This window comes from Pseudophryne corroboree, chromosome 12 (assembly GCF_028390025.1).
Source record: "Pseudophryne corroboree isolate aPseCor3 chromosome 12, aPseCor3.hap2, whole genome shotgun sequence".
NCBI lineage: Eukaryota > Metazoa > Chordata > Amphibia > Anura > Myobatrachidae > Pseudophryne > Pseudophryne corroboree.
In genome coordinates this window covers 148,811,341-148,883,429 of record NC_086455.1, presented here as the reverse complement: position 1 = coordinate 148,883,429, position 72,089 = coordinate 148,811,341, and the positions used below count along the sequence as shown (strand labels likewise).

General features: G+C 40.6%; 3 protein-coding genes across 3 annotated transcripts in view; all 3 read left to right on the top strand.

Annotated features, from left to right (window-relative positions):
- LOC134980523 (extracellular calcium-sensing receptor-like) overlaps positions 1-6,794 on the top strand; it is a 14,715-nt gene extending 7,921 nt beyond the window's left edge. Inside the window, exons 2-5 of the mRNA XM_063947374.1 lie at positions 976-1,818; positions 2,602-2,826; positions 3,493-3,616; positions 5,896-6,794. Of these exons, the coding sequence (XP_063803444.1) occupies positions 976-1,818; positions 2,602-2,826; positions 3,493-3,616; positions 5,896-6,794 (2,091 nt within the window). The remainder of the gene's footprint in view (positions 1-975; positions 1,819-2,601; positions 2,827-3,492; positions 3,617-5,895) is intronic.
- An 18,467-nt stretch (positions 6,795-25,261) lies between these two features.
- LOC134980755 (olfactory receptor 6B1-like) lies at positions 25,262-36,478 on the top strand. Its single transcript, XM_063947714.1, has 2 exons — positions 25,262-25,353; positions 35,524-36,478. The coding sequence occupies exons 1-2, from the start codon at positions 25,262-25,264 to the stop codon at positions 36,476-36,478; spliced, it is 1,047 nt and encodes a 348-aa protein (XP_063803784.1).
- Positions 36,479-66,468: 29,990 nt separating this feature from the next.
- LOC134980754 (olfactory receptor 10A7-like) lies at positions 66,469-67,404 on the top strand. The gene has a single exon (XM_063947713.1). The coding sequence runs from the start codon at positions 66,469-66,471 to the stop codon at positions 67,402-67,404; it is 936 nt and encodes a 311-aa protein (XP_063803783.1).
- The last annotated feature ends 4,685 nt before the right edge of the window (positions 67,405-72,089 follow it).

Below are 72,089 nucleotides of genomic sequence, written 5' to 3'. Positions count from 1 at the left end.
CTGGGGGCTCCTGCTATAACAACCTGCAGTGCTCCCCAGTCTCCCCCACAATTATTATAAGCTTTGCCTTTTATACATTGATGTGCAGCACACTGGGCTGAGCTGAGTGCACACAGACTGAGTCACACTGTGTGACTGGCTGCTGCTGTGTATCGTTTTTTTTCAGGCAGAGAACGGATATAGCAGAGAACGGATATATTATATTAAAATAAATAAAAGTTAACTAACAACAACTGCACTGGTCACTGTGGTAAACTCTGTCTGACTCTGCACAATCTCTCTCTCTCTTCTAATCTAATTTCTAATGGAGAGGACGCCAGCCACGTCCTCTCCCTATCAATCTCAATGCACGTGTGAAAATGGCGGCGACGCGCGGCTCCTTATATAGAATCCGAGTCTCGCGAGAATCCGACAGCGTCATGATGACGTTCGGGCGCGCTCGGGTTAACCGAGCAAGGCGGGAGGATCCGAGTCTGCTCGGACCCGTAAAAAAAACATGAAGTTCGTGCGGGTTCGGTTTCAGAGAAACCGAACCCGCTCATCTCTAAATACTATATATATTTTCTGGACCTTCCCAAAGTTGAAACATTGTGTTTTGCAGTGTGTGGATAATAATTAATGAAAAGGGACCCTTATCATTTTTGAAGGGCAAGTTAAAATTGTGCAAAATTAAAGAACAATCAGTGTTAATGAGAATGTTGAAAAATGAGTTATATTTAATATGAAAAGTCTAAATTGGGAGAAATATTAAATATATTGTCTTTCTGAAGACACAGAGAATCTGTTATTGATGCAGTGATACTTAGTATAGATAGTTACTGCATTTGACAATTAATATTTTTTTTCTGGGTCTAACATTCAAGAAAATACATCACACCCAAAGTAATGCTAATTTTCGGTTGAATTCTATATATTTTAATGTGGAATATTATTGCTTTATATTGTCATTGCTGCTTCTGTCTTCTTTCTAATTAGATAAGTTATGCTGCAGCACACCCAATTCTCAGTGATAAGTTACAGTTCCCATCGTTCCTTAGAACCATAGCTGATGATGACTATGAGATAGTAGGAATTGCAAAAGTGGTGAGTCACTTTAACTGGACTTGGGTGGGGATCATAAGCTCTGATAATGAATTGGGACTTTCAGGTTCTCAATTGCTAATCAAGGAGGTTGAACGCAATGGAGGCTGCATTGCATTCCTTGAAATTCTGCCTATCTTCAGTTCAATGGAGTCAGTTTTTCGCATTATAGATGTCATCAAGAAATCAAAAGCCACAGTTATAATGGTGTATTCCACTATGGAGAACCTTATTCCCCTTATGGAAGAGGCCTCATTTCACAAAATTGTAGATAAAGTGTGGATTGGTGGTGGCAGCTGGTCCATCACTTCTGACTTTCCAAGAAAGGACATTTTGACCACTTTAAATGGCAGTCTAGGTTTGTCACCTCCAAGTGGAAAAATTCCTGGATTTAAAGAATTTCTTTACAGTATCCATCCATCTAAATATCCAGATGACTTCTTAATGAAAACTTTTTGGCAAAATGCCTTTGGTTGTGTTTGGCCAACAGAAGCTCCTTATAATTTCACATTTTCAAACACTTATGAAGACCAAACCCTTTGGTGCACAGGGAAAGAGAAACTAGAAAGTATTGATCCAAATGTATATAATGTGAACACATTCGTATACACATACAAAATTCACAATGCAGTTTTTGCCATTGCTCATGCTTTGCATGAAATGCATTCCTGTTTACCAGGCAAAGGACCCTTTCTCAATGGTACCTGTGCTGATATGTTTAACTATCAACATTGGCAGGTACAGTACACTGTAATATACTAACTTCTCATTAAAGTGTTGTGCTGATGAATTTGTGTATTTAAATAGCTAATTTAAAGTTTTCCTTTTTATTTTTGTCTGAGGCCTTTAAGAATTACATATTATTGTGAAATAAATAACACTACTGTATGCATAGTAGGTGAAAATACAAAATAAGGAAATTTCCAATTCGTTTTCTTACAATCTGATCCAACACAACTGAGCTTTAATATTTAAGATTTGTATTTTGCTATTACAAAATTCATATTTTAAGGCATATAGGTGGTATATTTCAAAGCATGGAGAGAGATAAAATGCAGAAAAATAAATCACTAACCAATCAGCTCCTAACTAAAATTTTCCAAATAGAGCCTGCTTTATATCTATACACTTTATCTCTATATATTCTTTGATAAATAACCCCCATATGGTACTTCAACTTATATCAACCGATTCCATAAAATAATAGACATTTTCATATATCTTGTATATCCATATATAATTAGTTAAATGTTTATAGAATATCCTACATATTTAAGAATTTTAATATCCAAAGTTCAATGCAATCTATATACTGTAAGCACATCCTTTGCTATAAGACTACAAAAACTAAATACTGTAAAATTTTAATGAATCCACTCTTCATAATAAGCCTGTTTTAAGTTGCTATAAGAGGTTTCTTTCAAAATTAGAAATTTGTGATTTCATTTCATCCATAAGGTAAACTAGTATACATTTATACCAATATTATAAAATGTAAAACATAACCTTTGCTACTTTCAGCTACTTCAGTACATTAAAAAAGTCAAATTCCTCAATAGTGCAGGGGAACAAGTATTCTTTGATAAGAATGGAGATATACTCCCTTTCATGGATATCCTTAACTGGCAGCTCTATGACAAGGGCAGAAATCAGTATGTCCATATAGGCAGCTTTGATGGACATGCCCCAAAAGGGCATGAACTACAGATGGAAGAAGGAAAGATTGTCTGGAATGGACACCATTATGTAAGTGTTGGCTTTTTAGATATATTTTTATAGTTACTTTTTAATCAGTTAATGTTATATATAAGAATATCTTTCATGTGTATAGTGTATGTCTGCATAGTGTATTATTTAAGAGAAAAGCATCATGTCTTTACGTGAACAATTAGAATACACTATATGCATGTAAAGCAAAATTAATTTAGAGCATATACTGTAGTGCTGCTTGTTATAAAATGAAAATGAAAATATGCAAAGAAAAAAATCAATAAAGCTAACAAAATACAGTCATTAGAGTGTTTGTATCTTGTTTTGTTTGGAACTCTTCTGTACTATATATTAAGAATGAATCAAACTTTTTACAACATACATATATCATAGCTATTTAGCTACTCACTAGATATTTCAAACTGATTTTTTTCTTAGGCCATTATTATATTTATCTCTAAAACTATTTACAAAGCTCTATAAAAGGTAATTAAATACTGCTCAAATGTAGCTGATATAATTTGTAATACATTTGGACAAGTAGTGGTTTATCTCTAACACCTAATGTTGTATATGTTGAAGGCCATTTATTGTCTTTTATCTAGAATTTTTTCTCTCCTTGACCCTCTTGCGTTGTTTATTCTAAACCACCATATCTATTGCACTTCATGGTTAATTAAATCTACTTGTACATTTTTTCAGCCCCCAAATTCTGTCTGTAGCAATCCTTGTCCAAAAGGCTTTAGAAAATCTACAGGTCAAGGAAAAAAGATATGTTGTTTTGATTGTGTTCCATGCTCTGAAGGAGAGATCCTCAACCCAAATGGTATGTGATAGTAGATGTTTTGTATACTACTATTTAGTATATGTGAAATGCAATTTTGAGGTGAAAGAAGATTTTTTGTCTTTTGTATATCCTTTTCCATACCGGTTTTATAATAGATCCAGTCATGGTATTAACAATGATGTCTATGTTTTAAATATAGATAAATTGTATGAAATCCTACTCTAACATTGTGGCTTCTGCTGAAAAAAAAGATACTCTTGCAGAATGGTCTTCTGAGACCTTGTCAGCCTTAAGATTTTTAAAAACAGACTCCTTTTTTCAGCATCCTTACACTGTAATCCTTCATTGTTGTAAAAAATATCATCATAAATTGGTGTTAGTGCAGTTTTTTTCTAGACACTATACATTTCTTCAGAAGATATTAATTATGAGTTGTGAATAAATAATTATTAACCTATAAGGCAGGTTTTTGAAGATTCAAGTATTTAGCTGGTTGAGGGTCTTTAGCCTATTCGTGTCTAACCCAACCATTCAAAGATGAAATAAACCAATGCAGAATTTTAGTTTAATTTTTTTTTCAAGATTCAACTTGACAATTACATATATACCAGGGTGAAGGAATAACAAAGCTTATGCTATGATTGTCAATACCGTACTGTATATTATGGGGATCACATTTAATTATCCTATATAATAAAAGGCAAATGCTGCTCCTCACCTTTAAAGGGAATTCAAGTGTTTTACGCACTGGTGACCACTAGATGATGCCAGAAGGAGCAATTCAATAGTTGCTCCATTCGGGCATGCACAGCCATCGGCGCTGACATTGCTGTTATGTTGTTTCATCATTTTGATCGGTTGGTAACTAGTATTAAATATATTGTTTGTCATAGGTGTACTGAAAATACACAGAAAAGGAAATATGTTCAATGTGACAAGTGTTTAGTTTTAGAATTAAAATGAATATAAAAATAAAAATAATTTTATAATAATAATAATAATTATTATTATTATTAATTATTTATTTATGTTTGAATATGTATATCTAGTATGCAAGTTTATGACAGGACTAAAGATATATTCCCGCAAAATAAATATTGCTTCATTAAAATAGTTACCTATAACTCCAAAATAATACAATTACACTGAAAAGATGTATATTGAATTAAGTCATATTTCAATTACAATGAATAAAGTTATGGGATCTTTTAAAATAAACAAACATTTTAAACTTCATCCTCTCACTTAATCCACTTTCATGGTATATTTAAATATTTGTTTAAAAACAAATAATTATTAATTATATTGACTACATTCCAAAAAAAAAGCAGAGCAGCAGTTTTTCTTTTTTTAATGTTTTCCAGAAATTACTAAAAAAAAGTTTAATTATCATAGTGAAATATTTTTTTTTATCTTGATACTATAACACATATACAAATATAATTGTTTAGTCACTAATTTAAAAGGCATATAAAGTGGATTAATTACTGTTTTAATAAAATGTTAAAGTACCTATACAGTGTGTGCGGGGCAGGAAATTTAATTTGTGAGTTTAACCATTATGAACAACTATTTAGCCAACGGATTTTCTGTCAACCAGTTATATTGCCAAGGTTTGATAAAAACAGTGGAGGATTTTACCTACTGTATGCCCGCCCCCAAGAAAATCTGAACCTCAGCTCAATGTCAGTGAAGCCAGATGCAGTCTGTGACTGCACTGGCTTCACTGTGACTGGCAGTGACTTCCTATTGGAAGTCCTACCTATCAGTCACAGACACTACAGGCAGTCCCATTGGGAGGTGTTTCCTCCCTCTGGGACTGCCATGCTGTGCTGCAATTATCTGTAGGAAGCCACTCCCTGATCATCATTCCAATCAAGCTTATATGGGCTGCAACAGATGCAGTCCATAATAGCTGGCGGTTTGTCCATGCACAGTCTGGCCACCACTAATGTGCATGCGCTGGTTGCGGTACCTTCCTGATCCATTGTGCAGGTGCCAGTACCTGGCTGATGAGCTGACTGTCACCTCTCCTCCTTCCCCCCCTCCGGGCAGGCACGCGTAGTAGCAGCCCCCCTACCACCATCAAGTAGGAACTGCTGCTGGATATAAAGCACATTTTTGTGATTTATCTTAAACCTCAATAATGTAATTTTTACTGTTGAATTTTGAACTGACTGATTGAAACTACTGTTGAACTGATTGCATTTTCATAATGATTTGTTTAGCTAGCTAAGTAGCTACCTCCTTTCTATTTTATACAGTATGTTGCTTTTTAAATATAGAATAAAATAAATTAAGTTTCTATTTTTCCTCAGATAGCACTGAATGTCTGAAATGTCCAGAAGATCAGTGGCCAAATACATCAAAAGACAAATGTGTGCCAAAACTCATTCAGTTTCTTGCTTATAATGATGTCTTGGGTTCCTCAATGGCATTCATAGCAATCCTTTGCTCTGTACTCACTTTTTCTGTGCTTTGTTTGTTTATTTTTAAACATAAAACACCCATAGTTAAAGCCAACAACAGAGAACTTAGTTATATTCTTCTGGTTTCCATTATGTTCTGCTTCCTGTGCTCCTTAGTATTCATTGGAAGACCCAACATGTTAACCTGCATGCTACGCCAAGTGGTATTTGGAATTATTTTCTCCATTTGTCTGTCAGCAGTACTAGCCAAGACTATCACAGTCATAATGGTATTCAGTGCTACAAATTCAGATAGTAAAATAAAAAGACTTGTTGGTTTGCGAATTCCTATATACATTGTTCCTTTATGTACTTTAATCCAGTTAGTCCTGTGTTTAACATGGATGTGTAGTTCTGCTCCTTTTGAAGAAATCAATATGGTGGCAGAGATTGGGACTATAATTATTGAATGTAATGAAGGATCAAAAGTATTATTTGCCTGTGTTTTGGGCTACATGGGACTCTTGGCATCTCTCAGCCTCCTTGTTGCATTTCTAGCCAGGAATCTCCCCAACACTTTCAATGAAGCCAAGTTTATCACTTTCAGCATGTTAGTGTTTGCTAGTGTCTGGATTACATTTATCCCAGCTTATCTAAGCACCAAAGGAAAACACATGGTCGCAGTGGAGATATTTGCCATCATATCTTCTAGTGCTGGGCTACTTGTTTGCATATTCTTTCCTAAATGTTACATCATTTTAATGAAGCCTGAAATGAACAATAAGAGATATATAACAGGGAGAAAATGATTGATTTTGAAAACTCATGGGGGCTACAGTATATATGATGCCACATTTTCTATAAAGATATACAGTAGGACTAAAATTACAGCAAGTTACTTTAAGCATGTGAATTCATTTTAATGATTAGACTGCATGAGTCAAAATTGTGTTTTTAAATGCAGTGCTAATTTAACTACAGTATCATTCATTTGTTATATTTCCCATTACTTGGCTACATATACAATCACTTTTGAACATAAAATATTCATTTCATTCAGTTATTGGAGTAATGTAATATTGCTTGTAAAATAAATGATGTTCCAATATATTGTTTTATTAAGTGAATTTTATTGGCTTGTGATATATGGCATACAACTTCAATGAAGTTTAGTAACACAGATTTTGTCAAATAAGGTGCCTTCCCTGTCAAATTTAAAATACAATAGACATGCAATGAAAGAAACAAAAAGTTGTTTATGAAATACAAAACAAAAAAATGTCAAGTGCAATTAACTGCTTGCAAACTACAGTTTAATAACCCTGGTTTTTGGAAGTATCCCCATTAAAATAAAAAATGCAAGTGGCAAAAACAAATAAGAATATTAAATAAAAATCAACCTTACTTCCATAGTACAGTGGCCCTCATTCCGAGTTGTTCGCTCGTTATTTTCCTTCGCATCGGTGCGATTTTCCGCTAACTGCGCATGCGCAATTTTCGCACTGCGGCTGCGCCACGTAAATTTGCTAAGAAGTTTGGTATTTTACTCACGGCATTACAAGGTTTTTTCTTCGTTCTGCTGTTCATAGTGTGATTGACAGGAAGTGGGTGTTTCTGGGCGGAAACTGGCCGTTTTATGGGAGTGTGTGAAAAAACGCTGCCGTTTCTGGGAAAAACGCGGAAGTGGCTGGAGAAACGGGGGAGTGGCTGGGCAAACGCTGGGTGTGTTTGTGACGTCAAACCAGGAACGACAAGCACTGAACTGATCGCACTGGAAGAGTAAGTCTCGAGCTACTCAGAAATTGCAAAGAAAAATCTTTTCGCTATTTTGCGAATACTTAGTTCGTAATTCTGCTAAGCTAAGATTCACTCCCAGAGGGCGGCGGCTTAGCGGGTGCACTGCCGCGAGAAGCGTCTAGCGAGCGAACAACTCGTAATGAGGGCCAGTATGTTTACTCTGTTCAATAATTTAAGTTTCCTTTCTCACTTGCAATACTGGTGTTCTATATTCATTCTGGTCTTAAATTAACCTTGCTAGTTATGGGTCATAAATCTTCACTTTCATGCATCCCACTTTTGTGTGTTTCTAAGGTTTCCTTATAGTAGCTGAAATGCGCTTTTCTGCAACTGTGAAACTGGAAAGTGCATTATATATTTCATCAAGAGAACAGGATGAGATAATATTCACCATTTCTAAGGTGCTGTAAACATTTAAATTTCCTTTTTAAAATCAAAGGCTATGGGGCTGATTCTGAATTGGACAGATCTCTTTTCATGGATGTAAATATTACAGACGTTGTTCTTATACACCTGTCATCCATACCCCATATGGCGTGAGTGATATACTCTACTGTAGTGTACCATACTTTTTATTATGTTATATGGATTGCAGAATCAGCAAACAGCTGTTCACAATGTACTTGAGATGCTATGATTTAACATTACCATACTTGCAGAGGGCTCACATTGGATCCCTATCTGCACAAATTCATACTCAGTCTCATGCAGATTGACAAATGCTGCACATCACATTGCTCTGTATAATCTCACAATGTAAATTTTTTTAACTCCCAGATGTTTTTTTATGTGAATAAGATACACATTTTGAGCTAGAAAGATGGTTGCGGGGCCTGAAATGCAGAGAGAGGTTATTTAGCATGACTGAAGCCACAGTGTGTAAGGACACATCTGTACATAAGAACTGCAAAAATATATGAGAGATTAATCAGGAGAACCAATATACACTTACCATTGTGACTGAGAAGGACTATTTGGCAGGAAGGAAGCCATAGTGTAAAAGTACACATCTGGAGTTTTCAGCAGGAAATTTCTGCATATTTGCATGTCTCTGTCTGATTCTGAGTCAGAGGGATCTTGGCCAAATCAGTTGTTGTTGCGTTTTGTAGTGGTAACTGGGAAATGACAATGCAATTACATAGAATTACTCTGTCTTGTGGGAGTGTCATGGAAGAGCTTTGGGCATATAGCTATTAGCTAGAGGTCCATGCTATTCTTATTCATATGTATGTAAAAAGGTGGATCTTTCCTTAGATGCATATCTTGCACCTTGCGTGGGACTGGTGCATGGGCCAATACTAATAATGATATAGTGACTGTGGATGGAAATACTGGTGGAGCTGCTTCTTGCTTCATGCTGCATGGATCTTTGGACTACTGTAGTTTAAGGATGTAAATCAGGCTTTGCAGCATCACACAAACTAGAGATGAGCGGGTCCAGTTTTCTGAGAACTGGGCCCACCAGAACTTTGCAATACGAATCTGGACGCAAGTCCAGCTCCGGACTTCCTGCGTTACTTGTATTCCAAAGCGAGGCCGAATATCATCTTCCTGCTGTTGGATTCTCATGGGTTTTGGATTCTATAAAGGTCCCCGGTGATCGGCACCATCTTCACTCTAGCTGTGGAGGGTGTACTGGACAGATGTGTCCATCAGTACTGTGTTATTTTGGCGTGGGGCGGGTGTAGTGGAAAGGAGAGCTCTGTGTCTGCTTTGCTGTTATCAGTCCAGGGGTACTCTGTCTGCTGTATCTGAAAGGGGTGACCTGTCTATACATCTAGGGGGCTCTAGCCCTAGTGTAAAATTAAAATAATAAAAGCTTAAAACAAAATGTCTAAAATTATAATTCTAAGAAATATTTTTGTTTTCTTTGTGCTGTACCCCAGTGTACTATACAATGTTTACTTTATTTGCATAAGTATTGTGATTTCCTACTCATACATGTATTGTACAATGCTGTTGGTGTAGGTCAACTGCAGTGTTCGACTACCATTTCTCACTCATACATGTTTTGTGTGACACAGTGGATGAAGGTGGTACCACAGTAATATATTTTATTTCCTACTCATACACGTATTTTGCGACACTGTTTGTGAAGGTCAACCTCAGTGTTCGATTACTATCTATGATGCATACACATATTGTCTGGCACTGTGGGTGAAGGTGGAACATCAGTAATATATTTCATTTCCAACTAATACACGTATTTTGTAACACTGTTGGTGAAATTAATCCGTAGCGTTCGATTATTATCTCTGACTCATACACGTATTGTGTGACGATGTAGGTGGTACATTTTTTGTATTATTTTTAGTGTGGGCTGTACCCCACTTGGTTCATGTTTGTTGATACTTGATAGCTATGGAGGACAAACAATTGAGGGGAGAGGCATAGATGGCTTAAGTTAGGGATGTAAAATCAAAGAAAAAGTAAAGTCTGATTAGTAAAAGTCAGATTAGTGCAATGATATAACTAATTAAAATTGTTGTCTATGCGCTAAAGACATAGAAACATAGAATTTGACGGCAGATAAGAACCACTTGGCCCATCTAGTCTGCCCCTTTTTTTATCCTTTAGGTAGCCTCAACCCTTTTTGAACCTTAATTCTTTGTAAGGATATTCATATGCCTATCCCAAGCATGTTTAAATTGCTCTACAGTCTTAGCCTCTACCACCTCTGATGGGAGGCTATTCCACTTATCCACTACCCTTTCTGTGAAGTAATTTTTCCTTAAATTTCCCCTGAAGACCATCACCAATGTCCCCAATGAATAATTTACATTTTTAAATCAAACAGATAAAATGTAATTACTAATTAATCCTTCTTCAACTACATACATAATCTACCTCCCTTGGGCCCCTGATCTAGTTATTGATAAAGATCTGTGTCAGACCATTTTTGTTGCTTTTGGTTTCATTTATTTTTCTCTATTTACAAAGACAGTTAAAATCACATGGGGGGTCATTCCGAGATGTTCGTTCGTTATATTTTTCTCGCAACGGAGCGATTAGTCGCTAATGCGCATGCGCAATGTCCGCAGTGCGACTGCGCCAAGTAAATTTGCTATGCAGTTAGGAATTTTACTCACGGCATTACAAGGTTTTTTCTTTGTTCTGGTGATCGTAATGTGATTGACAGGAAGTGGGTGTTTCTGGGCGGAAACTGGCCGTTTTATGGGTGTGTGTGAAAAAACGCTACCGTTTCTGGGAAAAACACTGGGAGTGGCTGGAGAAACGGAGGAGTGTCTGAGCGAACGCTGGGTGTGTTTGTGACGTCAAACCAGGAACGAAACTGACTGAACTGATCGCAGTTGCCGAGTAAGTATCGAGCTACTCAGAAACTGCTAAGAAGTGTCTATTCGCAATTTTGCTAATCTTTCGTTCGCAATTTTGATAAGCTAAGATTCACTCTCACAAGGCGGCGGCTTAGCGTGTGCAAAGCTGCTAAAAGCAGCTTGCGAGCGAACAACTCGGAATGAGGGCCATGATTTGGCCTTTTTTTGTTTTGTTCCTAGAGTATTTTTAACATCAATAACATTCATTTCCAGGCATTTGACAACAGTACAAACAATGAAAATACATATTGCACTATATATATATATATATATATATATATATATATTTAGATGCTGTTATCATCTGTACAGATTATTTTCAGCCTGAATGTAGGACCAGTTCCTGAAAGTTATATTCTACCTGGAGAAGGTTCTGCCTCATCCAGCTTTACACAAGTAATGTAGTACCATGTACAAAAAATTTTACCAATATAAACAATACATTTTTGTATTACAGTAATTCAATATATTTCCACTTTATTGCAGACATTGTGGCAAAGGAAATGCAATTGCACCGAGTCTGGGATGCGGCTCCCTTATACCCCTTTCAGACCGCCAACTATGAACATGGGTTGTTGGCACATGAGCGTGCGTAAACCTGTATTTTAACTAGTGATGAGCGAGGTTCGGTTTTACTCGGTTTTACTCGGTTTTACTCGGTTCTCAAAACGGCATCTTATTGGCTATCCAAAACACGTGACATCCGTGAGCCAATAAGATGCCGTTTTGAGAACCGAGTAAAACCGAGTAAAACCGAATCCGCTCATCACTAATTTTAACCCTTGTAGTGAGCAGGGTTGAACTCATGTTCAATCTAGCTTGCAGTGCAGTGTGAACGGGAGCCAGGTCGATGTGACCCATTTCCAATTCACTGTGTGTGTACAGGCTGCTTGCAGACAGCGGCAGGGGGTGCCTCTGGCCGAGTCAAACCCTGGGAGATCCCATGTCAGGCTCCCGGGTGCGACCGACCTCAGGCGGTGTGAAAGGGGTATTATTTGGAATACAAAACCTGCAAGATCCAATGCTAGATGAGAACAATATTGTGAAGTGGTCAAAATTGACTGGAAGTGATTGGAAATGAATGTTATTGAGGTTAATAATACCGTAGGAACAAAACAGGCACAAATTATGTGATTTCAGCTGTTTTTATAATTAAAAAAAAACATCCAAAAGCAAAACCAAAACCCACAAGGGCGTTCTGGCAAAACCAATCCAGAGCAAAAACATGAGGGAGATACAGATCCAAAACCAAAGCACAAAACCCAAGAAAAGGGCCGGTGCACACCCCTAACACAAACTAAGGGGGAGATGTACTAAGCAGTGATATAAGTGAGCAAGTGGAGAAGTTGCCCATGGCAACCAATCAGCACTGACGTAACATTTATAATTTGCATACTATAAAAGTATACATACAGAGCAGCTGATTGGTTGTCATGGGCAACTTCTCCACTGGCTCACTTCTCCACTTTTACCACTGCTTCGTACATGTCCCCTATAGAGATGAGCGGGTTCGGTTTCTCTGAATCCGAACCCGCCAGAACTTCATGGTTTTTTTCACGGATCCGAGCAGACTCGGATCCTCCCGCCTTGCTCGGTTAACCCGAGCGCGCCCGAACGTCATCATGACGCTGTCGGATTCTCGCGAGACTCGGATTCTATATAAGGAGCCGCGCGTCGCCGCCATTTTCACACGTGCATTGAGATTGATAGGGAGAGGACGTGGCTGGCGTCCTCTCCATTTAGATTAGGGTTGAGAGAGAGAGAGAGATTGACCTGAGGCTGTGATACTGTAGAAGAGAGTGCAGAGTTTAGTGACTGACGACCACAGTGACCACCAGACAGTGCAGTTGTTTGTTTTATTTAATATATCCGTTCTCTGCCTGAAAAAAACGATACACACAGTGACTCAGTCACATACCATATCTGTGTGCACTGCTCAGCCCAGTGTGCTGCATCAATGTATATATATATCTGACTGTGCTCAGCTCACACAGCTTATAATTGTGGGGGAGACTGGGGAGCACTGCAGTGCCAGTTATAGGTTATAGCAGGAGCCAGGAGTACATAATATTATATTAAAATTAAACAGTGCACACTTTTGCTGCAGGAGTGCCTCTGCCAGTGTGACTAGTGACCAGTGACCTGACCACCAGTATATATAATATTAGTAGTATACTATCTCTTTATCAACCAGTCTATATTAGCAGCAGACACAGTACAGTGCGGTAGTTCACGGCTGTGGCTACCTCTGTGTCGGCACTCGGCAGCCCGTCCATAATTGTATATACCACCTAACCGTGGTTTTTTTTTCTTTCTTTATAGTCATACTAGTTACGAGTATACTATCTCTTTATCAACCAGTCTATATTAGCAGCAGACACAGTACAGTGCGGTAGTTCACGGCTGTGGCTACCTCTGTGTCGGCACTCGGCAGCCCGTCCATAATTGTATATACCACCTAACCGTGGTTTTTTTTTCTTTCTTTATACATACATACTAGTTACGAGTATACTATCTCTTTATCAACCAGTCTATATTAGCAGCAGACACAGTACAGTGCGGTAGTTCACGGCTGTGGCTACCTCTGTGTCTGCACTCGGCAGCCCGTCCATAATTGTATATACCACCTAACCGTGGTTTTTTTTTCTTTCTTTATACATACATACTAGTTACGAGTATACTATCTCTTTATCAACCAGTCTATATATTAGCAGCAGACACAGTACAGTGCGGTAGTTCACGGCTGTGGCTACCTCTGTGTCGGCACTCGGCAGCCCGTCCATAATTGTATATACCACCTAACCGTGGTTTTTTTTTTCTTTCTTTATACATACATACTAGTTACGAGTATACTATCTCTTTATCAACCAGTCTATATTAGCAGCAGACACAGTACAGTGCGGTAGTTCACGGCTGTGGCTACCTCTGTGTCGGCACTCGGCAGCCCGTCCATAATTGTATATACCACCTAACCGTGTTTTTTTTTTCTTTCTTTATAGTCATACTAGTTACGAGTATACTATCTCTTTATCAACCAGTCTATATTAGCAGCAGACACAGTACAGTGCGGTAGTTCACGGCTGTGGCTACCTCTGTGTCGGCACTCGGCAGCCCGTCCATAATTGTATATACCACCTAACCGTGTTTTTTTTTTTTTTCTTTATAGTCATACTAGTTACGAGTATACTATCTCTTTATCAACCAGTCTATATTAGCAGCAGACACAGTACAGTGCGGTAGTTCACGGCTGTGGCTACCTCTGTGTCGGCACTCGGCAGCCCGTCCATAATTGTATATACCACCTAACCGTGGTTTTTTTTTCTTTCTTTATACATACATACTAGTTACGAGTATACTATCTCTTTATCAACCAGTCTATATATTAGCAGCAGACACAGTACAGTGCGGTAGTTCACGGCTGTGGCTACCTCTGTGTCGGCACTCGGCAGCCCGTCCATAATTGTATATACCACCTAACCGTGGTTTTTTTTTCTTTCTTTATACATACATACTAGTTACGAGTATACTATCTCTTTATCAACCAGTCTATATATTAGCAGCAGACACAGTACAGTGCGGTAGTTCACGGCTGTGGCTACCTCTGTGTCGGCACTCGGCAGCCCGTCCATAATTGTATATACCACCTAACCGTGGTTTTTTTTTCTTTCTTTATACATACATACTAGTTACGAGTATACTATCTCTTTATCAACCAGTCTATATTAGCAGCAGACACAGTACAGTGCGGTAGTTCACGGCTGTGGCTACCTCTGTGTCGGCACTCGGCAGCCCGTCCATAATTGTATATACCACCTAACCGTGGTTTTTTTTTCTTTCTTTATACATACATACTAGTTACGAGTATACTATCTCTTTATCAACCAGTCTATATATTAGCAGCAGACACAGTACAGTGCGGTAGTTCACGGCTGTGGCTACCTCTGTGTCGGCACTCGGCAGCCCGTCCATAATTGTATACTAGTATCCAATCCATCCATCTCCATTGTTTACCTGAGGTGCCTATTAGTTGTGCCTATTAAAATATGGAGAACAAAAATGTTGAGGTTCCAAAATTAGGGAAAGATCAAGATCCACTTCCACCTCGTGCTGAAGCTGCTGCCACTAGTCATGGCCGAGACGATGAAATGCCAGCAACGTCGTCTGCCAAGGCCGATGCCCAATGTCATAGTACAGAGCATGTCAAATCCAAAACACCAAATATCAGTAAAAAAAGGACTCCAAAACCTAAAATAAAATTGTCGGAGGAGAAGCGTAAACTTGCCAATATGCCATTTACCACACGGAGTGGCAAGGAACGGCTGAGGCCCTGGCCTATGTTCATGGCTAGTGGTTCAGCTTCACATGAGCATGGAAGCACTCAGCCTCTCGCTAGAAAAATGAAAAGACTAAAGCTGGCAAAAGCAGTAGCACCGCAAAGAACTGTGCGTTCTTCGAAATCCCAAATCCACAAGGAGAGTCCGACTCCAATTGTGTCGGTTGCGATGCCTGACCTTCCCAACACTGGACGTGAAGAGCATGCGCCTTCCACCATTTGCACGCCCCCTGCAAGTGATGGAAGGAGCACCCGCAGTCCAGTTCCTGATAGTCAGATTGAAGATGTCAGTGTTGAAGTACACCAGGATGAGGAGGATATGGGTGTTGCTGGCGCTGGGGAGGAAATTGACCAGGAGGATTCTGATGGTGAGGTGGTTTGTTTAAGTCAGGCACCCGGGGAGACACCTGTTGTCCGTGGTAGGAATATGGCCGTTGACATGCCTGGTGAAAATACAAAAAAAATCAGCTCTTCGGTGTGGAAGTATTTCACCAGAAATGCGGACAACAGGTGTCAAGCCGTGTGTTCCCTTTGTCAAGCTGTAATAAGTAGGGGTAAGGACGTTAACCACCTCGGAACATCCTCCCTTATACGTCACCTGCAGCGCATTCATAATAAGTCAGTGACAAGTTCAAAAACTTTGGGTGACAGCGGAAGCAGTCCACTGACCAGTAAATCCCTTCCTCTTGTAACCAAGCTCACGCAAACCACCCCACCAACTCCCTCAGTGTCAATTTCCTCCTTCCCCAGGAATGCCAATAGTCCTGCAGGCAATGTCACTGGCAATTCTGACGAGTCCTCTCCTGCCTGGGATTCCTCCGATGCATCCTTGCGTGTAACGCCTACTGCTGCTGGCGCTGCTGTTGTTGCTGCTGGGAGTCGATGGTCATCCCAGAGGGGAAGTCGTAAGCCCACTTGTACTACTTCCAGTAAGCAATTGACTGTTCAACAGTCCTTTGCGAGGAAGATGAAATATCACAGCAGTCATCCTGCTGCAAAGCGGATAACTGAGGCCTTGACAACTATGTTGGTGTTAGACGTGCGTCCGGTATCCGCCGTTAGTTCACAGGGAACTAGACAATTTATTGAGGCAGTGTGCCCCCGTTACCAAATACCATCTAGGTTCCACTTCTCTAGGCAGGCGATACCGAGAATGTACACGGACGTCAGAAAAAGACTCACCAGTGTCCTAAAAAATGCAGTTGTACCCAATGTCCACTTAACCACGGACATGTGGACAAGTGGAGCAGGGCAGGGTCAGGACTATATGACTGTGACAGCCCACTGGGTAGATGTATGGACTCCCGCCGCAAGAACAGCAGCGGCGGCACCAGTAGCAGCATCTCGCAAACGCCAACTCTTTCCTAGGCAGGCTACGCTTTGTATCACCGCTTTCCAGAATACGCACACAGCTGAAAACCTCTTACGGCAACTGAGGAAGATCATCGCGGAATGGCTTACCCCAATTGGACTCTCCTGTGGATTTGTGGCATCGGACAACGCCAGCAATATTGTGTGTGCATTAAATATGGGCAAATTCCAGCACGTCCCATGTTTTGCACATACCTTGAATTTGGTGGTGCAGAATTTTTTAAAAAACGACAGGGGCGTGCAAGAGATGCTGTCGGTGGCCAGAAGAATTGCGGGACACTTTCGGCGTACAGGCACCACGTACAGAAGACTGGAGCACCACCAAAAACTACTGAACCTGCCCTGCCATCATCTGAAGCAAGAAGTGGTAACGAGGTGGAATTCAACCCTCTATATGCTTCAGAGGTTGGAGGAGCAGCAAAAGGCCATTCAAGCCTATACAATTGAGCACGATATAGTAGGTGGAATGCACCTGTCTCAAGCGCAGTGGAGAATGATTTCAACGTTGTGCAAGGTTCTGATGCCCTTTGAACTTGCCACACGTGAAGTCAGTTCAGACACTGCCAGCCTGAGTCAGGTCATTCCCCTCATCAGGCTTTTGCAGAAGAAGCTGGAGACATTGAAGGAGGAGCTAACACGGAGCGATTCCGCTAGGCATGTGGGACTTGTGGATGGAGCCCTTAATTCGCTTAACAAGGATTCACGGGTGGTCAATCTGTTGAAATCAGAGCACTACATTTTGGCCACCGTGCTCGATCCTAGATTTAAAGCCTACCTTGGATCTCTCTTTCCGGCAGACACAAGTCTGCTGGGGTTGAAAGACCTGCTGGTGACAAAATTGTCAAGTCAAGCGGAACGCGACCTGTCAACATCTCCTCCTTCACATTCTCCCGCAACTGGGGGTGCGAGGAAAAGGCTCAGAATTCCGAGCCCACCCGCTGGCGGTGATGCAGGGCAGTCTGGAGCGACTGCTGATGCTGACATCTGGTCCGGACTGAAGGACCTGACAACGATTACGGACATGTCGTCTACTGTCACTGCATATGATTCTCTCAACATTGATAGAATGGTGGAGGATTATATGAGTGACCGCATCCAAGTAGGCACGTCACACAGTCCGTACTTATACTGGCAGGAAAAAGAGGCAATTTGGAGGCCCTTGCACAAACTGGCTTTATTCTACCTAAGTTGCCCTTCCACAAGTGTGTACTCCGAAAGAGTGTTTAGTGCCGCCGCTCACCTTGTCAGCAATCGGCGTACGAGGTTACATCCAGAAAATGTGGAGAAGATGATGTTCATTAAAATGAATTATAATCAATTCCTCCGCGGAGACATTGACCAGCAGCAATTGCCTCCACAAAGTACACAGGGAGCTGAGATGGTGGATTCCAGTGGGGACGAATTGATAATCTGTGAGGAGGGGGATGTACACGGTGATATATCGGAGGGTGATGATGAGGTGGACATCTTGCCTCTGTAGAGCCAGTTTGTGCAAGGAGAGATTAATTGATTCTTTTTTGGGGGGGGTCCAAACCAACCCGTCATATCAGTCACAGTCGTGTGGCAGACCCTGTCACTGAAATGATGGGTTGGTTAAAGTGTGCATGTCCTGTTTTGTTTATACAACATAAGGGTGGGAGGGCCCAAGGACAATTCCATCTTGCACCTCTTTTTTCTTTTCTTTTTCTTTGCGTCATGTGCTGTTTGGGGAGGGTTTTTTGGAAGGGCCATCCTGTGTGACACTGCAGTGCCACTCCTAGATGGGCCCGGTGTTTGTGTCGGCCACTAGGGTCGCTAGTCTTACTCACACAGTCAGCTACCTCATTGCGCCTCTTTTTTTCTTTGCGTCATGTGCTGTTTGGGGAGGGTTTTTTGGAAGGGACATCCTGCGTGACACTGCAGTGCCACTCCTAGATGGGCCCGGTGTTTGTGTCGGCCACTAGGGTCGCTAGTCTTACTCACACAGTCAGCTACCTCATTGCGCCTCTTTTTTTCTTTGCGTCATGTGCTGTTTGGGGAGTATTTTTTTGAAGGGCCATCCTGCGTGACACTGCAGTGCCACTCCTAGATGGGCCAGGTGTTTGTGTCGGCCACTTGGGTCGCTTATCTTAGTCACACAGCGACCTCGGTGCAAATTTTAGGACTAAAAATAATATTGTGAGGTGTTCAGAATAGACTGAAAATGAGTATAAATTATGGTTATTGAGGTTAATACTATGGGATCAAAATGACCGCAAATTCAATGATTTAAGCTGTTTTTTAGTGTTTTTTGAAAAAAAACACCCGAATCCAAAACACACCCGAATCCGACAAAAAAAATTCGGTGAGGTTTTGCCAAAACGCGGTCGAACCCAAAACACGGCCGCGGAACCGAACCCAAAACCAAAACACAAAACCCGAAAAATTTCAGGCGCTCATCTCTAGTCCCCTACAGTCACTGGAAGTCTTCCTCAAAATATCAAACAAATACAAAAAGTAAAGAATCATGAATCAATATAAAACAAACACATTCCATAAGCATCAGCCACTCTCAAAAAATTAATTGAAGTTATTAAATTATAAAATTTAGAATTATATAATTTAGATTTTTTTTCTATGACACAGCTCTGGTTCTTAATATATATTTATGGGCCTAATTCAGACCTGATCGCTGCTGTGCGTTTCCCCTCAGCATCAATCAGGTTTGAACTGCACATGCGCCAGTGCCGCAGTGCGCCGGCGCATGCCAGACAGCTGACGTCTGTCTTAGCCCTGTGATCGCCTCTGCCTGACTGAAGCGGTTCCTGGGTGGGAGGGGCGGGCCGGCGGCATTTGGCCGCCATTTAGAGGGCGCGGTCCAGGCAACGCAGGTGTGCCCAGACCATTGTGGGGGAATGCCGCGGCGGCTGCATGACGTCGCACGCAGCCGCTGCAACCCGGGCAGCGATGAGTATTTCCCTGCCAGCGCACAGAAGCTGTGCTGGCTGGGAGCTACTTTTCAAGTACAAAAGCATCGCCGCTGTGCGATGCTTTTGAACTTGTGCGCCCGGGTAGGGCCTGACATGTTGAGCGGACTAGCCCTGTGCTCGGCATCCCCCCGCATGTCAGGCAAGCTGATCGTAGATGTGCTAAATTTAGCACATCTACGATCAGGTCTGAATCACCCCCTTTGTCGCATTTGGAAGAGAAATAACTGCAGTATGTACAACTGTTGATTTTTCAGGTAAATAGCTGGCTTCTATGTATGTTATTATCAGGAAAATTGGAATTCTATTAAATGTGGTTATATATGTTGCTTTTTTTTAAAAAAAAAATTTGTTAATATGAATAAGGGGCCCGATTCATATTTGTATGCAAACCCGATGGTCTACGTACAAATATGATGGCTGAGGGGCTGCAAATGTGCAGGACCTGTTCTGCACATTTGCAGAAAAAGTCCTGCATAAATGCGCACAGTCCCCTCTTGGCCACAGCATGCTGCAGCATTTGGAGGGGCGGAGCGGGAGCATTCTTTAAAATAGGGGCATGTTTCCCTTATTTTATAGATATGCTGAGCCCAGGGTCTGTGTCGTTGAACATAGGCTTCCTGGAACTGACTGACCTGTTCCATCAGCAGTCTGATGACTCTGGTTGCAACGATGCTGCATCTTCAGACACTGCACTATGGTATCAAGCCAAAGATGTCTTGAAACTTATGCACCTTGCCCTGTATATATATATATATATATATATATATATATATACTGTATATGTATAAAGTCTAAATTTACAATGTGCAATGTTCATGCCCCCAGTGTATACCAGAAGTCATATTTCTATTCTCTAGTAGCAAAATTGCTTCATTAATATTATGTGGGGATCTTCTCTGTTTTCTGCTCTTCCTAAACAAGGCACACCTCTCCTATCCGAGCAACTTCAACTTATTGATGTCTGGAGGGCCCTTAACCCCATTAATAAAGAATACATGTGCCTCTCAGTTGCACATAATACCCTCTCATGAATCCACTAAACTCTTCTTTTTCATATCCTGTTCCCCAGGGTACTCGAGTCTGGCACTGAGCCTATATTTCTCTCAGATCATGTGTTAACCTGGTTTGAATTCCAACTCACCATTGACAGAAGCTCATATCATATTTGATGGTTTCCAACCATCTCTCCCAGCCTATACAATTTTGCAATAGATTCAAATTAGCCTGGTAGGAATTTATGTTCAATAACAGCTCACATGCTGAATCTAGTCTGTCCCTCTTCTGCCAGACTGCTAAGTCAATATTACCTGGTAACATTATTTCGTAGGTCTCCGCTACTCAAAAACAGTATGTTGCTACCTATTTAGATCTTCAACAAGAATTCACTGAGGCCTATTATCATTTTAAAACTCATCCAAGCCCCACGACCAAACATTTATATCACAATGCTAACATACAATACACTTTGATTAATTCCTTCAAGCCATGGGTAAAAGATATATATTTATAGTAAACTGCTGGTTTCATAAATTAGGAAACAAAACCGTTAAATTACTTACCAATCCACCCTCCAATGGTTGTCCAAACTCTTAGACTCCCTGAAAACATTTTATGAATCACTCTATAGGAGAGCATGCTCCTTCTACTGTCTGCTCTCCTACAAGTTCTCCTTTATCCTTATTTCTGTCTGCTTTTTCATTGCAGGATACCTTACCTCTCTGTCACATGGCACTTCTACTTCTTCTCTCTGACAAGTGTCTTCTTATTTGGAACATTTGCTGAGCAAGCCGATCACTATAGAGTAGGTTATTAAAGCCATCCCGCAACTTGCAAGGTTCACAGAGCCAGATGGACTTACCAGTGATTTTTACAAAATGCTGGCTCCTAGAATAGTTAGGATGGTTTCTCTATTCAATTATATTATAGAATGCAAATATCTTCCTTTATATATTTTTTTAAATCTTTTTATTGAATAGAAAAAGGCATATGAAGGTACAAAACAGTATCTAACCAGTCAATTGTACATTCAGAAGATGCAATATTCAATAAATAATTGGGTTCTAAGGGAGTCAATGTATCAAACGAAGTTGCCAATACAAAAAGCCTTCATATATCAGACACACATAAAAAATGATATAAAAATACGAAGGAAGAAGAAAAGAAGTGCCAGAAAAGGAGTGGGAAGGGGTGGGAAAGGAAATACAACAGGGGTCAGACTAGAGTGCATAGACTCATCTTGCTCCTTTCCAATCTGTCCTCAACTCTGCAGCTAGACTTACCTTCCTCTCCCGCCGCTCCACATCTGCAACTCCTCTTTGATAAAATCTGCACTGGCTCCCATTCCCCTACAGAATCCTCTTCAAACTTCTCACCCTCACATAAAAGGCCATCTCTCATTCCACTGCACCCTACATCTCCAACCTCCTCTCCGTTCATACTCCCTCCCGCCCCCTACAGTCGGACAATGACCATCGCCTCTCTTCTGACCTAGTCACTGCTTCCCATGCTCAAGTTCAAGATTTTGCCAGTGCTGCACCACTTCAGTGTAATGCGCTCTCCCACACTATTAGACTCTCCCCGACTTTGCAAAGCTTCAAACGGGCACTAAACCCCCACCTATTCATCAGTGTGTACCCTTCCAATGCATAACCTAGTCCTGAGGCTGCTCCTCCATCCCCCGCCTCATGTCTTGAACATCTCTGCTTTGCTTACATAATGCCATCAGGCAACCTCCCACTTGCTTGCTCCTCATGTCATCTGTCTGTCACCTCTTCCCACTAGATTGATAGCCCTTCAGAGCAGGGCCCTCTTTCCTCTTGGTGTCAAAGCCCTCTTCTCGACACATTTCACTTGCAACTCTCTCCTACTCAGCGACCATCTTTACCCACTTTTTCTCCTGCTGGTAAAGGCTCATCTCTATCTATGGCCCTCAGCCCCAAGTAGTACAATGATTACTCCATTGCTACTTACATCTTAGCTTTATTATGTTTTGAGAATTGTGGTGCTCTTTGTTACCTGTACTCTATTTTTGTTATTTATTTACTGTAATGCTAAGTTTTGTCTCTCTGTACTGTCCTTTGTACGGTGCTGTGAAACACTTGTGGTGCCTTATAAATAAAATGTAATAATAATAATAAATGGTCTATACATCAGTATCACAGACAACGTACTTCGGTAGGGAACAAAAAAAAGAGTAAATAAAAATAAAAAAGATTCAATATTATAGCTTAGGAAAAAATACCCCATAAGTACCAGGAGATAGTTTCAAACACCTTAAGAATGTTATCTTAGGTGGAGGAGTCGAGGAAGTCAACAAGCACGCCCCTTTTTTTGTAAAAGGAGATCTCTCCAGTCTCCAATGCAGGAAAATGAGATTGACGGTCATAGTATATAGTTTCTAGTAATAAAGATTTAACTGCATTCAAAAAGGGGGATGATGAGGAAATCCAGTTACATAGAATAACTTTTTTTGAAATACAGTACTAACTATGACGGTTAATAAAGGCAAAATTTAGGTTTTATGGGTCCCTAAATCCCAAGCTGAGAAATTTGCACACAACATGGCAAGGAGATCTGAATGGAGCTTTAAATGGAAAATAAAATTGATATAGTTGACACGTTTACCCCAAAATTTCTGTATCTTAGGACATTGCCAAAAGTTATGATAAAATGTGGCGTTATGGCATTTACACTTAAGACAGTCCCCCGACTCCTCCACAACCATACGGCGACACCTAGCTTGAAAAATATACACATGGTTAAGTGTCTTAATATGAACTTCTTGCAGCCAGGAACAGCATAGGACAATAACAAATTGTCTGCAGAGGTAATAGAGGGGATTTCACGATTCCAAGATGCCATGTGTTCCAAACCTTGGCACGGGTATGTGACACCAATTCAGAGCTATTATGTTTGGTTTTATATGGGTGAAGTACTAAAAATGCCATTAAGGAATGGAGGGGGTCAGGGGATCCAGGAGTTTGTAAATGTTTAACAACAGACCTAGCATAATGTACAATCTGTAGATACATAAAGAATGAGTGAGGTATCCAAAATGTTTCATGAAATACACTGAACAGAATAATAGTCCCACCCGGGTCAAAAATATCCTTAATTCTAGCAATGTCCTTATCTCTCCAGAGCAGGTATGTAGGGTTTTCAAGCCCAGGAGAGAAAAGGGGACTACCTCAAAATGGGAGATATTTAGAGATAACTTTAGACATATTGATTTCCAGACAAAATAGGTATCATGGAAGAGTATGTTGGTGAGGATATGGGATCGAATAAGTTGTTTCGGTGTATGCAGTATAGCAGTTGAATATGGGTCAAAGAAACCTACTTCAGAGGCGGAGTGGGTATTAATGGCCCTCCCAGAAAACCAGTCACTGATAAATCTAAAAAATACAGCTTTTGTAAATATATTCAAATCCATAAGGCCACCTTTGGTCCTTGGTAATTGCAATTTAGCCCCCGCAATATGTGGGTAACCACCTTGCTATATAAAAGTAGTAAAGAACGTTATACAGTGCTTTACACCAGGTTGCGAAAGAACTATAGGGAGCATTTAGATTGGGTATGATAATTTAGGAAAGAACACACATTTGATTAGAGCTACACGCCCCAATCATGGAGAGAGGCAGCATTTTCCAGCATCCAACAGTTTGTCAATCTGTGCAATTATAGGAGTAAAATTTAGACAATATAGGAAGGATAGCTTCAATTGGACAATAATGCCCAAGTATTTAAGTGAGTAGTGGTCATTCGAAATTGGGTAAAGGAGAGGTCCTCTAGGTCCAATGTACTGAGGCAACGCAAAGGTATCCGTTCTGACTTATGAAAATTAATTTTATAACCTGCAAAAGATCCAAAGTATGTGATCAGGGAAGTGTTCACTGGCAATGACGAGGCAGAGTCTGAGACAAACAGCAGCATGTCATCAGTGAATAGGGATAATTTTATACAGGGGACCTATGCAGGGCAATGGCCAACGATTCCAGTTCTAGGGCAAACAATAAAGGGGATAGAGGACACCCCTGCTTAGTACCTCAGAAAACCTGGAAGGTTGATGACAAATAACCATTGCTGGACACCTGGGTAATGGGAACAGAATATAGAGCTTGAAGGAGGGAGATAAAGTCAGATGGAAAACAAAATTTAGACAAGGAATGATAAAGGTGATCCCAGGTGACCAAGTTGAAAGCCTTCTCTGCATCCATAGAAATGATCACCTGAGGTGAGGGAGAGGAAGATACAGGTATGGCAGACAACAGTAGTGGACTGATGGCCCAGATTAAACCAGTTTGATCAGGCTCAACAATAGAAGCAAAATTAACTTCAGTCTATCTGAAATAATTTTCATAAACATTTTGTAATCACCATCTAAAAGTGAAATAGGATGATATGATGTGGGGAGTAAAGGCTCACGGCCCAGTTTGGGCAAAACCTTAATAATGGCACTATTAAAGTGGTGAGGAATTGATTGATTTGAGATGATGGAGTTAAAAAGTGAAGTAAGAAGAGGGGCTGCAAAAGACAATATGGAATACCCCATAGCATTGAGCTTCATGATTTCAGGCTGTAACAAGTGAGTTTATTGAAGCATTACTATATCCATACCCAATTTTCATACATAAGTAAGAAATTTCTTCCTTTTTATGAAGGAGTTAATCCACCCAACATTCCAAGTACCAACTTTCAAAGGAGCCATATCAGGGGGTTAACCAGGCTAAAAGAAAGTAAGCACCATTCCATGATAAACAGCAGGGAACTAGAAAAGAACATTACTTTGTATGAGAGTTACACTTCCACCCCACAAAAGTAATAATGATACAGCACTCCAGTACATCAATGGGAGGAGGGATGGGAAGAAGAGAGGGAAGGGAGATGAGAAAAAGAGTAAGTATAAGAACAAGAAAAAGAGTAGTAATCAAGAACATACATATCCTGCACAGGAATATAAGACCCCTGCAAGCCAACAGGCAAAATCGGGAACTTACGGTTATTACTAGTAAAATATGAAAAATTTTAAATGCACATACAGGGTGCAGAGAGACACCCAATATGAAACAGAGAAATGGGCTCCAGGAAGCCAGAGCAACCAATGAACATCACACAGTAATAATAAATGGGAACAATAAGAGTAAATGGTAAAAGAGAGTACTATGAGATATGTAGAAACTGAGAACAGTCAAACAAATACCACCAAAATAAAACAAAAATGGCTTATATAGAAAATAATATAACACAATAAACATCAAAGAGCACAAAACATTTGCTTAAACAGCAGGGCAGAGCACCACAGCAGTAGTCAGAACAAATATAAATGGGCTTATGAATAAACATATGATACCCCAGCAAGACAGCTACAAAGATAATTAGAAAGAGTACTGAAAAAATAAATAATAATATGTAGCACATAACAGCAGTGCAGAGCATTTCAGTGGCAACAAAAACAAATAGGAAATAGTGCAAAAATGGGCGGATATGACATGAGCAATACTTCAATAAATGAATAGAGTCTTTGGATCACTGCATGTTCTGTATGAAAAAGAGATGATACCAGATTAGCAACTGGAATGATAACCAGAATGGAACCAGAATGGTGACCGAAATGGAACAGGGATGCTGGCCTGACTGGAACCAGGGTAGTGACCGGAGTGGAACCAGAATGCTGGCCGGACTGGAACTGGAATGGAACCAGAATGCTGGCAGGACTGGTACTGGAATGGACTGAAGTGCTGACCAGGCTGGATCCTGTTAGCATCGGGAGGCACGCGTCCCAGCCGTTGCTTAGGAGCTGAGATGCCGCGCCTTCAGCTGACCACCGGTCTGTCCCGCGCCTAGCAACAGGCAGACGCCAGGCGATGAGAGCCGCCAGATTCCTAGCAATGGGGACACCAGAGGTAGATGGCATTTCCCTTTCTTGGGCAATTAAAATACCCAGCTGTCTGTGTAGGGCCGTGCAGCAGGGCAGCTGCATGGTATTGTAAATTAGGGTTTTCAACAGTGATTGGTGTAGCATCATTTATATTCCCTTCCTGGCCTCTCCCTAATGGCTGATAGTTCCTGCTCTTGTGAAAACCTGTTAAGTTCATGTGTGAACAAATCTGCCTGAGAAACAACTGTGGTTCTGAGACCCTGCCTGACTTATTTCCTGATCTGATCCAGCAAGCCTTGAATTCAGGTTTTGGTGTGGAGTTTCCACACAGGCACTGTCTTGCCTACATTTCTTTATTGTAATCACCTTGTGCATTGTTGCATTTTGAAATTATTTGTATTTACAGTCTTGTTGTTCATAACACCCTGTGCATTGTTGCATGTATATAGTAATTGTGTTTTAATTATATTCCAACCTTTGCATTGTTGCAGTTACGTGCATTACTCATATATTGCTCAGTCTATGCCTTAGCACAGTAGTAAGGTTGTGTCAGGTGATGTCTCACAGTACTGCATTTACCCCTGCCCAGACTCCGATAGTCACCTTGTATACATATAAAAACCTGGGGGCATCTGAGTACGGAGTGGACCTAATTCACCCTGGAAAGGCGGCTGCTATAGGCAAAGTCTTTGGCTGCAGGAGACTAAAAGACTGCTGGCAGTGAGGAATTGCTTGAGCATCACAAGGCATCACCTATAAACCTACAGAACTGACTGCAATCATAACAGGTCCAGAGAGATGACACTGGAAGTCATTGAGAGAATCAAAAGTTCTTATAGCAATGGAGACCGGAATGGACTGGAGTGCTGACCGGGCTGGATCCAGAATCTTGACACTGGAGAGACTTCACCAGACTGGAACTGGATCAGAACAAAGTCACTGGAACATAGGAGCTGTTGTACTGGTGATTTGTTACTCACAGGAACTTCCCTTTATTGCACAGAGTATAGACTGATTGGATGCTGAGATCAGTTGATGGAAGGAGCTCCAGGATTGGAAAATGGAGGATCAGCTGATGGAATCCAAGATGGCAGCATCCAGGTCCAGTTTTGGAGGGAACTCTGAACTAGGCCCAAACACCTGGAAGAAAACACAATGGAGTATCAATACTGAAACAGCAGACAACAGCACTGTAAAGCACTATACACAGTAGTTGCAGGTGACTTCATGTGGGACCAGCATCAGCTGGCCTTTGCTTGAGCCAGATGCGATGTGAGGAAACATCATGCATGGACCTCTGTGCCAGACAGGACACACATCACAATGGTAAGAAACCAGTTTTAAAACTCTGGCGTGTGACAAACCTGAGTGTTATCGGGGCCTTAGATGTAGAGAAGGTTTTTGATCTCATAACTTGGCCTCAACTTTTTGATACCCTGCAAAAATGTGCCTTCCCTATTTTATTTGTTGACCTTCTTTGCACCCTATACACTGCTCCCCAGTCAAAGGTATCCAGCAGTGGTTACCAGACAGGGTTGTCCTCTATCACCACTTCTATTTGCAATGGCATTAGCACCTCCGGCAGTGGCGATATGCTCCTCTCCTCTCCTTTCATTATGGGAATTTCCATTGGCAACTTTGACCTTAGAGTTGCTTTATTCAAAGATGACAAGCTTCTTTTCCTCACCGAACCAGAACACTCAATCTTTTTACATTGTTTAATGTAATGAATTTTATTACATTGTTTAGATCCTTCTCGGGCTATAAGATCAGTGTTGCCAAATCTGAGGTACTCTCTGTCAGTGAGTCTTTTTCCTTTCTTTCAGATACTAGGGGGCATATGTAACAGGTATTTTTAAAAGATACAGTATAATCCTGCGCTCCAAAAAGCAGGTGCTGCACAATCTAAACAACTATCACCAATCGTTAAATGTAGACATATAATTAACAGTGTAGATTATGCGTTCACAATTGGGATAAATGTAGTTTATTATATATACACAGTCTTAGAGGAACAGTAGTTCCACAAAACACACTTTGGTTCCTTTCTTCTAGAGAATCCTTTTTGTTTTTTCACCTTGGTTTCAGCTTCTTGATTACCTCAAAACTTAAATGAACCACTATAAATAGTACACATCAGTGGGTTGGTCAGATGATATATCATAACATGTAATCAATCCAATTTACTGCATACCCTCTTATGGCCTGGGTTAGGTCAATAACATCACATGTAAGGTAGATATCTAATCATCAGTGCTTCCTTCCAGCTCCTTTAATCCTTAAAGAGATGTGAAATGTCCTCTTATCGGGGGTCATTCGGAGTTGATCGCTAGCTGCCTATGTTCGCTGCATAGCGATCAGTGAAAAAAACGGTTAATCTGCATATGCATCGCAATGCGCACGCGCGTCGTACGGGTACGAAGTCCTTTGTGGTTTTGCACTGGTTCTAATGATGATTCCAATTGCACAGTCGAACGCAAGGAGATTGACAGGAAGTGGGAGTTTCTGGGTGTCAACTGACCGTTTTCTGGGAGTGTTTCTAAAAACGCAGGCGTTGCCGGGCGTTTGCTGGGCGGTTATCTGACGTCATTACCGTGTCACTTGTCACAGCAATCATCGCACAGGATAAGTAACTACAGGGCTGGTCTTGTTTTGCACAAAATGTGTTTGCAGCTGCTCTGCTGCACAGGCATTCGCACTCCTGCAAAGCAAAAATACACTCCCCCGTGGGCGGCGACTATGCGTTTGCATGGCTACTAAAAACTGCTAGCAAGCGATCAACTCGGAATGACCCCCATAGTGTAAACTGTAACATTTACTTAAATCCAATAAACAAAATGGCCACAGCATTAAAGAATTTGCTTAGTCCTATGCAGTGCCTTTGTTCCAAAGGCATAAACAATAGCAGACAAGGTTGATGTCGACTACGGGTTGTAAACCTCTCTCCTGCTGAATCGGTGTTAGATCATAGTGTCATGCCTGGCTCCAAGGGACAACTCCTCGAAACACCAATGTGTTTCAACTAAAGAGACTTCCTCAGGGTGTTTCCTCACACTTTATTTCTCCTAGATAAACCTCTGAACCAGACCATTTAGGATCCCTCTTTCAATTACTTATGAGTGACTCCTTTAAAACCAGATATTTGTATCCTCACCGTTTGTTGTATCCTGCTTCACCCCAATTAGACTTATTATTCAGAAAATGGCAAGATGATATCACAAAGATACACTCTGTATCAGATTTGGTATCCCACTATGATGATACAATATGCCACCTAAACTCAACATATTTACAGGGAGCTCATATTCGCACTCTTCACTAAGCTTACATTTCCCCTGCTCAACCTTAGCGGGTCTCGAAAAAATCCTCCCCAGTAAGTGCCAGCATTGTCCTGCCTTCAAGGCTAATTGGATAGCCCTGGAAGATCAATTAGCCTTCTTTAAATTACTACAGGCAATTGAATTCTCCCCCCCCCCCCCTCTATATCAGAAACCCAAGAGTATTATTTATTTCTGCCCAAACTGCACTGACCCATTCTTATGGTAGTTGGCCAGAGAGTTATGACTCTTATAGAGAAACCTTTGATGGTTGGAAACTTCATTTTCTAATGCTTTTTGATCTACTGATAGACATTTAGGGTTGGATACTTAGCAAGCAATATATTCTGTAGCCTACAGATATACTGTACCATCATTTTAAGTTGATTTTATGGTGGTAAAGGAAACCACAAGGACTGATTAAGAATTGTGAGCAAAGCATAAAAAAGGAATAACTTTGCACCTTGACAATACCATGGTGAGCTGCAGGTGGAGCAGATTCATACTGTACAGATAGATGTACATATGAGAGCAGTAAGTCCTAAAGTGCAGTGTAAAAATAAATCTGTTCAGTATTTGGGCCTACATGCAAATGCAGCTGGTAATTAACCTGCAAGCAAAAGATAAATGCATTTGCACCCCTTGCAGTGCTGTTTCTTGCAGCGGGTGAGCCATGCAATCACACGGGGCACCTGCCGTGACATCTGCTAACTGCATTAGCTACTCTCTCTCCTCCTGTTCATAGTACTCTGCTCAGGGTGCAGAGTTTCACAAAATAATGTGGGTACATAATGACGTCATGATGCAACTGTGTCATCTCGTGAAACTCTGCCCGCTGAGTGAAGTACTATGGACGGGAGGAGGGGGAGCAGCTAATGGATGGGAGGAGGAGGAGCAGCTAATGGATGGGAGGAGGGAGAGCAGTTAATGGACGGGAGGAGGGGGAGTAGCTAGTGGATGGGAGAAGGGGGAGCAGCTAATGTATGGGAGAAGGGGGAGCAACTAATACTCCCAGTGCATGAAACCCTTGACAATGAGCATGACACAAAGCGCATAAAACAATATTGCAGTGATCACTGCACCCAGCGCATGAAACCCCTTGCAATGAGCATGACACTTAGAGCCTGAAACCCCTGGGTATGAGCATAACACCCAGGAGCATGAAGCATGAAACCCCTGGCAATGAGCAGATAATTTAATAGTAATTAGAAGCTTTACCGCAGGGCATAATTTATCACAGCCATTGCGGTGTGTGGCATAATATGGTAAAGGGGGCATAATATGGTGCAAGGGGCATTACTGTGTGAGGCTTAATATGGCGGATTGTTGTTTTTTTCCTGCACTAGCTGAGGTCTGTTGGTTCAGGGTCAAAAACTGTGGTGTAAGGTAGTCTTTTCTGGTGAGGTCACATAAATTTTAGCAATGCCATGCCCCCTCACTGGGAGCACACATTTTTCTATGTCTATGGGGGGAGAGGCGATCATTTTTGAATGTCTGGGGGTGGGGGGGGGAATTTTTTTACTGCTCGCACTGGGAGCCAAATTGTCTAGAAACAGCTCTGACCCCTTTCATCACACTTGGGCCCTCATTCCGAGTTGTTCGCTCGCTAGCTGCTTTTAGCAGCATTGCACACGCTAAGCCGCCGCCCTCTGGGAGTGTATCTTAGCATAGCAGAATTTCGAATGAAAGATTAGCAGAATTGCGAATAGAAATTTCTTAGCAGTTTCTGAGTAGCTCCAGACCTACTCACGATTAGCGATCAGTTCAGTCAGTTTCGTTCCTGGTTTGACGTCACAAACACACCCAGCATTCGGCCAGCCACTCCCCCGTTTCTCCTGCCACTCCCGCGTTTTTCCGCACACACCCATAAAACGGCCAGTTTCCGCCCAGAAACACCCACTTCCTGTCAATCACACTTCGATCACCAGAACGATGAAAAATCTTCATTAGGCCGTGAGTAAAATACCAAACTTTTGTGCTAATTTACTTGGAGCAGGCGCACTGCGAACATTGCGCATGCGCAGTTTGCGACTAATCGCTTCGTTGCGAAAAAATCTAACGTGCGAACAACTCGGAATCACCTCCATGGTTTCTCCAGGTGTAAAGTTACTTGCTCTTTTGTTCTTGAAACTCAGAATTAACTCTATAGTCTCTAAGGACCTTGTTAGGATAGTTTTAGTATCAAAGCAGATGGATAATGAGAACTTTGCGAAGCATCAATAGAAAAAAAAATCTCCCCTGTGTAAATGCTTTTCTGTGCACACATCGTAATAACAGGGTATATAAGGTTAAGTTACATACATTGGCTCCAACTCTGCCAAAGCTGAGTTGCAAAAATAAAAAATGAAATAATAGAACCTGTTACTCATAAGGAAATGAACTTCAAGTTTCTATTACAATTTTTTGGACACAGACATTTTTCTGTTCGCAATAACTTACAAGCAAAAATAACATACTTGATAATGTATACAATACTAAAACACGTATATGCACAAAACAAATTCAGAGTTCCATTAAGGTAAAGTTGTGCATATATAGTAATTGCTTCAAAATTAATGTTAAGTAACTAATTACTAAAATGTAAATTAGTAGATTACTAGCAGATATCAACCTGCTGCTGAAGGTAAAAATATATAATGTTAAGAGTGAGCAACAAACTGATTTGTGTTTTCTGAGCAATAGAAAATATTATTTTTTTAGCCAACACAGGCTACTTGTATCCGAAACAGACTTAATTTTTTTATATATATTAAAATACATGAAGGGTGTATACAGTGGTTTACAAAATCTACTGGAAATTTGAGAATATGCATTACTGCCTTCCAGCTTTCTATGTGGCTATGGCAGATGTTTTCAAACGCGATCCTCAAGGATCCAACGGTCCAGGTTATATCCATAGCTCAGCACAGACGGTTAAATAAATTGACAGAGGTGCTACTGAAGTCACCTGTGGCCAAGCATGGATAAATTTTAACATTTTGAAATGGTTCTTTATACCGTGCATTTTCTCCAGTACAATCTTTTATTTTTGGTAGCATTTAAACATAAGAAATAGGGCGTGCTGCCTTCAATATCTTTTGAACAGAATGGTGGGAACAAGGTCATAAGAAACCACTTATACCTTTTTAATGCACTTTGCAGGCTTTAATTGACATATGAAAAGTTGGCAGATGAAAAGTGGATTAAGAGTGAATAGGTGAATAAACCTTCAGTCTCAGTTTCTTCAGCAAAATATCTACCGTAAATCTACGTGAAGCTGTGTATTCTTTTTTTTTTTACTTGTAATTAATGTTTATGCAGCCATTTAAACAATTACATCACTTAGCTACACTGTTGTTTTAAATATAATAATAGCTATATTCCAGTGAGAGCTATACACATTAATAAATTAGTATTAAAAACAGCTTTCCGCATGGTATAGAGACTGACTGATTCATTCTGCTTAACTATGAAAAACATCTGTTTGGTTGCAAATAAACACATGTACCCAGTAATGCTATACAGTGGGGACAAGTATTATGCAACATGCACAGAATAATATTACTAGAATATTATATATTTATGGAATGTTTTCAGATTGTTTGCCGTGTTCCCACTGGGCTCATAAAAATTGTAAAGATGTTTAAAGTGATTATTATTGTCAGCCCCCAAGGTAGTTCCAAGCATTGTGTGTAATGATTCTACTGTGCTTTACTCATTGATTAGGTAAAAAAAATTGTTAGATTCACTGAAAAATGGTAATGTAACAATATTTAGTGTTACTATATACTTGTGAGCTGCACACTATAAAACGTTGTAACTTTTAGCAATTTTTGATCAAATTGCATTTCATTCATTTCATTTGTATGAAGCTGAATATACTGTAGCTAATTTTTTATGTTTATTTGGGATAACATGATGTATACAGCAGCATATGCGCCTTTTTATGACAAAGGACGGGATATATCATGTATTACATATTCTATGTGATACATCTGTTGCATATTCTCTGTGATCCATTCTTCCCTTTATCCCATGCATATGAGGAGTTAATAGCCCTGCATGCATGATAAGATACGGGCAAGGGACATTTGAGTATATGAAATGGGAGTCCTATTGTGCATGCACGGCTGTTGGCCAGTGCATGTGCAAGCTTCAGGGGGGAAGGAGAGGAATCCTTCATATCCCTCTCCAGAGATTTCTGCAAATAGAAGCCTACAGTATATTTCTTTAAAGGCCATGCCATAGATGGCATCGCCTAAAGGGCAAAAGTTCCAGAAAGTTTTAATGCATATGAGCACTTTGTAGCCCTATAGAATTCTATGGGGAGTGCTGTGGCATGGGTCCACAGTGTAAATCTCTGATATGTGCTGCGGACCACTTTAATACATATGAGGTGCCATAAGTTTTGCAGAAACCTCAGAAAAGGGCAGTTTTCAGAGGTTTGACTGCATTATATTGCTTGATACACCATACTCACAAGGGCATAGCTACCATAGGTGCAGGAAATGTAGCGGCTATGGGGCCCAGAGCTGAGAGGGGCCCACCTTCCCTGTCATTGTTACATGCGTTATATACAGTTTTCACAATTGAGTGGCACATAAGAGACCTTACATACTTTTGACTTGGTGCCTAAAATGTACCTAGTTATGCCCACGTATCTGCTCATTGCAATGTGGTGTTAAATGAACTGGAGGGCATTATGAGGTTACATAGTATGAACTGCAACACTGTAATGTGGCACAATATGAAATGAAGGTGCTATAGTGTGGCATAATATGACTTGGGGGCAATGTAATGTGAAATGATATGAACTGGGTACACTATGTCATTATGTGAATTGGAGGTACTGTATGATATAAAGGGGCAGATGTGTTAACCTGGAGAAGGCATAAGGAAGTGATAAACCAGTGATATGTGCAAGGTGATAAAGGCACCAGCCAATCAGATCCTAACTGTTAATTTACATATTGGAGCTGATTGGTTGGTGCCTTTATCACCTTGCACATATCACTGGTTTATCACTTCCTTATGCCTTCTCCAGGTTAATACATCTGCCCCAATGTGTACTGGCAGCCCTGCAATGTGACATAATGTAAACTAGGGCTCTACTAAGGGTCATAAAATAAAGTAGGTCACTACTATGGGGCATAACATTTACCAAGGCACTATTATGGTTCAAAAAATTAATTAGGACACTATTATTGGCATAAAATAACCACTGCTGCATATAGGTGTCTCTTTAGAAGCATTAGCACAGGGGCCCCTTGTGAATGTGGCTATGGGGCCCAAAAAGTTCAGGCTATGCCCCTGCATAGTCAGATAACATTTATAATTCCAGAAAACTAGTAATATAATGCATATTTATATGAGAGTGTTGCTAGTCAAAAGTGTGTTCTAAGAAAGCAAACAGGCTTCATCTCGACTATAATGCAAATCATTTGTCTAATATGATTTTGAGAAGCATTATGCATATCCAATGCTTCATTGTAAGCAATAGTTTACATGAAGTACAAGCAATGCTGAACATTTAACATTTATTTTGAAATACTAATTATGGAACCTGTCCTTTTTTTCCCAGGAATATATTTGTCAGCACACTGGTGGAATCAAATAAAACCGTGGTTAAAAATTTTATTTTGTTGGCTTTTGCTGATGTGTATAAGTTCCAGAATTTACTCTTTTTTTTCTTTCTACTGACCTACATTACATGTGTCATGGGGAACGTTGCGATCATTGTTCTTATTAGAGTAGAACCTTCTCTTCATACTGTAATGTATTATTTTATTAGTGTATTCTCTGTTTTAGAGATTATGCTTGTGTCTATCACTGTCCCAAAACTTTTAGCCAATCTGATTTCAGGTAATAATATTATTTCTTTCAATGAGTGCTTTGTTCAACTGTATATCTTCATCTCTTTGGGAGCAACTGAATGCTATGTTCTAATGGTAATGGTCTTTGATCGATATCTGGCTATTAACAATCCTTTACACTACCAAGCTATAATGACACCTATGTTTTGTACAGAGTTGGCTATTTTACCATGGACTATAGGATTTGGTATAATTTTACTCCCTGTCATTGCCACAGCGTGTTTGGACTTTTGTGGTCCTAATGGAATCGACCACTTCTTCTGTGACTTGGCTCCACTGCAGAACTTGGCTTGTTCCGATCCTTTTATTAGCAATTTATCAACAATCATAGCCACTATATTAGTCGTTGTTTTTCCATTCTTTACAATTCTAGGATTCTACATCCGTATAATAATGACAGTTTCAAAGATCAAGAGTGAGGAGGGAAAACAGAAGGCATTTTCCACATGTTCCTCTCATCTCATCGTAGGTGGCTTATTTTATGGAACAGCCATCATTGTGTATGTAAAACCTAAAGGAAGCCATTATGATAAATATCTTTGTTTTATGTACACAGCATTAACACCCATGATTAACCCTTTTATATATACCTTTAGAAACAGGGATGTTAAGAAGGCTTTCAAAATAGCAATAAATAACCTGATGAAATCAGTTGCATTGTAAAATGAGGTTTTTAATTAAACGCATTGCATTTCCTTATAGATACTTTGTTTTCTCCAGAATTTGTCACAGAAAACTCAAAGAACACAAAAGTTTTTTTTAATACTTTCAATTGTTTTTACATCTGCATTATTTAGAAAACAATGAAAATGTTACCACAGGATAAGCATGTTACAGAGCTCATCTAGAATAGTAACATACTGTAGATGTATTTATAATGGGTGCATTGTGTATGAGCACCTGGGTCCAGGGCAGAGCCGGCCTTAGGCATAGGCAAACTAGGCAAATGCCTAGGGCATTTGGTATGCTTAGGGGCACCAGCAGCTTCTGCTGATTAAAATGATATGCGGCATGCCTATATTCTGTGTGTGACTGCGACTCTATCTGCATACAAAATGCTACGTTGCTTGTATTCATGGAAATTACTGTAACGTAGCATTCCGTATGCAGATACAGCTGCAGTCGCGCACAGAATATAGGCATGCTGCATATCATTTTAATCAGCAGAAGCTGCTTGTGCATCCTAGCCACATAGTAATGCAAATAAGATGCATTTTCATAAACAAATGGCACCCAACGTTAGCAGAGCTGCCAGCTGACTCATGCCAGGCATTTCCTGCAGAACTAGCGGCGGTGCTAGGGGGCACCAGCCAAAATCTTGCCTAGGGCATCATATTGGTTAGGGCCGGCTCTGGTCCAGGGAGATCCACACCACACACCCTGCACTTTATACTTACCTTGTGCCACCAAGCGGGTCCCTTCTCATCCGCTGCTCCATTGTCTCAGTGATATCTTTGGGAAAATAGCACTGCAGAGGAGGTAAAATGTGACTGGACTACAATGTTGCCATGCAATGGCTGCAAATGCAATTTTCTCCTTATATGCGGGGAAAACACTGGCTGCTTTTTGCATCTAGGTGGTCATTCCGAGTTGATCGCTCGCTAACAGTTTTTAGCAGCCGTGCAAACGCTATGCCGCCTCCCACTGGGAGTGTATTTTAGCTTAGCAGAAGTGCGAACGAAAGGACTGTAGAGCGGCTACAAAGTTTTTTTGTGCCGTTTTAGAGTAGCTCAAAACCTACTCAGCGCTCGCGATCACTTCAGTCTGTTCAGTTCCTGTTTTGACATCACAAACACGCCCTGCGTTCGCCCAGCCACACCTGCGTTTTTCCTGGCACGCCTGCATTTTTCCGAACACTCCCTGAAAACGGTCAGTTGACACCCAGAAACGCCCCCTTCATGTCAATCACTGTGCGGCCAGCAGTGCGACTGAAAAGCTTTGCTAGACCCTGTGTGAAACTACATAATTCGTTGTAATAGTACGTTGCGCGTGCGCATTGTGCCGCATACGCAGAAGTGCCGTTTTTTTTTTGCCTCATCATTGCACAGTGGATGAAAGCAGCTAGCGATCAACTCGGAATGACCACCCTAGTGTAAACACTTTACAACTTTATTTTTACACTGTAGCTGCACATTATAACTGGAATTACTCTTAACCTGTGGTAGCTGCCTACCGTTGACTGCAGCACAGACCACTCTTAGCATGGGGGAAGGGGAAGTTTGGGAACCACTGGGTTAAAATATATAAACATAACTTTATTGTTACATGTAACTTGTGTGCTGGCCACCTGACCCCGGGGATCAGCAGCGCCGTATTTCACAGCTGCGGCTTCACCCGGTACACAGCACTCAGCTGCAGTTCTCCTTCCTGTATAAGCCCTCCCCCAGACTCACATTGGCTAGTTGCACAGGAGTCTGGGGACAAGCTTATACAGGAGACCTGAAGCTAAGTGCTGCATCCCAAGTGCAGCCGCAGCTGTGCGATGCAGCACTGATAATCCCCGGGGTCATGCAGACAGCACACATATAACATGTCACAATAAAGGTATGTTTATATGCTTTACCCCCACCCACCCCATGCTATGTGTGATCTGCCACTGCTCCTAACTGAAATTATATAACTGTATTAGGCCATTAATGTGTAACCCCTTCTATGCTGAGGCTTGGAGAGTATTTGTCCAATTTTTGTGCTGGTTGCTTTCCAACGACCCTATTATAAATTTATTTGAACAATACTGTCGCAAAATAAACTTCTGTTTTTCCACAAGACTTTGAATTTCCATAAAACAGTATAAGTGTGTGCGTGTATATATATATATATATATATATATATAGAGAGAGAGACAGAGAGAGAGAGAGAGCAAAACATATCTCATGCGCAAATCTTATGGTGTGTACACACGGTGAGATTTTTTCTTTCGATTTTGACTATATAGTCGTGGGGAGATTTGCAGAGGAGCGTAATTGTGAATTGAAGTAAGGGTGAATCCCAAACATATAGATTTTTTGTTACTCTCTGGCTGAGGAGCGCAGCTTGTGGATTCGACTCCCGCGATTGTACGGCATATAGATAACAAGTATCTATAGGCTGTGCGATTGAACCAAACGTCCGTGTGTTCTACACAGCATAACGTGATACTATTGTGTCATATGCACTGTGGAAAAGCATACGTAGATGTGATTGTGTAAACAAGGGTTTTTTCTTTGATAACGTCGGGAAATCTCCCTGGTGGAAGTCCACTGGAAAGGGTGAGCAATAGCTATTAGGAAACTGTTTTTTCACCCTACAAAAATTCCAGTGGAAAGATACCGAAAAGAATTTTTTTCGCTGCCTCTCTCAGGAAAAGATTCCAACAGAACCTCCACTGAAAGAAATTACGGTGCTGTAAGGTCTGATAGGGCCCTAGGTTGGGTACATTGCCTTCCACTATTAACAGTGTATTGTAGCACTGGCCAACGTGGGCGAGAGCGAGTGAAGAGCGCTCGGAGAATTTTCACCATCTACTTGCATTGTGTATTTTGGTGTTTGTGGGAACGGGCGAGAAGGTAAAGCCCAAAATATGGGAGCCAGTTGCTCAAGTGAGAGATGTTCAAAAGCCAGGGTTCAGGTAGAAGAAGTGCGGCCCAGGGGGTCAGCAAGGTTTATAATGTGTGGGAATCTGTACAGGGATCTGTACTTGGACCAGTGCTTTTTAATATCTTTATTGGTGACATTGCAAATGGCATTAAAGGGAAAGTATGCCTTTTTGCAGATGACACAAAGGTATGCAACAGGGTAGACACACCAGGTGGGGTAAAACAAATGATTGAGGATCTAGGTAGACTAGAGGAATGGTCATGAGTCTGGCAATTACAGTTTAATGCCAAAAAATGCAAAATCATGCACTTGGGTCTCAAAAATCCTAAAGCTAAATACAGTATTAATGGCACTATACTGGAAACTACTGAGGAGGAAAGGGATCTAGGAGTCACTATTTCAGATGACTTAAAAGCAGGTCAGCAATGTAACAAGGCAATGAGGAAGGCTAGTCAGATGCTTGGCTGCATTGGGAGGGGAATCAGCAGCAGAAAGAAAGAAGTAATAATGCCACTGTATAGGTCATTGGTACGGCCTCATCTAGAATACTGTATTCAGTTCTGGAGGCCATATCTTCAAAAGGATATTAATACCTTAGAAACTGTACAAAGGAGGGCAACTAAAATGGTGCATGGCCTACATCACAAAACATACCCAGAAAGACTAAGAAATCTCAATATGTATAGTTTGGAGCAGAGAAGGGAAAGGGGGGACATGATAGAAACTTTCAAATATATGAAGGGTTTTAACAAAGTCCAGGAGGGAAACATTCTCCAAATGAAGAGAAGCAATAGGACACGAGGACATGCACTGAGACTGGAGGGGGGGAGGTTCAGGGGAAATTTGCGGAAAAATTATTTCACAGAAAGGGTAGTGGACAAGTGGAATAGCCTCCCATCAGAGGTGGTAGAGGCTAAGACAGTAGAGCAATTTAAACATGCATGGGATAGACATAAGGATATCCTTACAAAGAAATAAGGATCAAATAAGGTTAGTGTTAAAAAATAATATAAAAAAAATAAAAAAAATAAGGGTCAGACTAGATGGGCCAAGTGGTTCTTATCTGCCGACAAATTCTATGTTTCTATGTTTCTAAATATGGTCCACACGTGGAGGCTTATTGCAATGAATGGGTACGTATGACTGTTGATGATAGGGCATCATTCCCTGGGATGGGTAGCTTTGAACCAGAGGTACTGCAGAATGTAGGTATTAGATTATGTCTGATCAAATCTAGAAAACAAAAGGATTAGACATAATGACTGTTTAAATCTGTGGCAGCAAGAGGGGGAGGTGCAAAGGGAACTGACTCGCACAATAAGTTCCAAACCTGGCAGGAATGTGAGTACGAACACACCATTACCGACACAGGTCGAAGGGGAGAAAATGGCTGCAATCAATGGTGCAGTGGAAAATGATAGGGACATTCATGTAAAATGTATTAACCCTAACCCATGTAAAATGTATCCTGTTTTAAATTCTCTCCAAGGTTATAGGTCACAGGAAGATGAAGGATCAAGCCTAAACTCAGCTCTCATTCAGGCAGTAGCCTTACAGGAAACTCAGGTGGGCCCGGCCCAACCAGTAAGAACAGTAACAGTATTCCCCACTGAAAGGACTGGTGAGATCACAGCTACTGGTAAGTGTGAGACTGTTCATTACACAGAGACATTAACACCTCACAGTGAGCAAATTAGGAATGGAATGGTTGGGTTACAGTGGCAAACGCAGGATTTGCATGGGGGGGTTTCCAGAACTGGGTGAAGCCAATCACGGGGGAGGGGACTAAGGTGACCCAGAATATGCTGGGTCCATAAAACTAGTGTGTCTGTGTGTGTGTGTGTGTGTGTGTGTGTGTGTGTGTGTGTGTGTGTGTGTGTATGTATATATATATTTTTCCTCACTTTGCTTTCTGCAGCATTTTATGCTCTTTTCAGCCATGTAGCACACAAGCAGCGGCAATAAATTCTGAAGACGAGACTAGGTCTTGAAATGAGCCGTTGAGAATTTGCCATGCTGCACATTTAACCATTGCTTGACCATGTAATTTTGTCATGGACTATTAAAATCCTTTTTTCAGTAACCTGGAGTGACATGCCATTTGCTTATTCAGCAATAGAGGGACTATATATATATATATATATATATATATATATATATACCCCGTGTATGTATGTATGTATGTATATATATATATATATATATATATATATATACACACATATATATATACCGTGTATATATATATATACAGGTTGAGTATCCCTTATCCAAAATGCTTGGGACCAGAAGTAATTTGGATATCGGATTTTTCCGTATTTTGGAATAATTGCATACTATAATGAGATATCATGGTGATGGGACCTAACTATAAGCACAGAATGCATTTATGTTACATATACACCTTATACACACAGCCTGAAGGTAATTTTAGCCAATATTTTTTATAACTTTGTGCATTAAACAAAGTGTGTCTACATTCACACAATTCATTTATGTTTCATATACACCTTATACACACAGCCTAAAGGTCATTTAATACAATATTTTTAATAACTTTGTGTATTAAACAAAGTTTGTGTACATTGAGCCATCAAAAAACAAAGGTTTCACTATCTCACTCTCACTCAAAAAAGTCTGTATTTCGGAATAATCCATATTTCGGAATATTTGGATATGGAATACTCAACCTGTGTATATATATATATATATATATATATATATATATATATATGCACAACACTCCGGCACTCTTGGCCTCCCCAGCTGGGTGTACCTTGCTCTGGTGCCCTCCTCAGGGTGAAACCCTTGTATAGACACAAATGAGAAATAAGAGGCGGCACTCAGCAGACTTGTGAAATAATTCAATGCAGTGTAATCAGTACGGCCAACGTTCCAAGGACCACCTCCCCGTCTTCAGGACAAGTGTACAGTGTCAAACAAACAAATTTATAACAATAAACTTACCCCCCCTGATCAGTATCCCCGCCAGCGTCATTCACGGCCGCGTCTCCCGCGCTCTCAGCCCGGCGTCCACAGCGCATCACATGATGCAGACCACATGATGCGGAAGTGACGTCACGGCGCCCGGCCAGGCCGCGTTACCATGGTGACCCTGGAAACAACAAACAACAAACACAAGAAAGGTTATCAGGCTCGATCACGATTCAGGGTGGTAAGATCATGACTGGTTTATATAAAAAAACCTACAGACCGTAACACCATTTTAAGGTATGACAGCTTTCATCCCCCTGCCACGATTAAGGGCCTTCCATACTCGCAATTTCTGCGAGTCTGTAGAGTTAATAATGAGGAATCCGAAAGAGTAAAACAACTTGATGAGATGGAACAGAGGTTCCGACAAAGAGGTTATCCTATAAAGCTGCTGACTGGGGCAAGAAAAAAAGCACAGGAACAAAACAGAGAAACACTGCTGCAGGTCCATGGTCCAAAGGAAAAACCTGGGGTTATTCCATGGGTGAATGAATATAATGTGAAAAGTGATCTCGTTAATAAGAAAGTAAAGACCCTGTGGCCCCTTGTGTCTACCGACCCAGAATTGAAAGTATTTCACGATAAACGGCTAATGCCAAGTTACACGAGAGGTAGAAGTATTAGGGACGTAGTGGTGAAGACAGATTTGTCAAAGTTAAAGAACACCCCCACTAATTTTTTGACACGAAAAAATGGTTGTTTTAAATGTACAGGATGTACAACTTGTTCACATATGTCCCCAGGGGACAACATCCCCCATCCCTTTAGTGGTAAAAAATTTCCGATAAAATGGCCGTTAACGTGTAGCTCGAAATTCGTAGTATATGCCATTATCTGCCCCTGTGGGCATTACTATATTGGCAAGACTGAATGCCAGTTCAAAGTTAGGATGGCGCAACACAGGCAAGCCATTAGGAACGCCCTGGCATCAGGTAGTGGGGAGCAGCCTGTGACACGCCACTTTGTGGAATTTAAGCATGGGATGGCCACGTTCAAGCATAGAATCATAGATTATGTTCCAGCATCACAGCGAGGTGGCAACAGGGGTAAACAGCTCCTACAGCTGGAATCTATGTGGATTCATAGGTTAAATACTTTAAAACCAGGGGGGCTAAATGAAAGCCTTGGTCTGATTAATTTTCTATGAATGTAAAGAAGACAATAGTGAGCTATGGGTGGTTTATATGTATCCTAAAATAACGATGGGTAAGTTTTAATAATGACAATTTTAGTCAGCTGTTGTTGAAAAACTTATAAAGATCTAATTTTGGTGGAGTTGATGATGGCCTGGGAGAACAACATAGGCTGCTTGAGAGCTTACTTTTTAATTTGGTTTGCACTGTCATGAGGCACTTTTTGCTATCTTTTTTAATGTGTATTGATCTGTAAGATACAGGGGTTATCAGTCCTGATCGTTCATTTATCTGTATGTATTTAGTTCCCGGTCTGGGATCGTATGAATTATATGGTTCACTTTGTCACTGTATGGGTTTTACCCCGCTATTATATGTATATGTTTTATTATAATAATGTCCCTAGTGGACCTGATGCACTAGAACACTGTATGATCGAGCCTGATAACCTTTCTTGTGTTTGTTGTTTGTTGTTTCCAGGGTCACCATGGTAACGCGGCCTGGCCGGGCGCCGTGACGTCACTTCCGCATCATGTGGTCTGCATCATGTGATGCGCTGTGGACGCCGGGCTGAGAGCGCGGGAGACGCGGCCGTGAATGACGCTGGCGGGGAAACTGATCAGGGGGGGTAAGTTTATTGTTAGAAATGTGTTTGTTTGACACTGTACACTTGTCCTGAAGACGGGGAGGTGGTCCCCGAAACGTTGGCCGTACTGATTACACTGCATTGAATTATTTCACAAGTCTGCTGAGTGCCGCCTCTTATTTCTCATTTGTGTCTATATATATATATATATATATATACATAGCATATTAAACATGCATACATATATATATATATATATATATATAAACACACACATACAGTACACGTATATATACACATGTATATATATCATATGTGTGCGTGTGTGTGTGTGTGTGTGTGTGTGTGTTTATATTTATGTATATACATGTGTATATATGTATGGACATGGATATATATGTACTATAATTAAAATAAAGTAAATTTTTATTAAACACTTACAAGTGCCACCAGGAAGACAGCAGGCTGCAGAGGACGCTGGACAGCCATTAATAATACTCATGCAGCTAAAAAAAAATATATATATATATTTTTTTTTTAGTGGAGGGGGGTTTCTGGGTGCTCGGAAACACCCCCCCCCCCCCCCGGGTGCATCACTGGGTTACATCCTGTCTTGGAAATAGTAACTCCCAATGGGAGAACCGATAGTCAGGGAGTAACCCTCACCAGGAATAATGTAATGTATTGTCCGTGGACCAGAAAAGAGCTGCGGTCAATCATTTCAGAATTCCCTGATCCCCGGAAGCATTTAGCCAGATGTCAGAAGTATATCAAGGATCTGGGTAATACCCACGAACCTGCAAACAAAGATTGGCGGACACTTTTGAAAGCATGCCTACCCCCTAATATTGACACCCAAAAAAGTATTACGGTTTGTAAATTAGAGTCAGACAGTCCTCTGATTGACGAACGCAATCAGGAGAACGTGGAACGAATTAACATACAACTAGCACTGTATTTCCCTACGGCTATTAAGTGGAGCAAAATTTTCTCCATAAAACAGAGAGAAAATGAAATGACATCTGAATATTTCCATAGGGCTTTGCAATTAATGGCTAGGTACACTGGGGTATCGGATATAGAGAATGATACAAATTACAGGGAGGTAGCTGTCTCTGTGCTAATGGATGGGCTCAATAAGGCATTGAGGGTCAGGGTACAGACTTCTTTGCCTAATTGGAGAGGGGTCACAGTAGCTAATCTCAGAGAGTGGGCTATTGAACATCACAAGAATATTTCCAGATGCAGAGAACAACAGGAGGAGAGGTTGAGGACTGTAAGCATACAGGCTCTTACAGCAAAGTCCCATCTGCCTAAACTACAGACCCCTGATGATAAGAAACGGTCAATAATATGTTACATTTGTAAAAAGAAAGGACATTTTGCCAGGGATTGTAGGAGTAGTAGGACACATAGTCCAGAAAACAAGCCACATTATTAAACACATAGACGGGACCAAGAAACATATAGTAAGGATTCAAAAGCCATATAGAAAACACAGATTCGGCTAATGGGAAGAACAAAATAAATGCAACATTACCCTTTGACAAAACTTGCTGGGGTTAAGATGGGGCCTCTACATTTTTGCTTCTTTTTCCGGCAGAAATGGCCCCTGATTAACTTAACAGGAGCTTTGTTAGATATGATATACATATAATGTACTCCCGCTCAGGAAGTACAATGTATGTTAGACACTCACGAAGACTAATGTTGCATTTCACTGTTCTAGATTCATGTCCATCACAGGTAGAGGAAATTGTCTCGCAAAAATACCGGGTTCCCTAGGAATTTAAGATCGACAGGGCACTGGATTGATGGTTGTGATAGTCCCAATAGCGATACAACAAACACAGATTTTTTTTTTTAAGGGGAGTAGACCAAGTAGGGAATCACTTCCCCGTAGTGCCCTATCCAGTTGTCATTTTTATAAAATCTTCTTTACCTCTACAAACTTATCTATTACCAACCTCTATGTCACTGTTCTTCACAGTTCCCTCTCCATCTCTTACGTTCACCTACAGAAGGGTCCAATACATGGACCCGATTACAGTTCAAACACCCCATGCCTACTCGGTCCTTCAGAGTTCTGCCCGAAACCAGTATATCTCGCCAGCAGGATGACACCAGTATTACTGCAGTGTGCCTTGTCATGCACAAAGGGTGGAGAATGGGAATACTGGTGAAGGGAGATTGTGTACAGACACTGATATGCATGATGGTGTGACAGCCTATTGGTGAATGGCAAACCTGACATTTCCTATTTTTCTTCTTTTTCCTCCCCTCTCTTCTCTCATCCAGAGATGTTTTTACTTCACACAACTAATAACACGAAATAGTTAAATTGAAATATTCAAAATCTGTGTTCCCTACAGGAAAAGGCAATCTGGAAGGCGAAGGGATATGGTCAGGAGTCCTCAGGACTTTGGACAGATGGACACGGTAAGCCAGTGGCTTCCAGAGCATATCTTCCAAGTCTAGCTGAGGCGGCATCCGGTCTGACTCATCTGGGCAAGGAGGGTATGTGCAAGCTGGTAAGAGCCTACTGGAGTGTGCCAGGATTCTCTTCTCATGCAGGTAAGAAAGCAATGACATGTCCTACTTGCATGAGGAAGAATATTGGTAAGGCAATACCAATGGAGCCATCCCATATCCCTCCTACAGACGGACCTTTTCAGGTAATACAAATCGACTTCATACAGTTACCACCCTGTAGGGATTTGAAATATGTGTTAGTATGTACTGATGTGTTTTCCATCTGGGTAGAAGCATTCCCCGCTGCCACAAATACTGCTGTGTTCACTGCAAAGAAAATTGTGCAGGAATTTGTGTGCAGATATGGTATCCCTAGAATGATTGAAAGTGATAGGGGTACCCATTTTACAGGTGAAGTCTTTCAGGTCATGTGCAAACTGATGGGTATTAATAGCAAGCTGCACACTCCGTACCGACCACAGGTGAGTGCGAAGGTAGAGAGAATGAACAGCACTATTAAGAACAAGCTGAGCAAAGTGATGGCTGAAACTGGATTGTTGTGGCCAGAGGCCTTACGTTTAGTGTTGTACAGCATCAGAACCACTCCCAGGTCACAGCTTAACTTATCACTCGTCGAAGTTCTTTTTGGTCGACAACCCCATGTAATGATAGACCTCCAGGATGATTTGAAATGCAATAACGAAATAACTGTGAAATATTTGGTTAGGATGAGCCAGCAGCTGAGAAATCAACAAACAAATCTAAAGCTGGTGATTCCTGACCTACCGAACAGTAATTGTCATGACATTGAGCCTGGGGATTATGTTAGATTCAAAAAATTTTACGCTCAGGTTGCCTCATAGACAGGTGGGAAGGACCATACCAAGTCTTGTTAACCAGCACGACAGCACTAAAGGTCGCTGAAAGAGAGACTTGGGTCCACTCGTCCCACTGCAAGAAGGTCGCTGACCCGGAGAAAGCTCGTGACAAAGAGCAAGGTGAAGAAAACCTCATATCACTAGAGTGTTTGTTCCGGAAAAGCTGAGAGGCAGGACTGTTGAATCGGCACCTGAGCACAGAGAACAACAAGATCAAAGACGGTAGTTGTACCATTGTCCTTTTTTTCACCTCCCACTGCATTTTTCCTTCCCCCCTTCTTATTATCCTTCTTTTTCCCTAACGAAATGGATCTACCTCAAGAGACTGCATTTCGGGTTTTTCTGGTAATTCTGTTTTTGCTCAGGACAATCTGTTTTGGTAAGGGTCCCAGAGACGTCGAGCAAGGATCTGGAATGGGTTCTGATGGCGAGTACAGATTTGTGGGATCTCAGGAGCAGCACATCACTCACGGAGCTCGGAGGCAATGTGAGGGGTTATTGTCTGATGAATATTGTATTTGTAGGTATTGCGAGAACATAGTCGAAGATGGGTGCATCCAGATATGTCAGTCCAACATTAATATCGACATGGACCGACATCCGTTGAGTGATTACCACTCATTAGTGGGTAAGGTCTTAAACCAGACAGAATGTTGGGTGTGCTCACAGGCACCTCAAGGACAGAGTAAGTCAGGATTAGTGCCATACCCTTTAGCAATAGATGAGGTACTCAAATTACAGGGTGGGAGACTGGTGGACAAGAAATTCAATATATCTAGGCCCCCTAGCTTGAAGCTCCACCAGTATCATGTAGATAGGTTACTGTTGTGTTTTAATATTTCCAATTTCCGAAAACCAGGAAATTGGGAAGTAACGTGGAATAACCAGACAATGACCTTTTCGCACAGAGCTGATAGGATACCTAGCGACTCTGAACTTGTACGCAAGATAGCCAACAGTGGGAAGTATTTTCGGTACCGGTATACACGTGGAAGCAAAACCATGTGGGTTGGAAAGGTATCGCAGGGGTATTGTGCCCATGTCATCCAGCCCGATACTTGTACTGAACAAATGAGAGAACTAGGGATTGGTTTCTTCACATGGAAGTTTTGCAATATGGTGTTGTTACATTTTGTCCCCTATGTTCTCCCAGATGATGCCTATTTCATATGTGGGAGGAAAGCGTACAAGTGGTTTACTCCAAGCTCAGAGGGATTGTGTTATATTGGGAGAGTACTACCAGAGGTCATGACCATAACCCACGACAAAATGAAAGACGTTCACCGCAAGGCTCAGACTCCTTATACTCATACCCATTATGAACACATCATCAAGAGACACTTCATAGATAGGGAAGAGCACGCAGCCTCTGATTTGATCCATGAATCCACTGGGATTCAGTTCCTATTCGCATTAGATATCACCCGTACTGCCAGAGGAACTATACATTATAGGTACATCCATGCGCTGGCAAACTTGATAGATAATATCACCGAGATGTATGATGACACCTTCAGGTATACGGGTAGGGAGTTACAAGCCTACAAGAAGGAATTGATCCAGCATTGGATGGTCCTTAATTACGTTACGGCTGTAACAGGTGGGTACTGTGTTACTCTGGCAACTCAATATGGTGTGAAGTGCTGTACGTACATTACGAATAGCACTGATGACCCCACGGAGATCATCGATCAAAAGATGGATGAGATCTTGCAGTTGAAGTAGGAGTTCAGGAGGAAACACAACCTTACCTTGACGGCTGTGAGTAATGAACTGACCGGCTGGGTCTCATGGTTAAACCCACACAAATGGTTCTCAGGGTTAGGAGAGTGGGCACAGAATTTAATTATGAGTGTGGGAAAGTTTCTCCTTTGTATCCTGGCAGTCATCATAATTATTGGTTTGATATTTAGGTGTGTTCAAATCTTAACACGGCGCAAGCACGGCACAAATTTGATAAGTCTAAGGAGCGAGGGCGTTGTTACAGCAGCAGATTTGATTTATGACCCATCTATAGAAACAGTGTTATGATAAGGATTGCAAATGAATTTCATGGCCTGTTTCTTTCACCATTTTTCTCTGTCTCCCCCTTTACCCAGAAACATCCAACCGGAAAAGACGTCAACCCTACCCAATGTTTACGTGAATGTAGTTTCTTCATATGTGTCTTATCTTCATCTCTGCAACCTCCAGTTAATGGTACACATAGTCGACAGGTGTTATCCACATATAGTAGCATTCACATATGTTCCTCTTCCATGTATCATCAACTAAATGTGCTCCCCATTTGTTGGTATTAGAAGCCGAAAAGGTGAGGGTCAAAAGCCCTTCACCCTACAGGAGCTCGGTAGTGTTTGTTTGCCCAAGTACAGACCCTTAATACGGGATAAGAAGGATTTAATGTATACTTCGCAATACCTCGAAGCTTGCTTAGAACATATATGGCACGATGATACATGCCCCTCAGACATTGATTCATACATACATACATACATACCTTTTTCTATCCCACTAGGCTATACATTTCCCACCTACAACTCTCCCCGAATCATCCAAACTCTGTATATATTTTATAGATAATATTTTCAGTTTATTAGTTAAGAGTGGCAGTTATTGATGACTGCGTAAGGGTGGACTGTTGAAGTTGAAAATATTATGGTACACACATCAAGTACAAACACCACACAGATGGCCTCCATGCGTGTACTTGTTCTGCCGTGCGTGCGCATATTCGCAAGTTGCATATGACCGCTCACGCGGTCCTGTGTATTAGCGTGTGGTATGAGTAATTACAGTAGCATTTGTATCCGCACGGAAGAGCCACAAAGATATTTCTCATATTTAATCCACATAGTGCACAATGTACACATAGCCCACACACACCACACCAGCGAGTTATACTTGTTTAAAAGGAACAACAACAAAGGGATTCACCTTTACAGGATATGAGGGGACAGCATTAGGTGAGGAGGTGGTGTTTGGTATCCAGCTGTAGGGTATTTTAAGGGCAACATTCCGGTAGCAGTTTGCAGAAGATAGCACGCTCCTGTGCATATCTATGCGCAGAAACAGGATATTAATATTATACTGTATTTACTGTACTCTGATATTCGGTGGGAACCCAGTGGAGACCAACTGCAAATGCACCTGGACCAGGCATCCCCCACCTATTCAAACCAACCTATGACCCCTCCTGTACTGTAAATGACCAGCCCTTTGACCTATAGGTGAATGGATTACAGTTTCTATTGTATTATGTTTTGGCCAAATGTATAAAAGCCAAGCTGCCTAGCTTTCGCTCTCTGAAGGTAATCTAACTTGATTGACTGAGCACCGGGACCGTGTGGCGCTGGCGAAACAAAACGTATGTATCATTGATTGTAGCCTCTTTTCTTTTATTGTGTTTGTATTACTGTTGTAACCCCCTTTTTGCAATTATATGTTGGTGGGTCGGATCCCAGCATTTTAAATACAATTGGTGTCGTGTCTCTTTCCTGCTAAGGTTTAAAGTATATTTCAGCCACACGTGTAGCTGCATTGTGCTTACAGCGTGTCGGTGTGTGTGTGTGTACTCTAAGTGAGTAAAAAGTACGTAGGTTAAGGATTACATCCAGCAGCCGCAGCGGCTCGAATTTCAGTGTAAAAGGTATTGCTTTTCTGTCCTGTATGTTAATCAGCATTAACACTTCGAATGTCAATGTGACACGTGAGATCTATATAAACATTCTCATTTGTCTACTTAAATGGTGATAGCCCTTCATCAGTTTTCTATATCTGGATCCTGACTTGGGATTTCCCTATGTGGTACACCCCTATGGCTATGTACTTCTGAGATGTAAGTGCAAATATATAAATCCTCACGTTGATACATTGGAAAACGAGCGCTATAAGTATACTGAATGTGGCACCTGTAAGTAAAAAAAGTGGTTAAAATATATGTTTACAGCCACTTCTGGGGTACTTAGAGTGTCCACAGTCCTTACTCTATCCATGATTAAGTGCGCAGTGAAGCATGAAATGCGTTGGAGGTAACGTGACACAGCACCGGGACTTCGATCAGCTAAACCTGCTTCCTGAATCCTACCGTCGGCTTGCCATCACGTCACCCGCTGAGACCCGCCGAGACCCACAATCTCTGGATGCAGCGATCAGTGGTGCCCTGAAATAAACAACTGGAGATCCAGCGTGGTTGGGATACGAAGGTGGTAACATCTAAAGCCACAAGGTATGGAGAGCCAGCGTCAGGTTACACCAACAGTAGCTGACCCGTAAGGACTGTGGACACTCTAAGTACCCCAGAAGGGGCTGTAAACATATTTTAACCACTTTTTTTCCTTACAGGTGCCACATTCAGTATACTTATAGTGCTCGTTTTCCAATGTATCAATGATAATCATATACTGAGCAGCTTAGACACACATATCCAGCGTAGTTAATTTTCTCCCATTTCTCTAATAAATCCTCACGTGACAAGGAAATTATTCATAAAATAGGCAGATTTATTTTTTATATTGCAATTGTAAGTACGAGAACAAAAAATAATTAAGTGTTTTTTTCTAACCACCTCCAAAAAGTAATTTGTGGTTTTTGCTTCAACCTAAATCCACCTCTCCAAGGCTACAAAGGTCAGAATGATAAATTCAAGTTTCTGTACTAAAGTCTGCACTTGAAAATAATAATGCTTTTTTTACTGGTTCGAATTAAACATAAGATTAGTAGAAAAAATATAGTAACCCAAAGATGCATAACACTGGGAAAAGTAGACAACCCATGACCAGGGCAGTAGAGAGCCTGGTTGGCCCCGGGTACTTTTCAGGAGACATGGCCTAATCACAGGAGGCGTACTTATGCACCCTTATACAAAATACAGAAAAAATGGTGTCACCATGGCCACATTACAGCCCAGCACACGGCAATGCGTGTTGGGCTGAGGAGAAGAGCTGCAGTTGCTGATGCCCGTCAAGGGGGAGGAAGCCAAGGGCCCTCACTGGGCCCCTCCATGAGACCTTGGCCCGGGTAATTTGTACCCTTCCCCCCCCCCTCTCTCAGCACCATTGCCCATAACATTAAGTACCTAATTCAGAGTTGATTGTAGCAGCAATTTTGTTAGCAGATGGGCAAAACCATGTGCACTGCAGGGGAGGCAGATATAACATGTGCAGAGAGAGTTAGATTTGGGTGGGTTATATTGTTTCTGTGCAGAGTAAATACTGGCTGCTGTATTTTTACACTGCAATTTAGATTTCAGTTTTAACACACCCCACCCAAATCTAACTCTCTCTGCACATGTTATATCTGCCACACCTGCATTTGCCCTACCACTCCCAGAAAACGGTCAGTTGACACCCATAAACGCCCTCTTTCTGTCAATCTCCTTGCGATCGGTTGTGCGAATGGATTCGTCGCTAGAAACATTGCACAGCAACGATGCTGTTTGTACCCACACGACGAGCGTGCGCATTGTGGTGCATACGCATGCGCAGTAGTAATCTAATCGCTGCGCTGCAAAAAACGGCAGCGAGTGATCAACTCGGAATGAGGGCCATAGTGAGGAGTCATTGGGAGGAAAACAACGAGGATAAGTGCTAAATGCTTTCAGAATTTATATAAACCAGTGATGCTGTGTATACTGTATATGAAAAATAAACACATAAATTACTAAAGAACAAAAAAGGCATGTAAGAAACTTGAAATAATGAAAGAACGGCTGCGCTGTATGTCCTTGGCCAAGTGTCCTGTAATGCCCACTAACACTGTGCAGCGGAGAGGAGGTGAAATAGCCGCCGGGTTGGTGAATCTGGCTGGAGCGGTATGGTGAGAGGCGGCAGCCTGCAGCGGTAAGCAAATCAGATGAGGATCACACTGGATCAGTTCGGGTTGCACCTAATGTGAACACCTGAGCAAAGGTGTGCTGAGAGGCGGGATCCTGACGCGTTTCGTCACGCTCCACGTGACTTTATCGAAGTGCTAAATGCTTTCAGAATTCATATAAACCAGTGATGCGGTGTATACTGTATATGAAAAATAAACACATAAATTACTAAAGAACAAAAAAGGCATGTAAGAAACTTGAAATAATGAAAGAACGGCTGCGCTGTATATCAGGAGACAATTAGAGAGTGAGAGCCATCGTATAAAAATGCATGGATTTATTAGCAATACATGAGAAATTAAAACATCATAGTAGAATATTATTTAAAAATAATATAAGAAAGCACACCTAAATTGTCTCAAGTTATTGAGTATCTAATTTAGCATTTGCTAATATTAGCTGTTGTAAGTATGTTAGGTGAATGTCCGTACTTCACAAGTTGCCGGTAATAGCTTAATAGTAACTGGTTAGCAAATTGCAATAGGTGCAGTCCCGAAATAGCAGATGCTTGGTATCACCAGATTGAGTAGATGTAAAGGTGTTTTACCTCTCTGATGGGCTGGTCATAAGCCGAGCGTCCTTGGCCAAGTGTCCTGCAATGCCCACTAACACTGTGCAGCGGAGAGGAGGTGAAATAGCCGCCGGGTTGGTGAATCTGGCTGGAGCGGTATGGTGAGAGGCGGCAGCCTGCAGCGGTAAGCTAATCAGATGAGGATCACACTGGATCAGTTCGGGTTGCACCTAATGTGAACACCTGAGCAAAGGTGTGCTGAGAGGCGGGATCCTGACGCGTTTCGTCACGCTCCACGTGACTTTATCGAAGTGCTAAATGCTTTCAGAATTCATATAAACCAGTGATGCTGTGTATACTGTATATGAAAAATAAACACATAAATTACTAAAGAACAAAAAAGGCATGTAAGAAACTTGAAATAATGAAAGAACGGCTGCGCTGTATGTCCTTGGCCAAGTGTCCTGTAATGCCCACTAACACTATGCAGCGGAGAGGAGGTGAAATAGCCGCCGGGTTGGTGAATCTGGCTGGAGCGGTATGGTGAGAGGCGGCAGCCTGCAGCGGTAAGCAAATCAGATGAGGATCACACTGGATCAGTTCGGGTTGCACCTAATGTGAACACCTGAGCAAAGGTGTGCTGAGAGGCGGGATCCTGACGCGTTTCGTCACGCTCCACGTGACTTTATCGAAGTGCTAAATGCTTTCAGAATTCATATAAACCAGTGATGCTGTGTATACTGTATATGAAAAATAAACACATAAATTACTAAAGAACAAAAAAGGCATGTAAGAAACTTGGTTTTCTAACTAAAAAAAAAAAAATTGAGAATATTCAATTGTCAGGTAATCATCTTTCAATTTATGCTAAAGAAAAGTGGAAATACAGGACAGTATTAGATTGGACATATCTTTGTTAAAACAACATATGAAACAAAAAGGGAGATATGGATTGAAGTCATTAATTTTAAACTAGAATGTGCCAGACAATGGATTGGAGACTTGTGAATGTTTGAAGTCTATCTTTTTTTTTATGTAATGTAAAAAATGTAAGTAAATTATTACAAAAATGTCTAAGGGGGTAACTCAGAGCTGATCGCTGGGCTGCTAATTTTGCTGTCCTGCGTTCAGATAGTCGCTGCCTCCAGGGGAGTGTAAATTCACCGTGCAAGTGTGCGATCGCATGTGTACGCCGAGCTGCAAAAATCCACTTTGTGCAGTCTGTGCGCAGCCGAGGACTTACTCCTCCAGTGTGATGAGAACAGGCTGAGCGGGGCCAGAGATGACTTCAGACACCCTCCCTGAAAACGCTTGGACACGCCTGTGTTTTTCTGGACACTCCCTGTAAACTCTCAGTTACCACCCACAAACGGCCTCCCCCTGTCAATCACCTTGCAAACGCCCATGCGATCGGATTTTTCCCACCATCCCGTCGCTGACTGGTGATGCCCGTTGTTGTTGTTGTTGTCTGATGCACATGCATGTGCAGTTAGGACCTGATCGCCCGCTGTGCGAAAACGCAGCCTAGCAATCAGGTCTGAATTACCCCACAAGTAACAACATTGTCATAATATAGAAAAACATCATATGCAGGCCTGATTCAGGATTGTAAGCAAAGCAAAAAAGCACACAACTGGGCAGTACCATGTTTCACTGCAGGCGGGGAATATGTAACATGTGCAGAGAAATTATTTATTAATTACCAGTTATTTATATAGCACGCACATATTCCGCAGGGCTTTACAGAGACTATTTGACCATTCACATCAGTCCCTGCCCCAGTTACGCTTACAGTCTATTTTCCCTACCACATGTACACGCACACACATTCCACACATTCATGTTAAGGTTAATTTGTTGGGAGCCAATTAACCAACAATTACATTTTTGTATTGTGGGAGGAAACCAGAGTACCCGGAGGAAACCCACATAAGCACAGGGAGAATATACAAACTCCACACAGTTAGGGCCATGGTGGGAATCAAACCCATGACCTCAGTGCTGTGAGGCAGTAATGCTAACCATTATACCATCTGTGCTGCCCAAATTTAGATTTGGGTTGGTTACTGTATATTGTTTCTGTGCAGGATAAATACTGGCTGCTTTTGCATGTAGCCCACGAATGTTAGACAGCTTTAATTTTACACTGCAGTTTAGATTTGAGTTTGAACATACCCCACTTAAATCTAATTCTCCCGGTAGAGTGGGTAAGTTTCCTGGAGGTGCCACCCGTTTGCATCCCCCTGCAGCCTACTGCAAACCACTTATTCACATTCTCTACCTGCAGAGGTTGCGCTGCTGAAGGTCCAATGATGTGAATCGCGTCATTGTGGCCCGGTCCCCTGTCTTGCAATGCGGGAAACCATGATGATGTACACATGCTGTCATGCCTCCAGCACCGGCCCCAAATGCCCCCCGCTTCACTATGCTGACTTGGCAGTTCCCTCGAGGGGAGCCAGCATGTTGGAATTTATGCAGATAATCCAGTCTTGATCAAAGCCTGATTATAATGTCGACTGGATGTAAGGTCAACATGTAAAATGTCACTTTCAAGTGTCATCGTAGTCAAAATGTTGACATGTACACAATGATTTAATGTGTTGGCAACAGAATGACATCTACACATTTTTGTGCTTTTTTATGGTTAGGGTAAAATAAGCAAAAAGTGATATGTTTACATTTGGTGTCAACATGTTAAATCTGGACATTTTGAACACGTCAACATTTGTGAATGTTGACTTTTATGCCAACCTTTCGTCCATGTTGACATGCAGACTATCAACATTTAGAACATGTGGAAATGTTGGTGTTAACAATCTGAATGTCAACTTTTTGTAATAAAGCCATAGGACTGGGTTTAGGACTGAGAACATTGAATTCACAAATGAATAGTTATATCTAGCTCCACATGAGTGTACTGTATGCTCCTAAGGAGATCCGGTCTCTAGGTCGACAGTAACTAGGTCGACACTATCTAGGTCGACCACTATTGGTCGACAGTAACTAGGTCGACATGTTCTAGGTCAACAGGTCAAAAGGTCGACAAGAGTTTTTCACGATTTCTTTTAACCTTTTCATACTTAATGATCCACGTGGACTACGATTGGAACGGTAATCCTTGCCCGAAGCATGGCGAGCAAAGCAAGCCATGCGAGGGGAGACGGTGCACTAATTGGGGTTCCCGGCCACTCTACGAAGAACACAACACCAAAAAAACATTAAAAACTCATGTCAACCTTTTGACCTGTTGACCTAGACCCTGTCGACCTAGATACCCTGTCGACCTAGTTACTGTCGACCAATAGTGGTCGACCTAGACACTGTCGACCTAGTTACTATCTACCTTCCATACCACACCTCCTTCTAAGAAGGTATTTTGCAGTCCCTGGATTAACTCTCACCTACAGTATGTAGAATATAAGATAAAGTACATCTAAATATCATACCCTATCTGGTATAGCACTTGGCTTTAATCAGTGCTTTATTTTTTAGATAGACATTTGACAATTCTTGATTGCTGTTTCAATGCTAAAACATTTCGATTTTTTACTTATATCTGTTAATAAATGTAAATGATTGTGAATGCTACAGTACTTAGACATTTGACTCATCTTTAAATCTATTTGGGATAAAACACATTCTATATAACTGCCATTTATACTGAATACTGTAATTATGGTCATCAAAATATAGAAGATCAGATTTGTAAACTGTGTAGGAAAAAGTTTCTTTAAGATCTTTTTTTTACCTTGAAATTTTCTACTTCTAATTAGTGTAGACCTCCATATTTTCCATTCATTTTGTTCTCATTCATTGTTGTCATTGCACCATGATTGGTGGCCATTTTGTTTCCAATTCTCTCGAGTATTGTAGTCCGCCCTTCCCCTACTAATTATTCCAGTGTAATTATTTTAACAAATATTTTGTACTTCTATCTTCCTATGATCTAAAAGTCCAGTGGATCAAGCTTGGCTTACATCTACATTTTTGATCTTCAGTCCTGTGTACCAAACCTACTGTAGCTTACATCAGTTTGTCCCTGATTATTGTATGCCTATTAGTCTTTTACAGATCTGCCTACAGTATGTGCCTGTACAGTGTTGGTAGCAGAATACTCAAGTTTTGAAAATGATGGACTTTACTGAAGAATTGAATCATACTCTCCAGAGATTTCTAGATATGAGATGTAATCTGTATTCTTATTTTAACATTTGTAAGAAATTTGAATAAAGCTTGTAGGTTTTTGAAGTACAGGTAATGTGACTTTCACTGTCAAGAACAAAATGTGCTTGAATTCCAGTAGTATTTGAGAGCTCAATGGATAGGTTACCCTTGAACATAGATCTAATTCAGATTTGGAAAATCTTTTACAAAAGTTTCTTTTTTTTCTTTCTTTCTTTCTTTCTTTCTTTCTTTCTTTATTTTTACTTTTCTTTTCTCACCAAAGAGGTAACAGAACAGTAACTTAGAAAAAGGTATTCATAAAGGTCTGATTATTACAATAATTAGTTAGGGTAGAATGGAAAGTGAGGGAAGTTGATAGGGGGAAGGAGGAGAAAAGAAAGAGGGGGTGAATCAAAGAGAGATCAATGAGTGTCAGCAGAGTCAGTACCAAGTAATCCATCCAAAGAGTCCAAATATGTTCAAGCAAGGTAGTAGTATTATGAGGGATACTCAAAATATTTTCCATGTCATAGACTTGCCATACTATATTTATAACAGAGTTTATGGAGGAGACAACCAGATTCTTCCACAATAGAGCTATCTGACATCTAGCAGTGCATACAATAATTTGCTGTACATGTTTGGGGACACCAAGGAAATAATGGGGCAGTAGTAAGATGCATATGGAGTCTGTTATGTACAACTCCAGTAGGAAGCTGATTAGGAGGTGCACTTCCTTCTAGAAAAGGAGCAATTTAGGAAATGCCACCATATGTGGGACTGTTTGCTCTCCAATACAATGGGGAAGTTACAGTTTTGGGGACTAAATGCCAGTGATATATTTTACAAGGGTTTGGGGATATTCTTACTGTTATGAAGGTTTTATAAATATTGTGTCTGATGTGCGTCCTTTCCACAGAAGAGTTTCTTCCATGTCACCCTCCCACCTTATCTCATGATGGTCTTTATTTGTCAGAAAAGTATCAACAAGTGATACTGTAAATTGATGACATAAGCCCTCTAGAAGAGGATATGCACAAATAGAAGGTTTCTAGAAGAGAAAGGTATTGAGGACAAGGGCATGCACAGGAGAAGAAAATTTAGAGATGAAGGAGCTGATGAATTAGGAACAGGGAATGGTGTTGGATGATTCACAAATGTAGGAAAATAATGAAGTGGACTAAAGTCTAGCTGGAATTCAATATCATAAAACAAAAACAAAGGTGAAGGGGACATACCTGGGGGGAACAAGGGATTTTTCAAATGTGGAGTCACCAGGTCTGGGAAAGCAGGACATGGCTGTTGTGAGACTCCATACTGAGAAGGTAAAGAACAATGTTAGAGGCAAGGTATGCAGGTTAGGTCTATGCTGATTGTGTATTCAAAACAAATAAGCAGCTGAATGTTCATTGATGGCTCTATCATCTATATCCACCCATACCTATGTATTAGATGCGGCATGCAACAGAATGCATTGGGTCAGATGAGAAGCCCTATAATATTGAAGAAAGTTAGAGATGCCCAAACCAATTACACTTATTTAATAGCCTGCAAGCTGCCCACTCTGCATACGTTCTGGTGAGTCTGCCTACATTTTTAAAGCAGCAATAATTTAAAAGACAAAACCAAAACCAAAGCTGCAATAATTTAAAAAACAAAACTAAAGAAAAGGAGGTAGCAATAATTTAAAAGACAAAACCAAAACCAAAGCTGCAATAATTTTAAAAACAAAACTAAAGAAAAGGAGGTTACTTTTGCCCATGAACAATACAAAAAAGCGTGGCAATTTGTAGTAGTCATCATTTTTACCTAGGTAGACACCCATATATTTCAGCTTGCAAGGCAAAAATTAGACATATATAGTGGCAGATGCTCAATTAGCTTAGTGATATCATTCAGGTGCTTGAAAGGGAGGGGTATTTCTAAGCAAAAAAAAAAGGCATTTTGTTTCCTCCAGCACCCTGAATGATAACAGTAACCAGATTTAAATCCCACACAATATTGGAATTAAGAGATCTCAGTTACATATATTTGCGCAAATGTATGAATAAGTCCTAAAGTCGCATCAAGGCCTCTCTGTATATTTGGGGTCCCTAGAGCTATATCTAGGTGCAGGGTGTGGCACCCCAAAAAATCAGCATAAGCCAGAAAGCCCAGTGCAGCATACCAATGAAGAGTGCTTGACGCGGCTTTGGGGCTTATTCATACATTTGCGCAAATATATGTAACTGAGATCTCTGAATTCCAATATTGTGTGGGATTTAAATCTGGTTACTGTTATCATTCAGGGTGCTTGGGGTAACAAAATGGCTTTTTTTCTTGCAAGGCAATAATTAGATAATTAGATTTCAAGGTCTGGAGGATATTAGGAGATAAGTAAAGGTCTAAAATTGTAGCTTTATAAACACTGATATTAATATTAGAGACACTACTAAAGGGGTGAACTATTCTGAGGAGATTAAGAAAGAAGACATGGGGATGCATTAGGGACTGCAAGACATCATCTGCATACAGGGAAATGTTATAATCTTGGGGCCTAATCTTAACACCACTGATGTCCGGGTGTTGATTAATTTGCACAAACATGAACTCTATCATGAGGGCAACATTTTTAATAATAGACAGCAGTGAAGACATCGGGGCTAGGCACAGAAGAATTTAGGAGCTCCTTGATGGTCAATCATATTTCCTCAGATGAAATACAGTACTGTATTTTTATTCAGAAACGCATGAAGTCAATCATTTTGGAATGCAGGGAGAGAAAGCTGGATATTTGTAGGGTAAGGTTATATACTGTAGTGAGGAATAGTACTACATCAAATAATCAGCAATTTTCATTGGGTTATATACTGCAGTAGTTGGCCTGTGTTATCTTTGATTGAGTGAACAATATTATGAGTGCACTTGCCTCTTAACTTTTTGCTCAGGAACTTATTAGCCTTGTTAGTCTTATCATAAAATGTTTGTCATAGTCATTGGAGAGTTTTGGCTGCTTTTCTATATAAGATTTTATCAAGCTTAAGTGTCAGTAGATTAAGAAGAGGTTTATGTTTTGGGTACCATTGCTGAAGTGTAGTGTATGAAGAAAACTGTTCCTCTAGAGTTAGTATATGGGTGGTCATTCCGAGTTGATCGCTCGTTGCCGATTTTCGCAACGCAGTGATTAGTTGGTAAATGCGCATGCGCCAAGTTGTTTAACACAAAACTTAGTAGATTTGCTTGTGTTCGTGCGGCGCTTTTCAGTCGCACTGCTGATCGGTGAGTGATTGACAGGAAAGGGGCGTTTCTGGGTGGCAACTTAGCGTTTTCCGGGAGCGTGCTAAAAAAAACACAGGCATGCCAGGGAAAAACACAGGAGTGGCTGGAGAAACGGGGGAGTGGCTGGCCAAATGCAGGGCGTGTTTGTGACGTCAAACCAGGAACTAAACGGACTGAGGTGATCGCAATCTAGGAGTAGGTCTGGAGCTACTCAGAAACTGTATGAAAATTTTTAGTAGCAATTTTGCTAATCTTTCGTTCGCAATTCTGCTAAGCTAAGATACACTCCCAGAGGGCTGCGGCCTAGCGTGTGCAATGCTGCTAAAAGCAGCTACCGAGCGAACAACTCGGAATGAGGGCCATGGTCATTCTCAGCCTTCTTGTGGAAAGAGAAGTGACTGACCAATAAACTTTGGATTGTGGCCTAATGAGCTACTCCTAAAATGGGGTGGGGGGTGGGGGGTGGCAACGACATTGTTAGAGTCATTGTGGGAGATATACTGAACTCTTGACTGACATTGTAAACTTTAAGAAAGAGGGACTCATCACTTAGGGGGAAGGTGAATAAAGAGGCTGGAAGAAAGAGATCCATTTCTAAAAAAAAAAAAAGCAGAATGCGTCAGAGTCAGGAAGGATGATTGCGCTGCGAGTGTCACTGCAGAGCGAAGTCGGAGCGCATAGTGCTGACTGACAGCCAGACACAGGGAGAGAATGCTGCCCTGTGTCCAGCTACGCTGACAGTGCTATATTAGTACACGGCCATAACACCCTTCCCTGCAAGATCGCGACTCGCTAATCCCCGCCCCTTCAGAAAGGGGCATGGCTTGTAAGCAGTAGAGGCCATGGGTAGATTAATCGGCTGCCCGGCCGGCACCCCCAGTGCAGTCCAATCTTCCCAGGACAATGGAGGAAGTGCCCCCTACAGGCTTGGAGCCCAGCGGCTGCTGACTCCATAGTCTCCAGGAGTTCCGCCCCTGTCTCCAGGTATTCTGGTCCCATCTGTTTTCCGAGTTGTCAGCCGACTCTCGCTGCGTAGTACCCATCAGCACCCCAGAATGCAGTCCCAGTTAACGGATCTCCTGCTGGTTCCTTCGGATTCCCCGGAGACCCGTGGTGGTTCGCCAGCCTTTGCCTGTGTCCTTCATTCACATTTTTGCATCATCCAGTGGACATTCTTCACAGTTCTTCAGTCACGTCTTCGCACCATCCAGTGGACATTCTTCACAGTTCTTCATTCACGTCTTCGCATCATCCAGTGGACATTCTTCACAGTTCTTCAGTCACGTCCTCGCATCATCCAGTGGACATTCTTCACAGTGCTTCAGTCACATCTTTGTACCATCCAGAGAACATTCTTCACAGTTCTTCATTCACATCTTCGCACCATCCAGTAAACAATTCTTCACAGCTCTTCAGTCACGTCTTCATATCATTCATTGTACATTCCTTACCGTCCTTCTTTCACGTTTTCATACCATCCAGTAACAAACTCTTCACAGTTCCTCAGCCACGCCTCCTCATCTTCCAACAAACAACTCCTCCCTGCGATCACCAACCTCATTCTTCAGGAGTCCAGTGAACTCAGTCACTACTGTTCTTCTACCCTGAACTCGTTAGCCTCTGACTTCTTTCAGACACATTAAGTTCTATTGCCGTTGATAAAATATATGAAAAGGAATTATCTCCGTCCTCCTTGTTTCCTGCATTCAGGAGCATCTAATCCTTCCGTTGGTCTGAGTCCAACGGATTCACAAAATCAGCCTGTCCTGACAGAGGGTCCCAGGTCCCGCTACTTCTCTCTTCTCTGATGTAAACAGTGCCAGCATGGAGCCGGGAAAGTGAGGACACTGCTGCAGTAGCAGCCTCTCTCTCCAGTGCAGCACACATCCTGCAGTGTGCTGTGATGGGAAGAGAGGCAGCTGCAGCGGTATCCTCTCTCTCCCTGTTTGATGTGCTGGTGGGGTGAGCGATCACAGATGCTATTTCCCCAGCAGTCGTCCCTGCCACCCCCTGCTGCTCACCTCCACCCAACTTTGTCCAGCATGTGCGGCAGCTTTGCTGCCACACAGAAATATTCTTTTCAAAGATTTTTAAAGAAGGGGGGCTGGCAACAACTTCCTGCTTTGGCCACACCGCCTCGGATTTACCTGGGCCCAGAATAGCTGTTGGCACGCCTGTGGTCAGAACCCTTTCACACTGCAGTGACGGCTTGGGATATTCCCTGGTCAGTGCCATTCTCACTGCACCTGTATGGAGTGGAACTCGTCTGCCAGCACTGAGCCAGCAGAAGAGCCGTGTCCAGAGTTAACCTTGTCAATAACACAGGTCAACAGCTTGCTGTAAAAGGAGTGTTATTCAGAACTATGAAACTTTTTAAGTTCATGTTATAGTAGCCTAGAAAAGTTTAAAGCCACTATGGATCTGTTCTTTAATTAAGACGCAAATAGCTTGTTAATGAGAACTATGTGAAGAATGAACAGAAAAAAAAAATGTCCCCAGTGTAAAATCTTTTCTTTGCACACATTACAATCCATGGGTATATAAGGTTATGTTACATGACTTGGCACTAGCTCTACCAAAGCTGAAAAAGAAATCCAGAACCTCTAACTCAAAAGCAAATTCACTTTATGTTTTTTCTGCAACATTTTGGACAAGTATATTGTATCTGTTTGCAATAAATTACAAGCAAATGTAAACGATTCGATCATAAAAGTATTAATATAATGCTTATGCATAAAACAAATTCAGACCTTCCTTAAGGTAACGTTTTCTTTATATACTGTGTATACATTATTATTATTTTTGTTATGTAATTATTAAAATGTAAATGAATGGGTTGCTAGTAAGTTGCAGTAGCTACCTGTAGCTCAGGGGTAAGTAACATGTAGCACTCCAGCTGCTGTGAGCCTATACATCCCAAAAATGCCCTTCCACAGTTTTGCTTTTAGGGCAGGCCTGGCCAACTTGTGGCTCTCCAGATGTTGTGAAACTACACACCCAGCATGATAACAAAACTATGGCAAAGCATGATGGGACTTGTAGTTTTACAACAGCTGGAGAGCCACAGGTTGGCCATGCCTGTTTTAGGGCATGATGATACTGTGGCAGGGCATGCTGGAAAGTGTAGTTCCACACATTTCCAGCATGCCCTGCCACATTATCATCATGAGGAGTACCGCAGGGTTGCCTATCCCTGTATCCCTGCATATAAAACCATACTTTTTATTAAAAAGCAACAAATATATTTGTGTGTTGTTCTCCTTGTGTGTAGAAAAGAATGTACGTTATTACTCAGTTGTCAATTTGAATGGAACAGACTCAATAAAAAAGAGCAACATATATATGTGTGTGTGTGTGTGTGTGTGTGTGTGTGTGTGTGTGTGTGTGTGTGTGTGTGTGTGTTTAAATTAAGTGTGTATATATATATATATATATATATATATAGTGAGATTCTCACAAAACCACATTTATTAAGAACTTAAGGGTTTCTCATAATCAAGAGTTGGGTGTTATAACTACTATATGGTTAGGGTGATACAAATTTGACATTAGAGAGCATATGTATCAAAGTTTGGAGAGAGATAAGTAAAGGGAAATAAAGTGGAAACCAATCAGCTATTAACTGTCATTTTTCAAACACATACTGTATGCCCCAATGTATATTCAGAGCTTAATCACAAATATGTGGTGGGAAAATGCATGAAATATACATTCAAGGTGCATTTAAGTGATTAATTTTTGATGTTCTTCATAAGATTTTCACACGGTGCACAATCACCAAAACACTCTGTTCTTCTGATAGTGCATACCAAATCTTGAGTATACAATGGAGGTAAAGAACCCATCCAAAGCAGTTAATACCTTTTTAATGCACTTTTTTAGGCTTTAATTAGCGGGTGAAATGTGGATAAGCAGAGTATGGAGTACTGTAAGTGTGACTAAGGGGCTGATGCATCAAGCAGTCAAAAGATTGGAGAAGTTGACCAGTGAAGAAGTTGTCCATAGCAATGAATCAGCCTCCAGGTAGCATTTATAAAGAGTTAGGTGCAATCTGATTGGTCACTATGAGCAACTTCTCCACTGACCCACTTTTCCACTCTTTTCACTGCTTGATACATCAACTCTTAAGTCCCTTATCTCACTTTCTATAAGAAAGGCATGTACTATATAGTATATACAGTACGTGAATCTGAATTAACATTTAAAATATTTTACTTGGAATAAACTGTTGAGTATTTGAACAATTACACATTATACGGCTGCTCCAAACACTGTAAGCAATGTAGTAATATTTATATACTTTACACAAAAGACAATATTTTCAATATAATAGTAGATATATCTATATATTTAGCATTAAACACATTACAATTTTGTCTAAAAAAGCTGTCAATAAGTGTGTAATGTCCACAGTAACTAAATAATTTTACTTAACTCTGAACACATCTTTTGTATTCCATATGAGAAATATACCAAGTAATGATATAAGGCAGTAGTATGCATTTTGAAACACATATAATATTATTGGAATTTGGAATATTTATGCAATATTTTCAAAATTGTAAATGTTTTCTCTGTTTCTGTCAATTGTAAAGATGCCTTCCGTTATGGCAGGTCTCAATGGGATAAATTTACCAAGGTGGGAGTTTTTTTTAGAATGGTTATGTTGCCTATAGCATCCAATCAGATTTACTTAACATTTATCTAGCTGCTTCTAGAAGATAAAATATAGAATCTGATTGGCTGCTGTGTGCAACATCACTAGTTCTAAAAAAAAATTTGACCTTGGTAAATTTACCCCAATGTAAATAAAATACATTACCCATTGTTTGAAAAGAAAATACAAAAAAAAAATATTAATTGACAAACTTAATATAATTGACTTTTTATTTAGTTATAGAACATTTGTTAATTTCATATCTTGAAATGTTGCAACTTTTTGCAATTTAATCATATATTGAATTTTTATTAAAAGAGTTAACTGTTAACTTCATATTCTGAACAAAAATACTACTTTTGCAATATAATGAAAAATAGTTAACCAATTTAATGTTGAAAAGCATTTTACACATCCACAATGAATTTTAATTTGCATATATATTAACATATTTTAAGAACATCCAATGACGATATTTAATATTAATTAATTCCATACTAATCATAAAATCTGACCTTTTTTTCCTCCCAGGGAAATATTTTTTTAAGAAAAATGGTGGAAACAAACAAAACTGTGGTAAAAGAATTTATTTTGTTGGCTTTTGCTGATTTGCACCAATTTCAGAATTTACTTATCTTTGTATTTCTACTGGCTTACATTATATGTGTCATTGGGAACATGGCTATTATTGTTCTTGTTAGAGTGGAACCGTCTCTTCATACTGTAATGTATTTTTTTGTTAGTGTTTTCTCTGTTTTAGAAATGATATTTGTTTCTACAATTGTCCCAAAACTTTTAGCCAATCTAATTGCAGGTAATAATATTATTTCTTTCATTGAATGCTTTACTCAAATGTATGTTTTCATTTCCTCTGGATCAACTGAATGCTATCTTCTTGCAGTAATGGTCTTTGACCGACATATGGCTATTAATAATCCTTTACACTACTCAGCTATAATGACACCTGATTTTTGTATTAAATTGGCTGCTCTACCATGGATCATGGGATTTGGCATAATTTTAGTCCCCGTTGTAATCACAGCATGTTTGGAATTCTGTGGTCCCAATATGATCAACCACTTCTTCTGTGACCTGGCTCCAGTGCAGGAATTATCATGCTCTGATCCCTTCATTAGCAACATATCTACAATTATAGTCACAATAGTAATTGTTATTATTCCTTTTAATATAATTCTAGGACTCTATATTCGTATAATAATAACTGTTTCAAAGATCAAAAGTAACAAAGGAAAACAGAAAGCATTTTCCACATGTTCATCTCATCTCATAGTAGCTGCCCTATTTTATGGCACCGCCATCATTGTGTATGCCAAACCTAAGGGAAATCGCTATGACAAATATCTTGCTTTTATGTACACAGCATTCACACCTATGATTAACCCTTTTATTTATACCTTTAGGAACAGGGATGTCAAGAAGGCTTTCAGGATTTCAATAAATAACATAATAAAAACAGCTCCATTATAAATTGACATTTTTATTAAACAGACTGCATATATTTTTTTCATAGATACTTTGTTTTCTTCACAGAAAATTCAGATCTTTGTTTTCCCCATATTTGACATCATTATTATTTAAAGAAGAATGAAACGTTGGATCACATGGTAAACATACCACGTAGGTTCTGTAGAAGAGTGCTTTTATGTCTCTGTGTATTGAGATTCCAATGTGTGTTTCAGCCATGGAAACCCAACATCAATATTGATCAATTTTCAATTATTTCGTATGGACAAAAATCAACCTTTTTTTAAATAAAATTCTAAGGATTAATGTTACTGTGGCTTCCATCTCCATCTTGGAACCAACTGATAACATCATACAGTAAATATTAAAACCAGCTCAATTCCAATACTCATTGTACCACACACATAACTCTGTGTTGTTGTCATATTGCAAAGTACAAGATGAATAAAAAAAAATTCTACAAGTTCTCCTTTTTTTAAAGCTGCTAAAATATGCTTATAATGGTAAGAGTGTAACCAAATTAAGGACTAATGCTCAGTTGCTCACTAAGTCACCCATTGGCTTTATTTTTACATTATGTTAACATGACTAAATTAAAGAAATAAAGATACTGAGATAGATGTTGTAATAATGAGGTTGCAGCCTAATTTATTAAATTAATTGAGTGAGTGATTGTTATGCTAGCAGGAAAAAAGTAGTGCTACCTCTGTCACAGCCCATCAATAACCCAGGGTAAGCTGGATTAAGCAACACCTCCTCCCCTAATTGACCTTGCAATTAGGGGATCGGCACCATGTCCTCCCTGAGATTGTGATCAATTTGCTGTTCTTAAAGGGAAAATTCCATGTAAGCACACTTGCTCCATAAATGGCCACAGAGAAGCACTGCATTCAGCCAGGCTATACATTCCAATGAAAACAAAAAGATACAAAGTGACAATAAGTCGGGTTGGTCAGGGTGATAATTTTTTTTTTTTTTTAAATAATTATGGGTAATTCAGAGCTATTTAGTACTCATTCTTATTTCCACTCTCAGTTGTCTGGCATAATTGAGTGTGTGTGTGTGGGGGGGGGGGGGGGGGGAGTTTGAATATAAACTAAGTTGATTATGTATGTGTCATGGGCATACATGGCGTTAACTGTTGGCTATGCTCAGTTATGTGTTTGCAGAGATCTATAAGATTTCCAATGTATCTGTATGTAAGTGTGTGTGTACATATATATAGTATATAGTAGCACAGCTCGACACTTAGTAAAAACAAATACAAATTGTACATTCACCCCTGTGTCCTTTTCCAGCATGGGAAATTTGTGTAAATATCAGCAGCAATAAGTTGGATGGCACTTGAGGACTTTGCAGTATACAGTGTATATATATATATATATATATATATACACATATACACATATCATATACCTATGGTGTGTCCTGATGACGGTGGGGAGTACCTGGAAACAATGCAAATAAAAGCACCTTTTTTTTCACTTGAATGGAGTCCAGGAGTGCCACCTCGTTGTATATGTTTTTATATATATATATATATATATATATATATATACATACATACACTGGACAGCACGCCATTCAGCAGTAAAAAATTCCTTTCAATCCATCAAGAAGTTAAACTCCATGATATATTGTGGCCAAAACATTGGACATATCAAAAATAGTTTCCACAAACTACAGTCATAAACATGGGATACAATATAATCACCCATCCATACTGTATGTTTCTGTATTGTCAGAATCATTGTCAGAGTCGACGGAACTGTTTCGGTGCAGCATGCACCTTTATCCTGGACTGCCTCCAGGATGAAGTCTTTAAGACTCTGTGATAATGTAGGACCTGCAAGAAGGTGGGGTACCTTGGGGAGCGGTTTGCAGGCTTCCGTGCATTGGCCAAATCACTAACTAAACCCCCATAATTTATCTATTGATGTTGTGAGGATAAGTGAGCTTGCGATGGTGAGTGCTGAATTTTCTGTTTGTATATATTTAAGTAGGTGGCTATGGGCTACATGCACCCTACCTTATGAGTGGTGAGTGCAGACATTGCACCCTCTTCTGGGGTGCCGAGTGCTGTGGTTTTATATTTGTTTGTATGTATGTATGTATATATATATATATACTTTTTGTATGACCGGGCTTGCTTGCTCCCGTGCCTTCCCCAAGGGATTAACCCTTAAAGCATGCTGTAAAATAACGAGGTGGTACTCTGAGACTGTAAATCATCCAAAACTGTGTATTTACGTGGTAACGTTTCGGGGCCGTGCTCCCCTTATTCAGACCAAACATCAAGTGAACAAAAAGTACATTAAATAGCTAAAACTTACCCATCTGACCTCCCCCACCAGCATTGTCCTCCGTCACGCCGCCCGCAGCTCCAGCCGAGCACTCCCGGCTCCTGGCTGCGTGACCTTGGTAATGCTGACAACAAAAACATCCAAATAAGAAGCATATATTGAAACAGACTCATCACAATATTATATCAACTATGAGAACTAAAGTGCATTGCTAAAATGTATTTCTATTTCTCAAGCAACATATTACAGAAGACTGGCATATTTTTTATTTTAAAACCTAGCTCAGTCCATATATAGAGTGTGTGCATACGCATATTCATAAATAGTGTGACATATATACTTAATTTCCTCAAAAAATTCTTAAAAGAATTATTATTATCTAACATATTACCATAGGCGTGCACAGCTAATTTTATTAGTGGGTGCACTGCAGGAGGGGCATGTCTAGCACCACCTTTTGGGTGTGTCTAGCACTATTTTACATTCTCTCAGTAAAATCAAATGACTTAATCTAATTTCTCTCTAATTATTAATAATAAAGTAGATATAATACATCCCAGAAAAATAAAATGAAACATAATGGTGCGACCGCCGGCCGGTAGGGCATAACCCAGAGTCCTAGCTTCAGCTGCACCCTATCGCTGCTTACACTTCCCCAATGTCGGAACTAGAGAGTGGCGAACCTAAGTGCATATGCATTCCCCTCCCACACACACGCACACCTCCCTTGCACCCCCCCAGCACCTACAGCCTGATTTTGAGTTGGCCACTCAGAAAAGTACGGGAGATTTAGGGGGCCTAACATTTGAGTTTTAACATAACACAAGTAGATTTTAAAATGTACACATGTGCCGTCAGAGACACATCTGCCTCTTTCTATGGCATCAGGATGCCCCCCTCCGCAGGACACCAGCACTTGTTACACATGTGCCCATGCTCACCAGCTACTGACAGTAGTGCCCCTTATTCACATTATGCCATGCAGTATGAGCCGAAATACACAATACGGTACATGGTACAAGCTGAAATTCACATTATATCACACAGTATGAGCCAAAATTCACATTACGTTGCACGGTATGAGCCAAAATTTGCATTACGTCACACGGTATGAGTATCACCTATATTTCTATATGCTAATGCTAAAAGAGAGGTGGTTCTACCATACCAATCTCATTTTTTATATATATATATATATATATATATATATATATATATTTACTAAAAAGGAAAGAATGAGATCAAAAATATAAAAAAAGAGAGATCTGCGGGTATATTCGTGAAAAAAAAAATATTAGTATACGAGAGGTATGACATTCCAATGATTCACTCCAAACTGTATTATGCGGTTTGGAGTGAATCATGGGAGTACCGCACCTCTTGTATACTGTATTACTGTGATTCAGCTGATGATGTGAAAAAGTCATCACTGCAATTTGTGAACCTATAGTTAATATAATGTAAACCACATAAGCATATATTTATATATCATAACAATATTTTTATATCATAACAATGATTATAATCTTACACTTTAGTATGAAATCAGATATCCTTCTATAACGAAGACTGCTGCAACAGATACTTATTTTACATCACAGGTGCACAAAGCACTAAACAAACACATTATAAAAAATGAATAAGACCCAAAGAGTCCTTTAACCCACTGGAGCGCATAGTTTATAACCTGTGGCTGTGGATCCACTGTGACTCTAATTGTAATAACTTTTTGCCACGGTTACCACCACTGCTGCGTATGAGGCTCCGAAGCAGTTACTCTGGCTATTAGCTGGTTGTCATAATACTGTGATTAGACTGTTTATATATGTGTATTAAAATATCATCATATTACAGTGCCATTGTCAGAATTGTTTCAGTACTAAATGCACCATCTTTAGGACATACAACATGTATATCAGACCGGCGTTGGTATGGGGACTGCTGGTTTCCTGAGTGCCGGCAATGTAACTGCATCCCGTACATCCTGAAGTAGGTGCAATCACTGCTGATCGGTCAGTACAGCAGAACCCCACACCTGGCAGATACAAAGAGGAGCAGACACCAAGGAAATGTAAATTAACTCCCTTCAGCCCCCCAGTGTGAACCTGGCAGCTATTCAGAAGAAATCAAAGTTGTGATGATTGCATTGTTCCGATGGTCTGATGGTGATGGTCACGATGTTCCAATGTTTGGGGGGGGAAAACACAATATTTTACAAATCTTAATTTATTTTATTTATTTATTTATTTATTTATTTTGGAATATATAAATTTTGGATAAGATTTAAATATATATTCTTGACCTAATTCAATCATTAAAAAACCCAATACCTTTTCTGAGGAGTCTTTGGGAAAATAAATTGCCAATTAAGTACCAAAATTTAAT

Excerpts from the sequence above, each read along its gene's own strand:
- LOC134980755 (XM_063947714.1), top strand. The coding sequence starts at position 25,262 with ATGGAGTTAAAAAGTGAAGTAAGAAGAGGGGCTGCAAAAGACAATATG. Across the intron at positions 25,354-35,523 it reads ATGATTTCAGGCTGTAACAA|GAATATATTTGTCAGCACAC; the intron begins GTGAGTTTATTG and ends TTTTTTTCCCAG.
- LOC134980754 (XM_063947713.1), top strand. The coding sequence starts at position 66,469 with ATGGTGGAAACAAACAAAACTGTGGTAAAAGAATTTATTTTGTTGGCT.